The sequence below is a fragment of the Eubalaena glacialis genome, chromosome 17, assembly GCF_028564815.1.
Source record: "Eubalaena glacialis isolate mEubGla1 chromosome 17, mEubGla1.1.hap2.+ XY, whole genome shotgun sequence".
Classification (NCBI taxonomy): Eukaryota; Metazoa; Chordata; class Mammalia; order Artiodactyla; family Balaenidae; genus Eubalaena; species Eubalaena glacialis.
Genome location: NC_083732.1, coordinates 54,583,234 through 54,655,322, shown reverse-complemented (window position 1 = coordinate 54,655,322; position 72,089 = coordinate 54,583,234). Strand labels below are relative to the sequence as shown.

The following is a 72,089-nucleotide window of genomic DNA, read 5'->3' as shown; positions in this document are numbered from 1 at the left end:
TGTGATAATGGCATGTAAGTGGTTACAGGGTCACCCTGTACATGCTAGTATGGAAAATTTTCCAAAGTAGAAAAAAAAGACAGAACAGTATGCATTTACAGTGTGCTCTCATTTGTGTTTTTAAAGAGTAAGTAGTATCATCCCCATTTTACAAATGAAGAAGGTGAGGTTTGGAAGAGTTATATAGCTTGCCTACAGTCATCATAGAGTCAGTAGTTAGATAATAGAGTCTGGACCAGGGCCAGGGCTGTCTGGTCTCTCTGGCAGTGAAATCCAGGTCTTTTGGAGTTTTTTGTTTGTTTGTTTTGCTTTTTGGCCACGTTGCGCAGCTTGCAGGATCTTAGTTCCTGACCAGGGATCGAACCCATGTCGCCTGCAGTGGAAGCACAGAATCCTAACCACTGGACGGCCAGGGAAGTCCCGAAATGCAGGTCTTTAACTGCATGCTTTAGAGCTTCCCCTAAGCTAATATACAAGGGACTGTCCTACACAATTTTCTACTTCTCCCCTTCACATACCTTTTCACAAGCTAAACTGAACTTTCCCACATTCCTCCACACATTCCCATCTCCCGAACACCTCTGTATCTTGGTTCATGCTGCTTGAGCCAGATCAGGTGCTGCCTCCTCCAGGAAGCCCTCCTTGGTTCTCCCAGACAAATTAATCTTTGCCTCTTCCAAACCCTTGAGCACTTCGTCCCTTTCAAGGAAATCTTTGGAAGGTGGGTTCTGGAGAGAATTCAAGAGAGGAGGGGAGGAAAGAAACTAAATATTTATTGTGGGCCTACTTTGTGTTAAGCACAATGCCACTGCTTTCACACGAGTCTTCTCATCTAGTATTTTAAGTATTTGTCATTGGATCGTATGTTGTTGGAGGCAGGACCACATCTGATTGATGTGGGCGTTTCCCCGAAGGCCTTGCACCGTTGTTCCATTCCTTCCATGCAAACAAGTTTTGAGACGCTACTGCATATCAGGTACTGCGTTTGGTGCTGGGGATACCAAGATGAGTAGGATGAATAGGGCAGAGTCTCAGCTGTCTGTCTAGGAGGGGAGCCAACTGTATGACCCAATAAATCATATGTGAACATTGTTAATAAGGTGGTGGAAGAAGTTTGTTGGATGAGTGGATGCGTGCCTCTGATTGCACCCCATCCAATGCCTACCTTCACTTCAGAACTTGCTCAATTCATCATGCATCCAATCCTGAGACCACCCCTTTCATGCACAGCCCTGGGGTTAGAAAGTTCTCACATTGTCACTCTAGAACTGCATTGTCCAATACCATAGCCGGTATCCACACCTGGCTGTTTAAGTTTAAATTAATTACAACGTCAAAGAGCTGGGAAAGTGTGAAAGAGTTGGGAGGCAACATCACCCTCCTCTGCATTCCAGCACACCACACAGTCACAGATAACTGTAGCCATGGCCGGGAGAAGGGGCTGGGGTGGCAGGATTCGGGGTTCTGGGGAAGCTCACAGACCAGGAAGCATTCTCTCTGCTAGGAGTCTCCCCAGTCTTTCCCCCTCCCATCAGGATGGGCAGCAGATACAGACTCACGAATGGAGGGCCTGCCAGCAACACAACTGGGTGACACAGTGAATGGGGATGTGGGACCACAGAGGACTTTCCATTCTCATGGCACGCCCATAGGGGTGCAGCAAGGTGAGGGGTGCCCTGAGACCACAGCGGCCCCCTTCCTTACACCCGCAGCACAGAACCACAAGGTGGGAGTGGTTTCCACACTGTCTCCCCTTGCCTGTACCAGCTCTCCCTCCCAACTTCCCCATGGCTCAGGCCCCCCTGGTTTTCCTGTCTGGGAGTGGGGAGGGGAGCAGAAGAGGCTGGCACCCCTGCGGGAGGCGTTTTCCTCTCTCCCTCTCCTGGGCTGGGGACCTGTCCCCCACTCTCCTCCCCATGGATGCCTGCTGGGCAAGGGGACCACAGCCGGCCACTAGAGGGTAGCAAAAACCCTCTTTTAAATTCTGAATTCGATGGGTGAGAAGGACATCTCCTGGGGTGCTCATTGCTCTCCAGCCCTGCAGAAGTGAAAATAAAACAGAAAACATTTAAGAAAAAAATTAATGCAAACCCTATTTTCATGTTTTACATGAATTTTCAGGTAGACGTGAATCCAAAGAAATCCCTCAGGAATCAAATAAGAAAGCTCCCAAAGTAAGATGTTCCATGACTATTTATTATTGTGGAATCTATAGTAATAAATTCCTCTAATAATGTGTTCCCCAAAGCCCTGGCAACTTAATAACATTGCAATATAATACAGTGTGTTCTTAGGAGGTATTTTACAAGGGAAAGACTAACATGCAGGTTTCTTTCTCTCCCTTGGCATTCAGCAGTCTCTTTTATTATATTTGTCATATGGTTTAAGAACTAAATTTAGAAATGAAAATTCAATACCCACCTCAGCCTAGTTCTAGACAATTAGCTCTGTTCTGTCTCTTGGAACTTCTGCAGGGAAAGCGAATCGCTTTGCAGTCTTGCCAGTTTCGTTTCTGCAAACCGATACCCCCTAGTGGCCACACCAAAGCCGGGACGTTGATGGGACCTTTAACCTTTCACCTGGCAAAGTTAGTTGTTTTGCTGTTGTTGTGTTATCAGTAGAACTGAAAAATTCCCCCAACTGCTCTTCTGTCTTTCGGATTATACTATGTATTCCTATGTATTATTTTTCATCTCCAGTGTGTTTGCAGATCTTTAGAGAGAAGTAGATTCCATCCCTTGGGAGGTTATTCCATTTTTTTCTTGACAGGCAAAACAAAAGAAAAATTCTTGTTGTGTAAATCCTGTTAAAGAGAAAAACATAGGCCCCAAATGGTGTCACTTGTGCTAAAGCCCATGATACCAAAACTAGACTTAATACCTGACCCAACTGCAGCTTCAACCTTCCCCAGGAATATAGTCTTAATCGGCCAGTTTGGAACCTTCTGGCCCACATCACTGAGGTCATCTGTCACATGGGCCACCAACTCCTCCCCCCACAAGGGAAGAAGAGGAAATCTGCATGGGAGACCCTGCCCTTCTCCCAGAAAAGGTGACGGGCCTGAAACAATCCTTTCTTTTCTCTTGCTTCCTTGCCCCACCCTCCTTCTTCCTATAAAAACCTCCCATTTTGTATAACCCCTCGGAGCGCCCTTCTGTTTACCAGATGGGATGCTGCCCACCATTGAATAAGGCCAATCAGATCTTCAAATTTACTGGGTTGAATTTTTATTTTTAACAATCCTAAGAGCTAGATTGCACCGTGTAATTTTCTTTTTTTTTCTTTTTTTTTAATAGTAATCTTTTATTTATTTATTTATTTTTTATATTTATTTTTGGCTGTGTTGGGTCTTCGTTTGTGTGCGAGGGCTTTCTCTAGTTGCGGCAAGTGGGGGCCACTCTTCATCGCGGTGCGCGGGCCTCTTCACTATTGCGGCCTCTCTTGTTGCGGAGCACAGGCTCCAGACACGCAGGCTCAGTAGTTGTGGCTCACGGGCCTAGTTGCTCCACGGCATGTGGGATCTTCCCAGACCAGGGCTCGAACCCGTGTCCCCTGCATTAGCAGGCAGACTCTCAACCACTGCACCACCAGGGAAGCCTGGGCCTGCTTTTTATACACTGGGTGAAAAAGGAAATGTGCTTGTTACTCTTCTCTGTCCCTTTGTGCCTGTCCCCCGTCACCTACTAGCTGCTGCTTTGGGGGGCTGTGAGGGTGGAGGGAGATGGGTAATTGACCGGGAAGGTCTTCTGTGAGTGCCGCAGGCCTCAGGTGACCATGACTGTGACTGCGACCGTGACCGGGGCAGATGTACAACCACAGATTCTTCCTCGGGGGAGGCATTTAGGTGAGGCCTTCAGAGTCTGCCATCTCTGGGGGCGTTTTACCCACTTGGGGGTGCCTCCCCCAGCTTTCCGCTTACCATCTTGCAAGTACATGTGGGCCATGGACCAGCACGCACCACCTGTCAGAAATGGAGAGCTTAGGCTCACCCTTACCTGTTGAATCAGAACCTACATGTTAACAAGAGCCCGGGTGATGTGATGCTCAGTCAAGTCCGAGGAGCTCTGCTTCCAACCACCCCCGGCCCCTGACTCCAGCAGCATCCCTCTTTGCTGGTCCACCTTGCCCCTCCAGACAGACTTCACCCTGTATGTTTTTAGGCCCCCCCAAGTCCAGCCCCCTTCCACCCATCTACACTTGGAAAACAAGTATAGGAGAGGAAAAAAAAAAAAACCTTCCTCCCCCTATATTAGGTTCTCCGTCTGGGGCCCTGGAAATTCGACTGACAAATAAACAAGAGAAATCAAGTTTATTAATGTATGTATTACTCAGCTGTAAGTAGCTCGAAGGAGTGATAAGAACTTGGGCTTATACAGCATCTTAAAAGAACAATACGTTTTAAGAGAAGGGACAAGACGGGCTTCTGGGGTTGGTAAGTTATGGAACTGCAAATATATGAGGGAGCCAATGGTAAATGAGGGCTGGTTTTAGCAAAGTTTGTTGTGTAGATTCCTCAGGTGCTGCTAAGGGTCTAGCATTATCATCTCCAGTGATTAACTTCTGTCCTTGACAGAGAGGGGAGAGGACATCTTTATAAATGTACTTCTGCTTTTAGGCAAGTAGGGGAAGGGCAGGGAGCTTTTGTTGTAACTATTTCTTCTCAGTTGCCTTGAGCTCAAAATAATCCTTATTTTTAAAGATTATACTCCATTTATAGTTATAGCATATTGGCTATATTCCCTGTGCTGTGCAATATATCCTTGTAGTTTATTTTATAGTTTGTAGTTTGTAGTTTAGTTTGTATCTCTTAATCCCCTACCCCTATCTTGTCGTCCCCCGCCCCCCCACTTCCCTCTCCCCACTTGTAACTTGTATAGTTTGTTCTCTATATCTGTGAGTCTACTTCTTTTTGTTATATTCCTAGTTTGTTGTATTTTTTTTTTAATTTATTTTTTTAAATTTATTTATTTTTGGCTGTGTTGGGTCTTCGTTTCTGTGCGAGGGCTTTCTCTAGTTGCGGCAAGTGGGGGCCACTCTTCATCGTGGTGCGCGGGCCTCTCACTATCGCGGCCTCTCTTTTTGCGGAGCACAGGCTCCAGACGCACAGGCTCAGCAGTTGTGGCTCATGGGCCTAGTTGCTCCGCGGCACGTGGGATCTTCCCAGACCAGGGCTCGAACCCGTGTCCCCTGCATTAGCAGGCAGATTCTCAACCACTGCGCCACCAGGGAAGCCCTGTTGTATTTTTTTAGATTCCACATATAAGTGATATCACACTGTATTTGTCTTTCTGTGTCTGACTTATTTCACTTAGCATAATACTCTCCAGGTCCATCCATGTTGTTGCACATGGCAGAATTTCATTCTTTTTATGGCTGAGTAGTAGTCCATTGTGTGTGTGTGTGTGTGTGTGTGTGTGTTTATCTATCTGTCTGTATACCATATCTTCTTTATCCATTCATCTGTTGATGAATGCAGGTTGCTTCTGTATCTTGGCAGTTGTAAATAATGCTGCTATGAATATTGGGGTGCATGTATCTTTTCGAATTAGTGTTTTTGTTTTTTCTGGATATTGCCCAGGAGTGGAATTGCTGGGTCCTATGATAGTTCTATTTTTAGTTTTTTGAGAAACCGCCATAGTGTTTTCCACAGTGGATGCACCAGTTTACATTCCTACCAACAGTGTATGAGGGTTCCCTTTTCTTCTCATCCTCACCAAAATTTATTTCTGTCCTTTTTGATGATGGCCATTCTGACAGGTGTGAGGTCATATCTCATTGTGATTTTTTTTTTTTTAAAGATTTTTTTGACGTGGACCATTTTTTAAAAGTCTTTTATTGAATTTGTTACACTATTGCTTCTGTTTATGCCTTGGTCCCTTGGCCGCGAGGCACGTGGGATCCCAGCTCTCTGACCAGGGATCGAACCCACACCCCCTGCACTGGAAGACAAAGTCCCAACCACTGGACTGCCAGGGAACCCTCACTGTGGTTTTGATTTGCATTTCCCTGATGATTAGCAATGTTGAGCATCTTTTCATGTGCTTGTTGGCCATCTGCATTTCCTCTTTGGAAAAATGTCTATTCAGTTCTCCTGCCCATTTTTTAATCAGGTTGTTTGTTTTTTTTGATGATGAGGTGCCTGAGCTGTTTATATATGTTGGATATTAACCCCTTATTGGTCATATCATTTGCAAATATTTTCTTCCATTCAGTAGGTTGTCTTTTTGTTTTGTAGATAGTTTCCTTTACTATGCAGAAACTTTTTTATGTTTAATTAGGTCCCATTAGTTTATTTTTGCTTTTATTTCCTTTGCTTTAGGAGACAGATCCAAAAAAATATTGCTATGACTTATGTCAAAGAGCGTTCTGCCTGTGTTTTCCTCTAGGAGTTTTATGGTTTCCAGTCTTACATTTAGGTCTTTAATCCATTTTGAGTTTATTTTTGTATATGGTGTTAGAGAATGTTCTAATTTCATTCTTTTACATGTAGCTGTTTAGTTTTCCCAGCACCACTTATTGAAGAGACTGTCTTTTCCCCATTGTATATTCTTGCCTCCTTTGTCATAGATTAATTGACCATAAGTGCATAGGTTTATTTCTGGGCTCTCTGTTCTGTTCCATTGATCTATGTGTCTGTTTTTGTGCCAGTACCATACTGCTTTGATTACTGTAGCTTTGTAATATAGTCTGAAGTCAGGGAGTGTGATTCCTCCAGTTCTTTTCTTCTTTCTCAAGATTGTTGTGGCTATTTGGGATCTTTTGTGTTTCCATACAAATTTTAAAATTATTTGTTCTCATTCTGTGAAAAATGCCATTGGTATTTTGATAGGGATTGCACTGAATCTGTAGATTGCCTTGGGTAGTATGGTCATTTTAACAGTATTAATTCTTCCAATCCATGAACATGGCATATCTTTCCATCTGTTTGTGTCATCTTCAATTTCTTTTATCAGTGTCTTACAGTTTTCCAAATACAGGTCTTTTCCCTCCTTAGGTAAATTTATTCCTAGATATCTTATTCTTTTTGATGCAACTATAAATGGAATTGTTTTCTTAATTTCTCTTTCTGATAGTTCATTTTTAGTGTATCAAAATGCAACAGATTTCTGTATGTTAATTTTGTATCATGCAATTTTACCAAATTCATTGATGAATTCTAGTAGTTTTTTGGTAGTGTCTTTAAGATTTTCTATATTGTCTGCAAACAGTGACAGTTTAACGCCTTCCTTTCCAATTTGAATTCCTTTTATCTCTTTTTTTTTACATGCTTTCCTCTTGCCCTCCCTCTCAGCTCTGCTGCCTGGTGGAATCACCCTTAAGCAGAGCCTCTTCCTTTTAGTGTTCCCCACTGTTACACCAGCGACAAGGGAAAAGGCAGAGAGTGTGGGTATCAAATCTTCTAGTGGATTTGGTGGTAGGAAGATAGGGAAATGTCTGAATTCCATTTTCCAGTGAAGTATGAAATGTGGTCATTAGTTATAACTGGGCCTGTGGAGGGTGTGGCATGAACAGCAAAAACTCATGCTCCCTCATGTTCCCCTTTCATATTATACAGCTACCCAGCCAGGAACTACAGTTCCCAGATGCCCTTGCTTCCAGGTGGGACCATGTGACTAGTTCTTGCTAATTGACTGTGATTAGAAGCAATTAGTCCTAATTGGCATTTCCTGGCTAAAGAGGTTAAGAAGTAGGTACATCTTTCCCCATTTTCTCTTTCTTGCACACAAGCTGTTGGGTGGGTGCAGAGAACTCCAAAGCTCTAGGAGGGTGGAGGCCCAAGATGAAAGGCACCTGGATTCCTGAAAGCCACCTGCCCTGGACTTTTGTGCACAAGAAATAAACTTTTATTTTTCAAGCCGCTGAAAATTTGGGGTTTGATTGTTCCAACAGGTAGCAGTACCCTAACTAACCCAGGTGTAGTAGGTTTGCGAAGCAGTATGAAATATGTGTCTCAGTGAGTGGGCAGAGAGGGAGCAGATGCTACCAATGGTGCAGCCCACCACGTTAAGAGCCTCGCTGGCCTGGGCAGCACACTGGACAAGGATGAACAACTCAGATGTAGCTCTATAGCCAGATATGGGCCAAGGAGGGGCAGAGCTGCACGACAGTGGCTGCAGGTCAAAAGACTACTCCTATATGCCCCAGGACCCTGTACAACCTGTAAAAAATATTTAATAAGCAGAAACCTCAATTGAGTTGGGAGACCAGAAGGGGGAGCTCTTACACCCTGCAACAAAATAGAGCCCAACAGGAAGAAGAAAGACTCTTCTTTGCTGGCAAGGACTCAGCTAACGAAATGCCGTGGACTCTGTTTACTACAGCCCTCCCACCTTCCGTTTCCTCCCTATAAAAAGCGTTCGTCTTCCCTTGCAGTACAGAAATTTCCACATGGCTCACCATGTTTGTAGACCCTGAACTACAATCCTCTGCTGATCCCAGATAAACCCATCTTTGCTGGAGAAATACCTGGCAGCCTATTTGTTTTAGGTCAACAAACCCTAAGAGGAGGGTGCCCTGAAAAATGACTGAAATTGGACTACCCGTCACACGTTCACCAAAGGAGTATAAAACGGCTGTGACTCATACTCCATAAATATGGGTGTGCCAGAAACATCACACATTTTTGCTTTCTTTAAAATCAAATTTAGTCTGCAAGCCTCCATCCTGCCAAGCTGGTAGAAAGTCAGTTCCAGGCATCACTGGTGCTCTGCCCTCTCCCTAGTATTGCATTGTATCCAGGAGGCCAACATGGTGTTTCCAAGCAAGGGAAGGCCTGTCATCTTTGATTCAGGATGATCAGCACAGACATCCTTAAGGGAGCACAGGGATCCTCTGCAGTCCTGCTATATTCTCTGGGCGTTTTTAAAAATAGGACCAGGTCCACTAACTACTTAGGAAGTCACTGACCTCAGGAATCTCCCTCTACCTCTTTCTGCTGCCCAGGACCCAGTCTTTCTCCCCTGACACCTATCCCCTGGAAAACTCATACTTCTGAAAAATAAAAGCCAGAAAGGTGGGTTAGGTATGGATGGCTTCTGTTTTCTAATCCAGCAACATAAGCCTCCCTGGCAGCAAAGGGTGAGGGGTCTGAAGTTCAGGGAGAACCAAACACAAATGAATATTTTGGTTCCAGCATCAATCTCTTAGGGCTATTTTGAGGATGAGAAGAGAGAAAGCATGTAAAGCAGCCAGCATAGAGCGTGGCGTGGAGCAAGTTCTCCATCATTATTACATGTCTGTCCTCCACCTTCCATGTTCCTTAAGCTCACCATCACAAAAACAAGTTAAGTGAAAGTGTCAGGCAAGTCCTAGAAAAACTTTAAAATTCTCTCCAGCTAGTTACTGTCCTCACCAAATAAGAGGTGTCACCACTCAATAAATGATGTCACTGCCATAGTCCAAGCATAGATATTGGGCTTAGTTTACAAACACTGACACAGCTGAGGATCTCTGTGGCAGCCATGAGAATGCATCACTCACCTCCAACTGCGGGGATTCTAGTCCCAGCCAATGAGGGGGTGTGACAAGGATATGAAGGTGGGCCTATTGCTGGGGGTGTGGCATCCTCTGAAGGTGACTTTGACTTGGGAACTCCCTGACAGCCATGCTGGTCCTTCCTCAGACTGCAGGGCAATCTTAGAAGGTTTCATCCAGCCTTCGTTCCTTTCCTCTCTCCTTCACTAAGCGGCCCACCTGTATTGCGCTCTGAAGCCAGGCTCTCCCAGCCTCTTCTGGCTCCCTCCCTGTTTTCTCTCACAGATGTTTCCTCTAATAAATTTCTTGCTCATTTCATCTTGTCTTGTACTTGCTTCTCAGAGGACTCAGCCTAACACGTTCTCCCCATTTAGTACGTCCACTTTCTTTTCATAAGTGTATCATATATCTAGATAACAAATATTAATTAAATGCACTTGTTATATTTAAATTATGAAATGCAGTATATAAGGACAAATGTTTTAGATATAACTGTTAAGATTTCTTCTTACCTTAAAGTGTTAACTCTTGTTTCAACTGCCCTTTAACATTTCTTTTTGATGAATTTGGCACCTGCTACTATTTAGTCTGAGCTTTAAAATCTCAAGTGGCTGTTGAGTTCCCTCATGGCTCTTAACTCTCCCTGGAAACTCAGAACTAATTAAAAACAAAAAGTCAATGGCATTAAATATATATATCTAATATATATAATAAAAATATAAATAATAAATATATAATAAAATATAAATATATATTGCATATATATGCAATACAAAGACATTCAAAGTATTTAAAAGATAGAGGAAGAGAACTACCCATGATGCCATCATTCTATCACAATAGCTGCCAGTTTTAGGGGCCCCATGTCCCTACCACCACCTCCTGCTCTCTCCAGGGCCACCTCTTCTCTAGAGGGTCATCCACAGAACTGCCTGTGTTCAGCATGGGCCCCAGGTTCTCAGCCCTGGAGGCACATCAGAATCATCTCTGGTGCTTTTAAAAATGACCCAGGCCCAGGGCTTCCCTGGTGGCGCAGTGGTTAAGAATCTGCCTCCCAATGCAGGGCACTCGGGTTCGACCCCTGGTCCGGGAGTATCCCACATGCCGCGGAGCAACTAAGCCCGTGTGCCACAACTACTGAAGCCTGCGTGCCTAGGGCCCACGCTCCGCAACAAGAGAAGCCACCACAATGAGAAGCCCGCGTGCAGCAACAAAGACCCAACGCAGCCCAAAAAAAATAAATTAAAAAAAAAAAAAATGACCCAGACCCAGCCTTTAGCTGGATCTCATTAAGCTGAATCTTTCCTTCCTCCTTTTTGGAGTCTAGGCACAGAATAAAATTGATTGGATTCCTCGATATACCATCACTAGTGCACTCAGAGTACCTCTCTTTTTATTATTTTTATAATATTTTTTATTATTTTTATTACTCTCTTTATTATTTGACCTCCTCCTCCCTGATCCCCACTCTTTTTCCCTCCTGCTAAGGGTACCCCAGGGATTTTAGATATGTTATTAAATGTGCTTGTATTCTTATAAATATACAGGGTTGTTTGGGTGTATGTGTTTTTAATGTACATTTGTAGGTTGTTTCTTATCTGTTCCCCCCAATACTACGTTTTAAGGTTCTGTCTTTATTGACATATGAATATTAGCTCCTGGCTTCTCATTCCTGCACAGTGTCCCTCATACCTTACTTTCCATTCTTGTAGGGATGAACACCCACGTAGCCCTCAGCTGTCCTCCAGCCCTGGCAGCTCTGCACTGAGCATCCTCGTGTATGCCCCCTTGTGGGCCTGTGTGAGAGTTCCTCTGGCAAGAGTGTTCTAGCATCCTCCGCTGATTCTGATGCACAGCCAGGGCTGAGGACCACTGCCATCCTTGAACAAGTTTTCTGATCTTTTAAGGTTTTCTTCACACTCCTCTCCCATGGGACTGACTCCTCCCCAGCTGAAATCTGAGATATTCAGGCTATATCTTTTACCCCATAAAAACTCTCCCTTCAGGATCTCAGAAATGCTGAAGTTGCAGTGATGAATCACATCTTAAATGTGACCTTATGTTTGTTTCCTGTTATCGCTGTAACAAAGTACCACAATCTCAGTGACTTAAAACAAGACAAATCTCTTTTCTTAAATTCTGGAGGTCAGAAGTTCTAAAATTTAGGTGTCCGCTGAACTGTGTTCCTTTTGCATACTCTAGGGGAGAATCCATTTCCTTGCCTTTTCCAGCTCCTAAGAGGCTGCCTGCATTCCTTGGCTGGAGGTCCTTTGGCTTGTGTCACTCCAGCCTTTGCCTCTGGCATCACATGTCCTACTGTGGATGGGACCCTCCTGCCTTCCTCTTCCAAGGATCCTTGTAATTACATCAGGCCCACCTGAATAATCCAGGATAATCTTCGCAGTTTAAGATCCTTAACTAAGTTACACTTGCAACTGTGAATTTATACATTTTGTCATGTAAAGTAATATACCCATGGGTTCCAGGGATTAGGACTTGGATATCTTAGGTGGGTGGGGAAATTATTCTGCCTACCATATGACCATTGAATTTTTTAAATTTAAACTTTATTTAGTTTCTTAAAAATAAAAAGCAACCTATGCTTTGTTTGTGTTACAAACAATGCAGAGATATATAAGGAACAAGGTGATGGCTCAGCCACTCTTCCCTGAGTTTAATAAACTATTAAAAATTCAACTCAGACCTTTCATCCATGTTCATCTTCACATATACATTTGTTTTGTGTTGTGTTGTGTGGTGGTTGTTTTACAGAACCAGGGTCATACATGTTAATCCATAACTTCTTCCTCTTAATGTATCATGGAGTCCCTCCAGATCAATCCATGGGGACCTCACTCATCATGTTTATTAAATATTCCACAGGATGAGCAAATTGTAATCCATTCAGCTCTTACCTCATTGAGAGATATTGAGATGGTTTCCTGACTTCCACCTCTTCAAACCAAGCTTCAAAATGTGTCCTTTGGTTTGTGTGCACCAGTGCTCTTATTTCTGAAGGTTGCCTGAAGTGGAGTATGGCCTCCAAAGATATGTGCCTTTTTTTTGTCTGCGTTGGGTCTTCGTTGCTGCGCGCGGGCTTTCTCTAGCTGCAGTGAGCAGGGGCTACTCTTCGTTGCGGTGCGCGGGCTTCTCATTGCGGTGGCTTCTCTTGTTGCGGAGCACGGGCTCTAGGTGCGTGGGCTTTAGTAGTTGTGGCGCGTGGGCTCAGTAGTTGTGGCTTGCAGGCTCTAGAGCACAGGCTCAGTAGTTGTGGCGCACGGGCCTAATTGCTCCATGGCGTGTGGGATCTTCCCGGACCAGGGATCGAACCAGCATCCCCTGCATTGACAGGTGGAGTCTTTTTTTTTTTTTTTTTTTTTTAAATAAATTTATTTATTTATTTATTTATTTATGGCTGTGTTGGGTCTTCGTTTGTGTGCGAGGGCTTTCTCCGGTTGCGGCGAGCGGGGGCCACTCTTCATCGCAGTGCGCGGCCCTCTCACTGTCGCGGCCTCTCCCGTTGCGGAGCACAGGCTCCAGACGCGCAAGCTCAGTAGTTGTGGCTCACGGGCCTAGCCGCTCCGCGGCATGTGGGCTCTTCCCAGACCAGGGCTCGAACCCATGTGGGATTTTCCCAGACCAGGGCTCGAACCCGTGTCCCCTGCATTGGCGGGCGGATTCTTAACCACTGCGCCACCAGGGAAGCCCGACAGGTGGATTCTTAACCAATGTGCCACTAAGGAAGTCCCTGATATGTGCCTTTTTAGTAGATAATGTCAGATTGTTGTCCAAAAGGTTTAGTAACTTACACTTTTACCAGCAAGAAATGAGCATGCCCTCTTAACCGCAAAACCGCCTCCAGCCAGAGTAAAATAGTGTTGCTGTTTATGGTTTAAGTTAATTTGATGTGTGAAAAAGAATATGCCGTTAATGTTTTAATTCACATCTCTGCAATGAACACAGGATCCAGGGTGTTTTTTTCATGCCCATTGACTACTTACATTTCCTCTTCTGCAGATTACCCTCTTGCCTATCATTTATTTTATTATATTAAAATAAACTTTATTTTTAAGAACAGTTTTAGATTTACAGAAAAATTGTGAAGACAGTGCAGAGAGTTCCCACAGAGCTACGCTCAGTTTCCCCTACTAATAATGTCTTACATTACTTTGGTACATTTGTTACAATCAATGGACCAATATTGATACATTATTATTAATTGAAGAGTTTCTTCAGATGTCCATAGTTTTTTACCTCATGTCCCTTTTCTGTGCCAGGATCCCATCCAGGCACCACGTTACATTTAGTTGTTTCATCTCCTTGGGCTCCTCTTGGCTTTGATAGCTTCTCAGACACTCCTTATCTTTGACGACCTTGACAGTTTTGAATAATGCTGGTCAGGCATGGTGTAGTATGTCCCTATCTGGGACTTGAATGATCTTTTTCTCATGACTAGACTGGCGTTAGGATCCAAACTATCAACATGACTAATCACCTTGCTGTTGGCCTTGAGCACCTGGCTGAGGTAGTGTTTGTCAGATTCTCCCCCGCAAAGTTACTCTTTCCCCCCTTTTTCCATACTGGACTCTTTGGAAGGAAGTTACTACGTGCAACCCACACCTAAGGAGTGGACCGTCATGCTCCTTCTCCTTGAGGATAAAGTAGCTACATAAATTATTTGGAATTCTTCTGTATGAGAGATTTGTCTGTTTCCCTCATTTAATTGTTTACTCAATCATTCATTTATATATATATATCCATTTGGATGCATAGATATTTACTTTATATTTTGGGTTATAATCCAATACTATCTTACTTATTTTCTTGTTCAAATTTTTCCAGCTTTGACCATTTCAGATGGCTCCCATGACCCTTTGACATATCCCCATCAATATGGTTTTTGTTTTTTTGAGCACATCCTTACTTTCTGGCACTTCAAGGTGCTCCAGGTTCTTCTTGTATCCTAGAATCAGCTTGCCCTATCCTAGAATCAGCCTTTTCTCCAAGGAGTCCTAGTTTCTCTTATGAGAGGATGGTATTAGAAACCAAGGTCTGGGTACAAGATTGCTCATTGCTACTGAGGTGTTATTGCTTCCACGTCCTCTCAGCTGACAGAGGGAGGAAATATATGTGAACTTACCAGTATATCTATATATACCTATAAATATTTCTGTATGAACATGAATTAATTTCTATATCTGCAACTCTAATCCATTACCACCAAGAGGAATAGTCTAGCCTCTTTCCCATGCTTATTTGTAAATGCCCACTCCAAGGGTGAGAAGCCTGGCTCCCTCCATCCACCAATATTTACTTAATTGTTTATTTCCAGTACACATGTATACCAGTATCAGAACTATTAACCTGTACCCTGATGGGAAAAAAATTTCATCAAACAGAGTACAGTTTTATGTGCAGCTCTTTTTGCCTTTAGTCTTATGGCTCTACTCATTTCCAAAATTACCTAGGTCAGCACCTTTCCCCCTCACCCCCTTCAGGGAGGTGTTTTGTTACATTTGTAATACAGATTATTTCATCACAGTCTGCATTCAATCCTGGAGTCCCTCCTAAATGTTTTTTTTTTAATGTGTATGCACTTGTTCACTATTTATGCTGTAAAGTTCTATGGATTTTGATAAATACATGGTGTCCTGTATCTACAAGTACGGTACATACAGAATAGTTTCACCACCCTAAAAAAAGTTGCATGCTTCTTCTATTCAACCCTCTACCCCACTCCTACCAAATCCCTGCCAATCACTGATCATTTTACTGACTCTATAGTTTTGCCTTTTCCAGAATCTTATGTAGTTGGAATCGTACAGTATGTAGCCTTTTCAGATTAACGTCTTTCATTTATCAATATGTATTTGAGGTTCATACTTGTCTTTTCGTGACTTGATAGCCTATTATTTTTTAAAATCACAAAATAATATCCCATTGTGTGGATGTACCACAGTTTTTTTTTTGTTTTTTTTTTTTTAATTTATTTATTTATTTTTGGCTGTGTTGGGTCTTTGTTTCTGTGCGAGGGCTTTCTCTAGTTGCGGCAAGCGGGGGCCACTCTTCATCGCGGTGCGCGGGCCTCTCACTATCGCGGCCTCTCTTGTTGCGGAGCACAGGCTCCAGACGCGCAGGCTCAGTAGTTGTGGCTCACGGGCCCAGTTGCTCCGCGGCATGTGGGATCTTCCCAGACCAGGGCTCGAACCCGTGTCCCCTGCATTGGCAGGCGGACTCTCAACCACTGCGCCACCAGGGAAGCCCCACCACAGTTTTTTTAATCCATTTTATGTTCTATTGAAGGACATCTTGACTGCTCTCAGTTTTTAGAGATTATGAATAAGGCTGCTGTACGTATTCTTCTTGTCTCTTTTTAAATTGTTTGTCCTTTACTTTTCAAATTGTTTACTAAGGATATAGACTTTGACAGGTTTCAACTATTTTCTTCCTAGTCTATTATATCTCCATTGACTTTATGATTTTTGCCTCACAATATTAAAAAAATGTAATTGAATATATCTGTATTTTTTGTTACGGCTTCTGGGTACCCTGTCTTGCTCAAATTGTTTTTCTTCATCCCAAGGTTAAAAGCTGTTCTTCTGAATTTCTCTGCCATTACATATTAAGGAAGAGTGCCTAGGTTTAAATAAGAGATAGAAATGCTGAAGAATAACAGAGGGCATGGGGGATAGTGACTTGGGGCTGAGAAGCATTTTGTCTCTGAATTCCAAGTGGTCCATCACCTGGGCTTTCTAGGATGAGCTGTGAGTAAAGGTTTTCATGGGGTCCCTTCAGACACTAGTTCTAGGAGCAAGGAGCTTTATGGCTTGAATTTGGTGAAGTAAAACCAGACCCCAGGGTTGTTTCCTGAGCTCATCCATCCCACCCTGTATCCCTTTGTCTGTCTCCTTCCTAGACTTAAAGGTGAGGGCCAGGTCTGGTTTGTTGATCCTTAATTCCTCAATGCCTGGCATGATGCCTTGTGGGCAAGCAGGTAAGAGGGAAGGGAGGGAGGGAGGGAGGAAAGAAAGAGTGTGGGTTATTTTCCATTAACTCTAAAGTTCCGCGTTGAGTTCTCTGTTCCGCTGTGGGCCCTGGGTGGCTAACCTCATTGAACCACCTCACGGGCTCCCTCGCCTTCTGGTCTCCCACTGGGGTTGGCTAACGGCATACACTGTCAGGGAATTGGAGGTTGGGAGGAAAGGGAGGTGGGAGTATTTATTGGTCTCACTACGCACCTGCTGGGCAGTCCTGGCAGCAGTACGTTCTTCTACATTCACAGCTCCTGTCCCTCAGCCCCTCTCCCAGGACGCCAGCTTTCACCTGGATGCCACCACCTCTTCCCCTGCCTCTGCAGGTCAGGTGGGCGAGCGGCTTGCCTTTGTGGGCAGTTGCTGTGGGCATCAATGTCTCTTACTGCTTCTGGGAAGCTACACACACCTCTGTAAATAGTCACTTCACTAAAAAGCCTTTTAAAAACCGCAGCTGAGTGTACTCTCTGTTTCCTGCCTGGACTCTGACAGTTCCTTAAAGGGAAGAAAATAGGGAAAGAAGCAACAGGAGCCTGGAAGGATAAGGGGGCTTCTCAGGAGCACTTACACAACTCCGGAGGAACAAGTCTCGTTATTCCCTGTACTCACCCGCTGAAGGGGGAAAAGGACTTAGAGAAAGGACTGTGTGAGGCCCACTACACGATGGCCGGCCTGAGTCACCCCAGCTATCCCGTGGTTAGTGGCTCTCCTCTCTGTGCCCTTCAGTGCTTGGTTCTATATCTAAGATAGGAATCCTTGATAAGGTGGGATTATAATTTACTACTTTATAGGCCTGTCTCCCACACTGGACTGAAAACTCCTCAAAGGCAAAGATTTGGGTTTTGGCCATTTCTGGATCCTGCCGTTTATCACAGGCTGCCAGGCACAGAGGAAGCCCTTGAATGGATTCACGTGAAGAAGGAGTGAAGGTTTCTCCCACAAATGAACCCGTAGGCCCACCTTTCTAAAATCCGCCCCCTTCCAAGGTGGTGAAACCACCTGAGAATCCCGTAGCCAGGCCCTGAAGGCCAAAAAGTACTTGACACTGATGATGCCGGAAGGTGACTAAGCTGCTGATTCAAGAAAACCAACTTCCTCTTCCAAGACGGTTGCCTAATCTATTCTCAAGTTGTTTCGCCCAGACACTTCCTGGCCTCATGCTTGCCTGCCACCTTTGCCTGCTTCTTCAAGGGCTGCCAGTTTCACTCAAACAGCTTTCTCGTTCTTGTACCCTTTTGTTCTGTTGCTGTCTCAGATGTTATCCAAATGGTCCGTTCTAACCCCTTCACACCTGGATCAGGAAACCCTCACCACACAAAGCCAACAGTGTGGACCACATCCTCCCATCCCCAAAACAGGATACAGTCATTTGAAACCTGGGGTGTCCCAGGAAACCTGGGATAAATACTCATCATATCTATAGAACCAACACTAAACCTTGATCCATTTTTAATGTAAATGGTCTTAATAACCACAAACATATGGGGGAGAAAAACAGTGAACAAAGCTTAACTGTTTTGTTGACTAATTGGCTATAGTTTTCATAGGCATGGTGACCATATTCCTGTAATGTTCTAACGCAGTGTTTTATTTTTTAATTTTAATTTTATTGGCGTATAGTTGATTTACAATGTTGTGTTAGTTTCAGTTGTACAGCAAAGTGATTCAGTTTTGCATATACATATATTCATTCTTTTTTAGGTTCTTTTCTCTTATAGGTTATCACAGAATATTGAGTTCTCTGTGCTGTACAGTATGTCCTTGTTGGTTATCTATCTTTATATAGTAGTGTGTGTATATTCATCCCAAGCTCCTGATTTATCCCTCCCCTCTAATGCAGTGTTAATTTCAAACATTCCATTAGTGGAAACATTTTTAATGCTGAATGTTATGATTGATGTTGTTGTATTGTTTTCAATAAAAGCAGTTCTTTATGTGTATAATAAAGTGTGACATTTTGTACACCGCTGTAAGATTTTTTTCATCTAAAATCACAGCCCAGCCCTTGGAGTCACCCCAGCCTAGGTGCCAAATAGTGAATGAAGAAGACTCCAGAAGATTCCAGCCATTTAGGTCTTCCCAAATGGAGCAAAGACAAAGCATCTCACCAAGCCCTGCCTGAATTTCTGACCTACGAATTCATGAGTGTAAAAAAAAAAAAAAAGATTGTTTTCTGCAAAAATAAATAAATAAATAAATAAATCACAAACTGGAGTAAAATTCTTCTCAGGCTATTTTCCTTAGTGTATGAAAATGCAGTTGTCACTGAAGTTTTAGTAGAAGAAAAGGAGTATTTTCCCTCCAGAACCTTCCAGACTGGAAATTTCAGACATTCTGATGCTTAGTGATCCCCATTCCACTAAGAGCAGAAGTTATTCTAGCCACACAGGGTCATGACCATGCCCCTGGGGGAGCTCTCTACAGTGCAAAGAGAAAGATGATCTGCTGGAACGGGTTCTAAGTGGTGGACCAGTTGCTTCTGGAGCAGTGAATGCTGGATTTCAGACACCCTGTCTGGCATCCTGACTCCAGGACTCTTCCTGTTACTGACACATTGTCTGAAGCACACCTAAAGCCTTTGACAATTATAGCATGGTGTTAGTCTTGCCTTCGCTGTGAGCAGTTCCTGGAAAGGTACTTCTCATTGACAACAGCTCCTGGCACTGCGCTTCGTCATAGCAGGTACTCAGTAGACAAACACTTGCCTGTGAGGATGGTGCGCAGACTCAGGCAACCAATCCAGCGCAGGCCAGGCTTCAAGCTGAGGGGCAGCCTCTGGCTTCCCCAAGGCGTCCTGTGAGGCAGTGAGGTCACCAGTACATTCCTTGGAAATGCCCAAGGCCCATCTGGAATGCCCCTCTGGCCTCTCCTAGCCCTTGTAAATTCAGTTTCTTTGGAACTCCCTCCTCTCCCAACCCCCCCAAACGCCTCCTTGAATTTAATCTGAGGCATTTGTGAAGAGGGTATTTCTCTTCATCTCTGCTATAGAGCACAATATCTGGCATTTAAACTGATAAATCTGGCTGGCAGGTTGGTGAATGAATGAACTGAATCTGGACTAACAGGAGGGTGAGCAGGTGGGCAGGTGAATAAAATAATCGACTCTCACCAGGCATGCCCTGGAATGGCACCCTCCAGAGGACAGAGAGTCCTGCTTTTTCAAGACACCAGTGGGATTCCATTGACTCCACAGCATGAAATTTTTTCAAAATCCATTTTTAAAATGTGTTACTTAGAAACTAGAATATTTATGAACATGTCATCAAAGTACGGCAAGACACTTATAAAGGTAACTCTACCATTTGGTACATACAAACATTCATTTATACCTAGCTGCTAGGTAATAAATTTTTGAAATGTTCAATGTTTTTCATTCACCACCTGTATTAGCAGGCCATTACTTCCCTCAACTTAAAGCAAAATGTGTTTGCTATCACCATCAATGTTCTTTAACCTTGAACTTGAAGGAAGCTTTTAAAGAAAAAGGGCTTTGAGAGCTTTAAGATCCCATCCAGAGTTTCTCAACCTTACCTGTGTGATTCAGTTACCTGGGGAGACTTTTAAAAATCTCGATGTCCAGGCTGCACACCTCAAATCTATTGCATTAGAATCTCTGGAGATGGGACCCAGGCATCAGTACTTTTTTCTTTTTCTTTAAAACATTAAAAAAAATTTTTTTTTTCTTTTTTCTTTTGTGTGTGTGTGGTTTGTTTGTGGTTTTTACCTTTATGGTTTGACATCCGTGTTTTTAAAGCTTCCCTAAGTGATTCCCATGTGCAGCCAAGGCTTTAACGCACGTGCAGCTGAGACTAATGAAAAAGACTTACTGTGCAAACGCGAGGGTTTTGCGTTCCCCGTAACAGTCAGATCTGTAACCAGCCGGTGTCCTCATTCTGATCCCTCCCCATCATCTCCCTCTTCCTTTACACTTATTTCTGTCTTGGCGGTCACGAATTACTCATGGGCTGTGTCCATGAGGATCCAAGTTCAGGTGAACTATGCTATCATTTCATGAAAGCTGTACTTTTCCACTCATGAACTTTGGACTGAACTTCTGTGCCTTGAAGGAGTTTTAGGGTCTGAGAAAAGCAGATAGTTGAAATAAATCCTTAGGATCTTGCAAACCACCCTGAGCCAGAGCTGGCCCTTCCCCCAAATCACAGGAATGTTGAGACACGACAGCGTATGGCCACCCCACCCTCTGTCAGTGAACATGCTCCCCCCATACTTTTGTGCCCTCATCGTTGCCCCAGTCAAAACTCCAACCACATTTCCACTGGGGAGTCACTTTCTCTCCAGTGCTCCCTACCGCAGTAGCTTTGAAAAAGTGCTTGCCTTCAGCCCTAACTAGTCTTGGTTTCTGCTTTGACTGTTTCATTTCTGGGCAAGGTCATGTCACAAAATCATTTGGAAAAACAGTGTCTGGGGATGCCCACCCCAAAAGTATCTTTTCCTGGGATTTGGAGGTAGTGGGGTATGGAGTAGCACACAGGAGGGCAGATCTCACCATTCATCTCCGTTCCCATCTGTTCATCCTTCGTTGCCCACTAACCTGGCGGGGCTCTGTGGTGGGTTGAACCAAAATACTTTCACACACCAGTGGATTGCAGTTATGTATTCAGTATTCTATGTTCTTGAGTAACACAGGCCATGGGAAGGGGGAGAGAAACACTAGAAGAGCTGCCGGGCTGGATACCTGACTCTACTAAGTCCTGGGTTCCTACACTTTACAAAATCATCTTCCTACAGGAAAACCGGCTCCCACAGGGATAGCATGGGTTGCAGGGGTCACAGGGGCTGCAGGGATCACAGGGGTTGCAGGGAGACGTGCAAGGGTAGCAGGGAGACTCGATCTTGACACAACTGCCGAGCCCGTAGGAGTACGTCACGTCCTTCTCGTCTACACACGGGGGCAAGCTGAACTCTTTGCAGATGTTCATGTAGCTGTACTTTTTCGATCCCAGGCAGTCGTATCTGTTCTCGCGCTCAGCTGACACGCACACCTTTCCGTCCTTCACTCGCACCTTGACTTGATCGGGTTCAAAGCCGCACACGTTCACTGATCCTAAAATGTTACTGCTACAGCAAGAGGAGGCTAGAATTCTATTTGTTGTTCTTCTCAATCTGGAATTTAGGAAAAAGAAAGGGTGGGAGGAAGAAGCTCAGACCATGGAGCTCAGACACAGCTTGACAAGCAATATTTTTACCTCTTTTTTTTAAAAAAAAAACAGCAAAAGTAATACACACTAGTCATTGTGAAAAGTCAAACTTCACAGAAGCGTGTAAAAGTAAAAAATGAGAGTCCTCCCATGTAAATAACACTCCCTCACAGGTAAACCCCTGTTAACAACAGATGGGTGCTTGGCCTTCCAGATCTTTCTCTTGTATTTATTTTTAATTTTCTTTTTTTCTTTTTCCTTCCAGTTTTATTGAGATATAATTGACATACAGCACCGTGTGAATTTGAGGTGTACAGAATAATGATTTGACTTAACATACATCATGAAATGATTATCATGATAAGTTTAGTGAACCTCCATCATCTCATATAGATACAACATTAAATAGAAAAAATTATTTTTTTCTTTATGATGAGAACTCTTAGGATTTACTCTTAACAACTTTCATATATAACCTACAGCACTGTTACGTAATCATGTTGTATATTATATCCCTAGTACTTATTTATCCTGTAACTGGAAGTTTGTACCTTTTGACCACCTTTATCCAATCCCCCCCGCCCCATCCCACTGCTCTGATAACCACAAATCTCATCTCTTTTTCTATGAGTTTGTTTGGTTGGTGGGTTGGGTTTTTCTGAAGTACAATTGACCTATAATACTATGGTAATTCCTGGTGCACAACATAGTGATTTGACATTTCTATGCATTACAAAATGATCACCACATTCTCTTGCATTTAAATCTCAGCTCCTCCTCTTATTAGTTATGGAACTTTGGGCAGGCTCCTTAAACCTCTCTGTGCCTCAGTTTCCTCATCTGTAAAATTGGGACAATAATAGTAACCCATTTCTAGGGGTTTCATGAGACTTAAATTAGTTAATGAATGAAAAGAATCTATACTAGTGCTTGCCACATAGTTAGGATGCTAGACTTTTGTCTGTTGTGTATTTTTTCTTTTTCTTTCTTTTTTTTTTTTCCCCACAATGTGCCATGGAAAGTGCTAAGCCATTAGAGGCATTGTTTCATTTGACCCTCACAAGAACCCTGTCATGCAGGTGTAGTTGTCACCATTTTGTAGATGGGGAGGTGGTGAAGGTGGTGAATGGCAGAGCCTAGATTCAAATCCAGGCTTGTTTAATGCCTAGGTCATGATTTTAACCATCAGTCAGACTGAGCTCTTGGCATGAGGACCTCAGCAGCCTGGCATCAGCCCTGTGTGCTCTGGCCCTGCTCAGGGACCACTTTCTTTCTAATTGCCTGATCCTTCCAAAGACAACCTAACGCTGTGAAATGCTCTTCTTTTTATCCCTTAACATTTTTAAAAAAATCTGTGTTCTAAGACTCACTCTTGGCAAATCTTCTTGCATCTCTTGGCCTCCAAAGGGAGGTATTGGCATGTATGCTTTCTAGAAGCTCTTCTGGTTTGAGGAGTCTGGACTCTGATTGGGTGATTGGTTTGAGATACATTTTTTTTTTAATTAATTAATTTATTTATTATTTATTTTTGGGTGTGTTGGGTCTTCGTTTCTGTGCGAGGGCTTTCTCTAGTTGCGGCAAGCGGGGGCCACTCTTCATCGCGGTGCGCGGGCCTCTCACTGTCGTGGCCTCTTGTTGCGGAGCACAGGCTCCAGACGCGCAGGCTCAGTAGCTGTGGCTCACGGGCCCATTTGCTCCGCGGCATGTGGGATCTTCCCAGACCAGGGCTCGAACCCGTGTCCCCTGCATTGGCAGGCAGATTCTCAACCACTGCGCCACCAGGGAAGCCCCGAGATACATTTTTAATTCTTACTTTTTTTGCTGAATTTTTTTATACCCTTACTTCTTTTTGTTACTTAAGTTATACAAGTTCATTGTAAAAAACTCAGAAAATACAGATAAGCAAAAAGAGGGAATATTTTTTTAACATACCCATAAGCCCTGTTGCCTTCTACAGGAGATGGATCTGGGAGCCAGATCTACAAGGCAAAGCTGGCTCCCAGATCTATCTCCTCCTCTTACAATATGAGTCTTGAAGTATGAGTTCGTTGTTCCTGTTTCGTTTTTGTTTTTGCTTAGATTCCCCCTCTTCCTCTATTCCTGTCACTCCAGCCCCGTCCCCACTGCAGCAGCTGAAAAGGGGTCTCACAAATGTGGGTCTTCAGGAAATTGCCCCGAAGTCTTGGCTAGACCAGGTTTCTTCTTCCTTTTGCTTCTAGGCCAGGGGTTATCAGTGGGGATGTGTGGGTTTAGGAGAAATTGCAGGAGCCTCATTTTACTCATCAGATTTAACTCTGAAGTTGCAACCTGACTCCTGCCCAGCAAAGTACCTGTCACCCCACATGCGATTTTCCTTGGTTCTATGGGGTTCTGGGCAAAGAGAGATGGCCTGCTCTACTAGTTATCACCAGGGAGGAACTTAGTCATAGTAAACAGAGGCAAGTCAGCCTCTTTGGTTGGTGGCAGAAGGCTCTTCGAAAAGCTGGGGAAAAGCAAGTGGGCAGTGCCATCTGTCTGCCACTCTGGGCTGTCACCTCTTCTCCCAGCTGAAGTTGAATTTCACCTGAATGTATGACCAAGTTCCTGAATGCGATACTGCCCACAGCAAAGGTGAGGGATATCGCCAGCCATCTTCACAAAGATATGAATCAGGTTCAGCCGGCTGACGAATAAAGTAATGAGGATGATGAGAATGCCTGTCTCTACTCTGAACCAAAGGGAGGCTGGCCTTCCTCTAGTTTCCTTGGAGTACTTTACTTTTTCTCCTAATTTAGACCCCTCCAAAGACCCATTAAGCTCAATTGTTCCTTTCCAACGCATCTTTCCCTCTCTCTTCTTTCTTCTCCTTCTTCCCATTTCCTGCCTTGTCTCTCTCCTCCTGACTTTTGGTTCATACTGAAGAAGGGTATCAGCAGGAGCAGAGTGGCACGACACAGGTGCATCTGAACACCTGTGGGGCTTGTTCAATTACAGGTGTCTGGGCCCCACCCCCCAGAGTTTCTGATTCAGCCAGTCTGGGGAGGAGCCAAGAATTTGCATTTCTAACAAGTTCCAGGTGATGCTGGCTGCTGGTCCTGGTCGGGAGATCACTCAGGACCACTAACCAGGTGATTAAGCACATGGATTCCAGAGTCAGGCAAACCTGGCTTCAAGTCCCAGCTGTCCCATTTCCTGATGATCAAGAACATTGCCCTGACTCTGGTTCATCATCTGTAAGATGGCCACGGTGTTACAAGGATTAAATGAAGATGAAGTGTTAGGCACTTGGTTTTCACTCAATAAAGGGTAACTTTCTTTAACAGGCTGTACCAGGCTCCACTTTACACAGACTTCCCTGAAATTCAAGGCTTTAAGCGACCAGGCCCCGAGTCCTGTGTCATTAAACACTAAGGTCAAATAATGGACATGCATTTGGCCTGGATGGGCAGCAACGCCTACTCTTGCCACCCCGAGACCTCTGCGTACAAAGAGATTGCGATGAGAGGGGACCAAGGGGCCCAACTCGCTTCCAGCTCTGCAGGGACACAGAGGGAAACAGCGAACTCTCCTCTCAGCGGAAAGCCAACCAGCCACCAGCCGTAAAGTAAGTAAAGCCATAAAGCCCCGGAGTTCCTCTCTGCCGGATTCCCAAGGTGTGACTATGCCCTGATCTTTGGGTCAAAGGATGGGGGATGGAAAGATTCCCTGAGGGCTTAAGACCCAGGAATGCACCGCTAAACCACAAAGAATGCAACCCTGAGGGCTAACAGTCACCAGCCTCCCCCAGTGAGAGTGATTCAGTGAAAACTTCATACTCAGAGCGTGAGGGGTAAACAAGAAACCAGAGGGCAGGTTTTTGAAGTTTTCAGAAGATGGTGCCCTTTGTGGGGGGCTTTTCAAGGGAACTTCTCGAGCCGCAGGCTTCCCACAGGTACTTGGATGAACAGATGGAAGCACAGTCTCAGGATGGGTTTCCAGGCACCAGCAAAGGTCACAGGGTTGAGCCCAGTGCGTTCCTAGGCGCAGCTGCAAATCAAGGTTCATGTGCCCGCAAGGACTAAAGCCAGGTGTCAGAGCCAGTCTGCCGCGGGCTTGGTAATTAGATAATAAACTCGTAAGGGCAGGATTGAGGAGGGGCTGACTTTGCTTCTGGCACTTGAGTACAGAAGACAGGAAGCCCACGAAGTGTGGAGGTGAGTCAGGTGCAAACTTACACCAGGCTGGTCACATGGCTTCTTACAAAGGAAACCAAATTCAGTCACTTCAGTCTCTCCCAATCCAGAAGAGGAAGGAAGAGTCGGAAAAGGTGAGTGCTTGGGGTGCAAAAGGAAATTTGGGGAGGAAAAAGAATATCAAAGAAGCTAAAGAAATGAAAGTACTTACTTGGGTTTCTACTAATGAAGATACTGCCAAGGTGTCTTTTGAAGCAACTGCTCAGTAAACAATGAAAAGGAATTGAACCTTCTGTACCCAGTCCAAAAACGCACCACACACACACACGCGTGCGTGCATCAATCAAATAACACACACTCAGGAAGGCTCAAATGACTCTTGGGGGGAATTATATGGTTAGCCAAAACTTCTTGCCCGTTATTAAAGGAGCACCCAGAGACAGAGCACATAGACTTTCACACAGAAAGACAATTCCAGTGGGGCCATGGCAACTATAGACCAGGGAATCTTATTTCCCCATTGGGCAAAGAATCTTCTGGATAACACAGCCTGGCATCTGAAAGGACATGTCATAACCTAACCAAACTGCTATCTTTCTCTTTAAGGGGTAAAAGGTCATGTGAGTATGATTTCTACATTCTAAAAGCCTTGGACAAAGTTTCACACCAAAGATTGTTTTTTAAAAAATTGAATCAACATGATATTTCTGGATCTATTTAGTCATGGACTGGGACCTTAGAGAGAAGAAAAAAGAGGCATTTCACTGAAAAAAATATTAATGTAGGAGTCCTCTGGGATTGGAGCTGGATCAGGGTTTAACATTTTCATCCATATTCAGAAAATTGAATATTTAGGTTTGCAGGTAATACTAAGATTTTCAGGTTAGTGAAATGTCAAGCTGTCAGAAATAGAGCAATAGAGCATTCCCAAGGTGGTATGAATAGGAAGAAGAAAAGCGGCTGGGGAGAGATGCAAAAGGGCAAGCCTGAGGTCATTTCTGAAATGGACTCTGGATTATCAGTTCAGAGATCCAGGAAGACAACGGCAGCTTCATATACTGCCACAAGCAACAGAAAAAAAATTAGCAAAAAATCCAAGCATTGTCAGGAAAAGTATGACAAACCAGAGAAAACATTACCTCTTGTAAAAACCACACTGCCGAGAATTAAGCCTGAAGTTGTGTCCACTGCAGATCATTGAGACTCCCAGAGTAGGCAGAGGGTGCCCAGGTGGTGAAGAACTCACCTGGAGAGTCTGGAGAATAGGGACAGCCAGGAGACAAAGGCTGAGCAGACTTGGATCAAGGGTATTCGAGTGTTCAGAGGCACAGGGAAGTGGACACACCTGCTCACAAGTAACCCTTCATTTAGACCAAGTACTTAAAAAAGAACCCCTGACTCACACTGCATGAAATTTATATAACTTGATACTCTAAGGAGTAAAAATTAAAACTGGTTCAAATTGAGTGTAGATGAGTTTATTGCCAATAGTTCCATCTCAGACTATTGAGGGAGGCCCATTCCTGACCTCTGGTGACTGATGACCTGGACAATAATTGCCCTACTGCCCTTTCCAGGGAAACATCACTGTCACGGTTGTCAAGGACCTCATTCTCTCTCTCTCTCCATCCATCCATCCATCATCTACTTTCTTTCTAACTATCTATCATCTATCTATCTATCTATCTAATCTATTTATTATCTGTCATCTAATCTATTAATCTATCATTGGGGTAGGAAGGATGTTGTTTAAGGACACAAACTGGCAGTGAGTAGTAAGTCCTGGAGCGCTAATGCATGGTATAGTGAATATAGACAACAAATATTGTATTACAATCATTAAAGTGGTTAAGAGACTAGAACTTAATCATTCCAACCACTGAAAAGAAATGATAATTATGTAACACAATAGGGGTTCTAATTATCGCTACAATGGTAATCGTATTACAATATATAAATGTATCAAATTAACATTGTACACCTTAAATTTACACAATGTTATGTGTCACATAGATTTCAATACAAAAGATCATCTATTTGTGTCCTTCTTTTAAAAAATAGTAGTATATTAAGTAGTTTTTATGCACCTTGCTTTTTTCACTTAATATGACAATACTTAAAATGCTTCATCAGTCCTTTTTACATTTACATATCATCCCAATGTATGGATGTACCATAATTTATTTAACCAGGGGACAGTGTTTTCAACCTTTTTTTTTCATCATAGTAACAGACTAAATGGCATATGTAGACAGAAAAAGAAAGCTTTCTCAAGCAAAAAATAAAATGTGATCAAACCCCCCAAATTTTAAAGTGCATTTAAAATTATCCAATTCTATTAAAACCTTTTCAACTGTATTCTGAAAACTGCAGCTCTCAGTTCTGTAGTTTATTTGCACAATCTTTGCTACAGTTGAAGGGGGAGGCAGACAATAAACCCAATTCCAGATGAATTTTAGGTCATCAAGAGTTGGGGAGTAGGAGAAAGGATTTCTTACAAAACCATATAAATGCCTCTGTTGTTCAATTTGCTCCCTTGCTCTTAAAGCCTCTGGCAAACATTAAGGATTTGATCAATTATTATTACTTCTCCCAAAGTCATTTCTGTAAGCCGAAATATACTCAAATCACTTTACTCATAACCAGAAAAAATGTTTATTTTGCTGCTTCCAATAGCTTTTTAATGACACCCCCCTGTTTCTTTCTCTCATTAAAGCCACATTATTTATCACGTTGGCACTCCTGCTATAAGCCGAAAACAGCCTTGCCAATCGACATCATTACACTGTCTTGAGAATCTTACAATTCCCATCATGGACCCATTTACTCTTCTTTTTTTAAATCTTTGTTAAGTCACCAGAGTCATTATCTTGAACCCATTTCATCTTTGCTCAAGTATCGATTGTCACACTTTCCCCCCCTTTTTCCAACTTAGGAGGCTAATATACCAACTATAAAAATCTTAGGAAGTTCTCTTACTTGGCAAGCTCTCTCTTTTCATCTTCCATGGCTCTAATGGCTTTCCTCTCCAAACTTCTGAGAGACGGGCGAAGACAGTAAAGCTTGACATCACACCCGCAGCATGGGTAGAGATCACACAGGCCGCAGGTCTGTGATCGCTTTGAATAGCACAGGCAGTATGGGTACGGGTGCAAGTCACAGCAGCAATACGGGTGCACGTATAAGTCACACAGGCATCGTGTGCTGAGTTCGTCGATGCATCTCAACTGCCTTAGTTCTCTGTCCACCTTCTTTATGTCCCTTCTAACACTGTCCAGAAGACAACTCAGTGCAGCCATTACAGTCACACCTTATTGTTCTGTGAGTACCTTTGGGAAATGGCACTCGGGGGAGAAAAATTGTTCTACGCTCTTCTCAGAAGTTTCTTTTAAAAATAAATGAGGCACACATGATTCACTTACTTTAAAGCTTGGGTTCTATGACCTCACCACCCTCTAAGTATGTCATAGTCTTTTGGTTGCCATGAGAACTGTGCACAGTCATGGTCTCCAGAGACCCTCCTTAGAGTTAAAAAGCTGCTCTCAGAACCATATAAGATTTCATTCACCTTGAGTTGGGATGGGCCCCCCAAGTAATCACAGCTCTTTGGGGTTTATTGGTCTAAATTGAAATGTTCTTGACTTGTGTATGTCCTGTGGACTAGCCACAACTATGAAGATCTTGGTGGGGGGGGGGTGGATGGAAGGAGCTGCCTGGCTCCTTTCTTTATGCCCTTCTCACTCTAGCCTTGACATCTAGCCTTGCCCTTACACTACAGGATTCATTCTGTCCCCTTTTCCCTTTATAGGTGGAATATAAAGAGCTCTCCCATGGGTCTCCTTACCAAGCCATCCTCAAGTCAACCTTTGTCCTTGACCTTCTGAGCCCCAAGTCTCTGGGTCCTGCCCATTCTTTATAAGCTGGCATCCTGGCTGTCCTGGAACCTCAGTTCTTCAGTGGTTGGGGTCCTGCTCTTAAGCTGCCATCTCTCAGTGCTCAGGGTCCTGTCCTCAATCACCACCTCCCAGCAACTACACCTCTGGTCTTACGTCCAAGCCGCCAGATGACTTATCCCCAAGTGCTTCCCAAGTGTTGGTCCTTGATACTCATAGCCAACTGCCTGAAGTTGCTTGAAGCCAAAAGTCTGAAACCCCCGCTTGGGCCAGTTTTCTGTGCTCTCAGCTGGATCAACACACTGGACCTGGGGCTCAGCCTCAGCCTTGGCTCGGGTACTTTGCTCCTCTGGGCCTTTCCCCTCAAACTGCTCTCTGCCTCTCGAATCCCCTTTTAGTGGACTAAGGCATAGGGTACTGGAGGACAAGTAGTTGGGTGTGACACTGGAGAGGGAGACAAGGGCCAGGTTTAAAGGGACTTGTGGCCAGCTAAAGAGTTTTAACTTTATTTTGAGTACAATGAAGGATCACTGGTTTTTGTTTCTGTTGAGAGAAGTTGAAAGGTAGTCCAGCAGCCACGTGGAAGGTGCAGTTCAAGGGGAAAACAGTAGCAGTGTCTTCTGCTGGAAGGCAAGAGACAGCCAAATCCTGGACTGGGGACCATGGTCATAGGAGTGGCAAGAAGGAAGCCAATGGGCTCTCCTCCCCGCCACATCCACTCAGGCCCCACCCAATCCACTCTCCACGTTGTAGCTGGAGTGAGGTTGATATATAAATCTGCTACCCCTCAACTCTACCCGCCCCCCAAAGTCTTCAGAGTCTTCTCTGTCCTCTTAGAAGAAGGTCCAACACCCTTACAAGGTGCTGAACAATAAGGCCTCTGCCTGCCTCTCCTCTCCTCTCTCATCACTGTTCCTGTAATTCATTACACTTGAGCCACAAAGGCTTCCTTGAAGTTTCTCTCATTCCACCTCTTTCTGGACTTGTGTGCACACTGTTCTGTCTGCTTAGAGATTGAACTCCCCACCCCACCCCTTGATCTAGTTAACTCCTAAGGTGTTCTTTAGCTCTTCTCTTAAACGTCCCTCCTTCGAGACCTTCCCTGTCCCCCAGACTAAACACTCAGCACTCTGCATATTTCTTTTACAACACCATTTGTCTGTTTCCCCAACTAGACTGTAAGCTCCATGAGGGCAGGGACCTATTTTTGTTCACCATTAGATACCCAACACAATGTCTGGCACAGAGTAGGAGTTTAAAATTGATTCACTGAATGACCAAATGAGTAAATTAAACAGAATTTAGTGACCAGAATGAGGATAGAGTGAGGGAGGTGTCAGTAATGACTCGTAGGTTTCTAGCTAGGCAGAATCGTGGTGCCATTGACTGAGATGAGAAACACAGGAAGAAGAGTAATTTTGGAGGACATGCTGAGTTTGAGGTGCTAGTGACAACTTTAAGGTAGAAATGTGGAGTAGCTTGTGGCTAAGTGGGTCTGGAACTTGAGAGAAAACTGGGCCAGAGATATCAATTCAGGAGCCACAATTCCATAAAGAATTTGGCAAGGGGGCTTCCCTGGTGGCGCAGTGGTTAAGAATCTGCCTGCCAATGCAGGGGACATGGGTTCGAGCCCTGGTCTGGGAAGATCCCACATGCCGCGGAGCAACTAAGCCCATATGCCACAACTACTGAGCCTGCGCTCTAGAGCCCGCGAGCCACAACTACGGAGCCTGCATGCCACAACTACTGAAGCCCTTGCGTCTAGAGCCCGTGCTCTGCAACAAGAGAAGCCACCACAATGAGAAGCCCGTGCACCGCAACAATGAGTAGCCTCTGCTCGCCGCAACTAGAGAAAGCCTGCACGCAGCAACGAAGACCCAACGCAGCCAAAAATAAATTAAGAAAAAAAAAGAATGGGCAAGATCCCTCAGGAGGAGGAATAGATTGAAAAAAGAAGAGGGCTGAAGCAGACTCCTGAGGAACAGTGATAAGAAATGAGAGAATTAAAGGAGCTCATGATAGTCTCATAGAAGGAATAATCAGAGAGGTAAGAGCCCCTTATGCTGAAGTCCCCTGTGTATCACTAGACCACGCCCAGCACTCCCCAGCCTTGACCTAGGGATCCTTTTCTGGGCAGATGAAGTATTTTAGTAAAGAAAACAGATTTCTCTGAAGATATTAAAATGGGAGGCTGGAGCCCGAGTCACATGGGATGAGTTAAAAAACAAAGGGAAATAATACACCTGTGTGGACAAATGCTGAAGTCTTTCAAGAGTGATTCCATCCAATTCTGAAGGTAGACTGTGTTCATAGGAATATGGCCTGAGGGTTCATTGTGGGAGTTGTACAGATTTCTCTAGTTCCAAGTGAACTCTTATATCACCATGAATTCTGTCCCTTAGCAAATGTCAGCAAAGGTTAAAACAAGCAAGCTCTCAGTTTTAGATTCTTAAATATACAGGTTCAGGAATTTAAGTACACACACATCTATATTATACCTGGCACATTATGAAGACAGTTACAGCTTTATTTTAACTAGGATTCTCCCATGATGCCATCCTCCTAGTAATTTCACTCTTTATCGTGAAGCATATTCTTGACATCATTTCAAATGACTTAAAGGCAGTGGCGCCTGTAAAGATCAGATGGAAATATGATCCATTCATGTTAGAAGGACAATGTAGAATTCATCAGAACAAGCAGAAACCCACAGGAATGATCTAGAGTCACAGTTCCCTGAAGCATAAACACAAGGAGCTTCCATGGGCTCTAAAGTGGAGATGAGGGCCTTTCCTTACATAGGACAATGTCTGCGGAAGTTCCCATCCACCTTGGCTGGATAGAACCCCCTATGGGATGGAGGGCAGGCCTTGGCAACTTCCCAGGCTGGGCAAAGTGGATGCTTGGTCCCCAGTACTGGTGGAACTATGGGCCCAGAAAGGTCTCCTCTGTCTCTTCCACCACGTAGGACAGCTATGGGTCAAGTCATTTACTAGGCCAAGGTTACAAAAATACTCCTCTAGCAGTTATTGAATCGGTGCTTAAACATCAAGTTCAAAGTCATACACAGAATATGTCTTCAACTATGTTAACAAGAATCCATAGGAGGAGAAAAACACCCTCAAAAATTAACTGTGGTCGTTTCTCAGTGGTGGAATTATAGATGACTTTAAAAATTCTCTTTTCTAGACTTTTCTGTGATTTCTTAGTTTCTTCAATGAGGATATCACTAATCTTCTAATGAAACAATTATTTATTTATTTATTTATTTAATTTATTTTATTTTTGGCTGCATTGGGTCTTCATTGTTGTGCGTGGGCTTTTTCTAGTTGCGGCGAGCGGGGGCTACCCTTCATTGCGGTGCGCAGGCTTCTCACCACGGTGGCTTCTCTTGTTGCTGAGCACAGGCTCTAGGTGCACAGGCTCAGTAGTTGTGGCTCACGGGCTTAGTTGCTCTGCGGCATGTGGGATCTTCCCGGACCAGGGCTTGAAACTGTGTCCCTTGCATTGACAGGCGGATTCTTAACCACTGTGCCACCAGGGAAGCCCATGATGAAACAATTTTTGATACTGTGCTGTCTGTGACACTATCAGCTTTGCACTGAATTGCTAAGCCCACCTCTGGCCTCTGCCTCTATAATCTGGGTGGGCTCCAGGGCCATCTCTCTGAGCAGGTTTGCCACTGAGAAAGTCTTCCTGAAATGGACATCTAATGCTTTTCTTACCTATCATCTATGGCACCCTCTTTCAATAAAATAACTATCTTCCCTCCAACCCCGCCATCTGCCATTAGGTACTATCAATATAGTTGCCCAGTAAAGGGGCAGACATGTAACCAAAGCTGGCCAACCTGACTCTCTTCTGGGAATTTGACCTTTCACAGAGAGACTGGAGATGGTTGGAGCTGATTCATGCGGACAGTGGACCCTGAAGAGACTAAACCTTAGTTACTGCCTTGTTCTGTTGTTTTCAGGTTGGCTCTCTGGCTTTCCTTTGAGTCTCTGAACTCCTCCATATCCTTCCAATAAATTCCTGCTTCTCTTCAGTTACCCCGGCAGGTTCAGTTTCTTGTAACTAAAGAACACAGCTGACATGACAGCCTGTCCCCCGGACCTGTCCAAGAGGACCACTCCAGGATGAACATATAGGTCAGCCTTTGCTCCGGTGGACGTTGTCCAGAGATAGTCCAGCTCCTCCCTCTTAACCCAGAACTAGCTGCATCAGCTCAGCCACCAGTCCTGAAGGCCCTGTAGGTACAGGTGATGGCGATGACTCACTCAAACTAGGGAAAGTGTCTGGAAACACCCAGGAAGGCCCATCCATGGACACTCTCCCTGGGGCAAGAGAGACTTTCCTGGGGTTCTAGCTCAGAACTTTAGCTTTGGAAAATCCAAGTCACCCGTACCATTTCCTACTCAGCAGGGAATCTCTGCTCAAGCACCCCAGGCAGATAAGAATGGAAGAGCTGGGGGCTTGTACATGTGACAGAGTGCACCCTCACTGGGTTAGGATGACCAGGGCTCCTATGGCCAACCACAGTGGTTCATATCATTTACCTCCCTCTTCCTCCCGCCTCCACAAGGAGCTTTAACAAGTATCTTCCTGCCAAATAAGGGGAGGGATAAGGAGAAGGAGAATGTTGGTAAGTTACTCTTGTAACTGCACCCAACGGGAGTGAACTTGGGTCCACGTCGCTGCAGCAGGAAGGTTGCTCTTGGCCAGGATCTCAGGAGGTGCTTTCCTTTTTCTTTCAGCAAATATGATCATTCAGGCATTATTGGGAAGGAGTTATGAGAGCTTTATATACCAAGTATATACACGAGTAAATTTCCTCATTAAGATTTGAGGAGTGGACAGGGGTTTTTGTGATCACCATCCTGGTTTGCCTGGGATGTAGGAGATGCCAAAACCGGGGAAGGAGATGCAGGCTGGAAATGCAGGTGGGAATACCAAGTGGCTGTAGTGGTCATCCAGTTTGCCCAGTTTAAGTGATGGAGCTCGCCTCAGTGGGGTACAGACCTGTGGCTTTGAACGTAGTAAGAGTCTTATTATGAGCTCTGGATTCTTCGTGACGACTATAGTCTCTGACTCCTTTCTCCCACCCTCTCGTGTCTCCACTTGCCCCTTCTCCCCCTGCTCCCCTCCAGCCTCATGGATTTTCACCAAGAAAAATTGTTAGCTGCAATCCGGTTTGTTGATGAGGACAGAGACCAAAAAACTTTCTTGAACTTCACACTGGAATCACTCAAACAAAAAGCATGTGTCCATGTCCTCCTAGAAACAGAAGGACTTGCTTCTGCTGCAGATGGTGGCCTGATTAATTCAAGGGGGATGAGAATTTTTATATTCCTTCCACCACCACCACCATAACTGCCTAACTCTTAAATAGATGCTTACTTGAATAATAATATTTCACACTTAGTGAGTGCTCAACTCTGTGCCAGGCTGATTAGTGACCCTCTGAAGTAGGGCTGTTTATCCCCATTTTACAGATAAGGAGACTGAGGCACAGGGAGTTCACACAGCAAGTGGCAGAGGTAGGATTCCATCCAGGCGGCCAGCCTCCTCTCTCTGTCTTCAAGTCTAATGACTCCTGAGAAGAAAATTTTGGGAATTCCCTGGTGGTCCAGTGGTTAGAACTCGGCGCTCTCACTGAATGATTGGGGATCCCAAAGAGCTCTTGGTTATGTGGGTTTTATCTACTAAGACTTCCCATATAAGAAATCAAAACTGAGACATTTACAGAATACGTAAGCATTTAAAAATAACAATAGTAAACATGCTAACACAAGTAGCACTTTTTATGGGAAATTTGCTTTCCAAAAAAAAAAAAATTGAGAATGGTGACACTGTTTTACACTTTTACAAATCTTTCTGATGTCCAGCTTCATAGAGGACGGCTGAAATATCTCCTTCTGCCTCCAAGCTGTTGCGACCTATTTTCTGTTGCGATATGTTTGCTTTGAGCATAAAAGAGAATCCAGGGACTTCCCTTGTGGCGCAGTGGTTGAGAATCTGCCTGCCAATGCAGGGGACACGGGTTCGAGCCCTGGTCCGGGAAGATCCCACATGCCGCGGAGCAACTAAGCCCGTGCGCCACAACTACTGAGCCTGCGCTCTAGAGCCCGCGAGCCACAACTACTGAGTCCACGTGCCACAACTACTGAAGCCTGCATGCCTAGAGCCCGTGCTCCATAACAAGAGAAGCCACCACAATGAGAAGCCCGGCACTGCAACAAAGAGTAGCCCCCGCTCGCCACAACTAGTGAAAGCCCATGCGCAGCAATGAAGACCCAACGCAGCCAAAAATAAATAAATAAATATTTTTAAAAAAGAGAGAGAATCCAGCTTTACACTGATGTATAATTGGGAAAGGAAGGACCTCTTGGACCCCTGAAAGGGTTGTAAGGCTCACGCGTCGAGAATCACTGCTTTGATTCATCTTCTGGAAGTTACACGGTGCCATGGCACTTCAAAGCCACAATAGCTAAACTTTTCCTAAAACACTGTATTCAGCCTCACTTGCAGAGTTCCGTTACAGAGCTTTTGGGGAATCTGCGTATCCACTGATCCCCTTCTCTCAGGACTGAACCCCAATCCCACCCGACGGAGGGAAGATCGGGGAGACTCTGGCAGAAATCCTCCTAAGACGAGACCTGTCTGCCATCCTGGGTATAGGTTTCTGCACCGAGAGAGGCGCCCAACAGTGGCTGGTTGGCCAGGTTCTCTTTTCTGGGACTTTGGCATTGGGGGATGCGGACTAAGGGACTTTGAACCCAGAAATCCAGGCGGTCGTAGTGGGGCAGCCTCCTTAGCTGTGGAGCCCTTAGTCTTTCATGGCTTCCACGTCCTGCTTTGAGTCTCTCAGGTGAGGAGACTTCTGTTTTATCACGTTGTGAGCTGATCATCTCGTTCAGTTGTTGTTCTAGTAAGCATCCAACGGTCAGTAGCAACTGTGGATCTCAAAAGAGTAGGAAGAGTTAAAAGTTCAAAATCCAGTTGTGAATAATGCGTGTGTGTGCACACATGTGGGTGTGTAAAAGAAAGAAGAAGGAGAGAAACTGATTAATTATAAGTGATATTTTTAGAACCTATGTAGCAGAGTCCTGGCTTCAGCCGAGTTGGAACCGCTTTTAGGAATTTAGTTGGGTCTGGCCCAGCTTGTGGACAGGAATTGTGGGTCCAGCTAGGACCTATTTGCTTCTGGAGAAAGAAATCACCTAGAGGAGGGGCGTGTAAAGCTCAGATTGGAGGGAGGCCTGGACTCCGGGTGCAGCGTGGCCTGATTCTATGGCCTGATTCTGTTCTCAGCCTCTATTACATCCAGCCCCTCCCCTGCATCGACTCATACTGGAGTCTTCAGTACAGGAAGATGGCCAGCATGTATGACTGCAAGAAACAAAACAAAAACGGAGCTCTTTTCATTAGATATTCTATAAGATGAGGGGTTCAAAGCAGTAGTGATAGCTACACACCCAGGTGGTATTCTAGGTGCTGGTCACATGTTTGTCTGTTTGACCCTCTCGGTCAGCCCTTTGAGGTCGGTGCTAACGTTGTCGCTTTTTCACAGGAGAGGAATCTGCAGCACAGATCAGCCAAGTCACTTTTCTATGGCTGACCAGCTGGCAGGTCTCAGAAGCCGAAGGTGCACTGGCGACAACCCTGCAGCTCCAGGCGTAACCACCGTGCGGCGCTGCTGGGCTGCTGGCCTCTCCCTGAGCCCGTCTAACCCTTCCAGGTGGGGGAAATTATATTCTTTTTTTTTAAATTAATTAATTAATTAATTAATTTTTGGCTGTGTTGGGTCTTCGTTGCTGTGCGCGGGCTTTCTCTAGTTGTGGCGAGCAGGGGCTACTCTTTGTTGTGGTGCGCGGGCTTCTCATTGCGGTGGCTTCTCTTGTTGTGGAACACAGGCTCTAGGTGTGCGGGCTTCAGTAGTTGTGGCTCGCGGGCTCTAGAGCGCAGGCTCAGTAGTTGTGGCGCACGGGCTTAGTTGCTCTGTGGCATGTGGGATCTTCCCGGACCAGGGCTCAAACCCGTGTCCCCTGCATTGGCAGGCGGATTCTTAACCACTGCGCCACCAGGGAAGCCCGGAAATTATACTCTTAAAAGCTGGCACAAGAACTTGTCTTAGGGAGGACTTTCTCTTTATTCAAAAAAGAGTAAGTGGGACTTCCCTGGGGGTCCAGTGCTTAAGACTTTTCCTTTCAACGCAGGGGGTGCAGGTTCAATCCCTGGTCCCCAGGGATCTAGGATCCCACATGCCTCATGGCCAAAAAAAAAAAAACCGAAAAACCCCACAAAAACCCAAAACATAAAACAGAAGCAATACTGTAACAAAATTCAATAAAGACTTCAAAAATGGTCCACATCAAAATAAATATATCTTTTAAAAAACCCCAAAAAGAGTAAGTGAAGGGTGGGGGGACCCAGAAGAGTGAACCCTGAAGGGACAGGAGCCAGGGCAGCGAGACAGCTCACGTCCTGTTCCTTAGAGACCAACAGACAGGACTGGAGGAGGTGAGCGGGAAGTGGGAGGGGAAGGAGGAAGGCCACGTGGCTGGTGGGAAATCCCTTAGTGGCAGGAGGGCTCTCTATTATTTAATGTAAACTTTATTGAAGAAGAACACACATATAGAAAAGTGACCCATCATAATCGTTCAGCCTGGTGAATTTTCACCAGGTGAACCTACAAGTAACCAGCACGTCCATCAAGAAACAGAACGTACCCCAGCAGCCCCTGTTCATGCCTCCTTCTGGCATTAGCACCCGCTCCTGCTCTCTAGCACCCAATACTCATTTTGTCTGGTTTTGAACTTTATATAAATGGAAATATACAAAAATCTATCTACTCTTTTGTTTCTCATTTCTCCCAGTCAACATAAGACTTGAGAGTCTCATTGTTGCCTATATTTGTATTTCACTCCTTTCTGTTGTATGGCATTCCCTTATATAAATACACCACAACCTAGTTACGCTTTCTGTGTGGATGGACACTTATAGATGGACATTTGGGCATTTTTCATTTGAGGCTGTTGTTGGGACTATGGACATAGGGTCATTTTTGTACACGTCTTGGTGAATATTCATAGCGTGTTTGTGGGATGGAATTGCTGGGTCCGGGTATAGGGTATGCATGCTTTCAACTCGGCTAGACATTGCTGAACAGTTTTGCAAAGTGTGTGTACTCGTATACAATCACTAGTGGGTGATTTTTAAGACTAAGGAAAGTCCAATCTCTCTGTGAGTTGTGCTGCTGTGATATAAACCTCCATCCCCTCCTGAGCACTCAGTAATGCCTAGCACATCTCACAGATCACTTATATGAATGGCGGGGGTTTTGTTTGTTTTGTTTTTAATAAAAATCAAAGAATGAGCTGAGGTTCGTGGCAGGGCCAAGCTGGTGTGAAACAGAAAGTGGCATGTGTGAGATGGTGAGGGACCCACGCACTGAGCTGACTGGGACACCAGTTGCTTCAGCCCCGAGGTGACTGTGAGGATGCCAGCCTCCTCTAGGGACCTCGGAGAGCGCCTTGGGCATGCACAGAGGGGTCCAGCCTGTTAAGTCGCCAGGGCCAGAGGGATCCTAGCTGATTTTCAGATCACACACAAAAAAAGGGGGGAAAACAGTCTCCCCACTGTGACCTGAAGCAGGGGATGGCTTTGGCAAAGCTCTGTCACCTTCACCCTTCAGTACATTAGCCGATGTGCCCAGAGCCAACGGGGGGGAGGTCCCAGCAGTACTAACAGAGGCATCGAGGAGCAGTGCCCTTCCGGGAAGCTGTTAGAGGCAGCACCAGTGCTGGAAGCCCCAGGAGATGGCACCGTTGGCAAGGATGTCAGAGTCCTCAAGAGAGAATGGCCCCAGGGAAGGTGACTTCCAGGCTAGACGACCAGGACGCTCCATAGCGTGAGCTGGAGGAGGACATGGGCAGAGTGGTGGACGCCCAGTGGGACCAGAGAGGGCTGTTGTGAGCGTCTAGAAACACTCATGCAGAGCTCCCAGAAATAACTGAGAAAGACCCAGCAGAAGGCTGGGGTGTTTAACAGTGGGTGGGCGCCAGCCAAAGACCTGTGGTTTATTACTGTTGAAGTTACACCTCCGGGGGTGCCCCTGGGTGGCCGGGAAGCCAGGGTACAGTCAATACTACTAATGCCTGAGTGTGTGTTTCTCTTTCTAAATTTCCTTTACTCCTAGTTTTGCAAACAAATTTTTATCTCTCCCATAAATAAATCTGGAGTGCTGTTTTCCTGATGTTCCTCAAAGTTCAGTCCCCAGACCCTGGCCTTTACCGCAGTCTTAGTTACGTTCCCCGCACAGCAGCACGGGTCACCATTGGAGGCAGGGAACCCGGGAGGAGCCTGGTTCAGAGGCTGCAGCGGCTTCCCTCGAACTTTCCCACGTACTCAGCTGGTGATGGCAAGGGCAGATGGCCCTGTGGTCTTGGACAGGGTCTCTCCTGCAGCTCCTCTGCTCTCTCCTCACCCAGGTTGTTCTCGGTCTCTCCCCCTCTCACTCCTGCCAATTCCCAGGCTGGCATCTCTCCAGGCTCTTGGTTTCTTGAATTGCTTGTCTTCAATGACATTCACCTCAGCACCCTCGCCGCAGGTCCCTCCAGCCTCCATCATCTCCTGGAACTGCTTCGCTCTTAAATCTTGATTCTGGAAGTTCTACTCTCTGGTCATAGTCTCTTACCCTCCAACTTTCTCATTCTCTTAATAAACACTGAAGATTTTTGAAAACTTACAGAGGACTCCAGTCTCTTAACAAGCCCTGTAGCCCCACTCCACCTTCTCCCAGTCCGTGAGTTCTTTCTCGCCCCTCGCCACCTCCCCACCAAGCAGGACCCATCGGAGTGGGGAGTGGGGGTGGGGGCAGGAGAAGGGAGCACGGCCTGAAGGCGGCAGAACACACCTCGCGCTTTCTGCCTCAGTGCCTTTGCACGTCTGCTTGCTCTGTGTCCGCCACGCTTAACCCCCTCCCTACTCAGCTAACCCTACTCACTGGTTCAGATCTCAGCTCAAACAGCACTTCCCTGGGGTCAGTGCACTCTGTCCTCCCATGATATGCTCTGTCTCAAGGGAGCATCACAGTTGTAATGGCTTGTGTAGGTGTCCAGGGACTAGGCTGCCACTTGCACTGCCACGCCCATAGCGCTAGCACAGTGCCTGCGGCACAGCGGACACAGCGAGGATTGAGGGATGAAGGGACTGACAGAGAACAGGCAAGAGTCTGCAGCTGATGGTGGAGAAGCAGAGGGTGGTGTGGCAGGGCTGAGGCGAGCTGGGCTATCTGTTAGGGTCAGAAAGGAAGATTCATGCTCCTGGGCACTCTGACCAGAGGCACCTCAAGCCAGAGCACCCAATGTGATTGTATTTGGACATTGGGCCTTTAAAGAAGTAATTAAGGTCAAAGGAGGTCTTATGAGTAGGCCCTAATTCAGTCTGACTGGTGTTCTTATAAGAAGTGGAAGAGATGCCAGGGACGTGCATGCACAGAGCAAAGCCCGTGAGGATGCTGCGAGAAGGCGGCCATCTGCAAGCCAAGGACAGAAGCCTCAGGAGAAACCAACCCTGCTGACACCTTGACTTTGGACTTCTAGCCTCTAGAGCTGTGAGAAAATAAATGTCTGCTGTTTCAGCCACTCAGTCTGTGGTATTTTGTGACGGTGGCCTGAGCACACTAAGTGACACAGCTATGATCCAACCTCTCATTAGAGTAACTTGCCCACAGTGGTGTGGTGGTAGGTCTGTAATAACCAGCTCTCCAGGGACAAATGACCCAGGATCTGCCAATTACTGCAGTGTAAATCCTGCTGCGGCCGATTTCAAGCTGTCAGTGTCATGTCGCTGATGTCAAGTTGGGAAGAGGCGTGCATGCGTGGCTCCCACCAGCCAGTGCCCCAGCTGGCTCCAGCGCATCACTGTCTGTCAGCCGATCCCACCAGCAAACATGTATAGCAGATCATTGTACGGCAGGATCTCACTTGCTTGTTTTTTAGTAAACTGGGATTTTACTAGCTTTCCCTAACTCCCACCCCAAACATAAACACACAAGGGCACCCGCACGCTCCAGGCTTGCGTTCTCACAACAGGAAGTGGCTTGAAAATAAAGCAATCCCTGCATTCTGCTGTCCCTCTACCCCTTGTCTTTCACTCTGGATCTGCCCAACACATTAAGGGAACGTAGGAACAGAGCAGAGTTGTACACCGTTGGTTGCTTTTGTTTCAGGACCAACCAGCTCTTCTTGAGGACCAGGGGCACGAAAGATATTTCCCATCAAATCTGGGATTTGCATTGTCATTTCCTCCCACCCCACCTCATTCTTTCTTCACTCATGCAGACGAGGTAATTCCCAGAAACCTCTGCTTTCTTTCCCATTATTTACCCAACACATTTTCACCTACTTGGGAAAATAAGTGCTAATTTTCTCTCCATCATGGATTTCACATCTCTCTCCAGAGCAGTTTTTGAAAGTACTTGAAATGCATAACTGAGCATCATGGTTCCTTAGACACAGATTGGAACGATTAACTGGAGAGTTTCCATTCCACTCCAGTTCAGGTTGTGCAGAATGTGTCATCCCAAGCCCCGCCCCCTAAAGTTGCAGAATCTGCTTGTCCAGATACCAGGGCTTCGGGGCAACAGCTCCATTTCCTTTTTCGTGAACTCTCGGTCTTTAATGAGTGTTTATGAGCAGAATTCAAAAAGAAAGACCCCCTTCTCCCACCTGAAGCTCTTGGTTCCTGTTTCCGTTGCATGTCCCCACTTCCTTGGGAAACTGGGCTCTGCCTTAGGCGAGCTGGCTTTTTGCTGGGGAGTTTGTGCTTGGGCACTGAGCGTGGCTCCTGGCGCGGTACCCGGCAATGTCCGCACAGCTGGTGAGGAGAAGCCCTCAACCACACAGGTGGTGTTATTCTGCCTTCCCAGTTACTCGGCCTGTCTCCCTCCCACAGGGATTCCAGCATGGTGATGTTGCTGCAGATACTACTGGACTTTTTCAGGAAGGTCTCCTTTGAATTTGGGGACTATCCCGAGGTGTGCTGGAGCGACCTTCTGCCAGCAGAGAGAGCCAACTGTACCTATCTCTTCCCAACTTCACGCTCAGTGACATCCCGTTGCTAGCTTGAAATAGGCCACGGAGGAAGGATTTACTCCAGGGAAATCAGCCAACATTACAAATCAGGGCTTTTTCTTTCTTTTTTTCCCCGAGCACCCACTTATAACACACCACTGGAAATACCCCTTAAAAAAAAGAAATCCCCTCATAGGAGCCAGCAGCCTGTGCAGTCAGAATCTTCTTCATCCCACCCTCTCCATCATCCTGTAAGCTCCCGGTGCTAAAAGGGAGCAAAACAAATGTGAATTACCCCTTTTAAAGGGATGTCTTTCTTTTCAGTTCTCATCGATTGCCTTCCCCTTATTAGGACGTCTGGTAGAATCTAGGGCTGCAGGATCATGGTTCCCCTGCCATCTGATACCTAGTTTCTTTTCTTTACATTGACTTCTCTGTAGGTTTATTTCTAATATCCTCAAGATCCAACAAGCGGTACTCTCTGTTCACAGTGGTTCCTGATCCCCAGGAAGGATTGCCATGGATACAGATTTCAGGGCCCAGCCTCCAAGACACTCTCCATCAGTGCCTCAGGGCTGGGGCCCAGAAATCTGTATTTTTAATAAGTTCTCTGGACAGCCCAGGTCCAGACCCTGGGTTGGGCTGACATTTGGGAACCATTACAAAAATATCTGCGGGTATGCCGGGCTCCTCCTCAGCAGCTTCTGAGAGTTAGAACCCAGTCGGGGTGAGGCTACAGGACTCAGCCTGTTCTGTGTTCCGGGTTGACAGACAACACCTGAGGGCTTCTGCTCTGTCATCCTCCAGGCCACATTACCTGGGGAGTCTTGGTGACTTTCCTGATTACCCAGGGACACAAAGGCTGGCTCTGAGGTACAAGAGGGGTTGAACTGATTCACTGCCTGGTGAAAAGCTTAATTGCACATCATTTTCTAATTTGTCATCCAAATGAAGCACAGAGGCTGCCAGGTGAGCTCGGGCACATCATTCCCGGCCTGACTCACTGTTACAACCCAACCCAGCACTGATGATGAGTGGGTGTCTCCCCCCTACCCCAGTGGCTCCCAAACTTCAGGATGCAAATGAATCACCCAGGGAGCTTGTTAAAAAGCCCGATTCTGGGCCCCTGCCCAGGTTCCTGTTTCAGGAGGGGTAGACCTGGGAATCCCCTGGTTTAACAAGCTCCCCAGGTGAATGTGTTTGACACAGCAGCTCCTTTTATTTAAACCAAAAAGGTTTTCACGAAATGTCTGCTCTTAAGGGTACTATCTTTCCTTAAGGAGTTCCTCTGGAGTAACAATGAATCAGCTTTTTCTTGAGCTCTTTTTAAAAATAAATACTGTGTTTCAGAAATGGAACCATGTGTTTCAGCCGAGGAAAGTGAGTAATGCTGTGGGCCATCTGGCCAGCCACACTTCCACTCAGAAAACTGGTATATGGTGAGTGACAAGGGAATGTCCCCAAGCAGGTGGGCTGTTCCCTCAAAGGAAAGGAGGTGGGATGAGGGGGCAGAAAGCCCTGGTTCTAACAGCTGGATGGAATGTTCCCCCACCAGGGTTAATTCAAGTGGTTTCTTTTTGTGAGGATAATCACCAGATTAAATGTTTTAATTACCGAAATCATATATGCATTTCTTCCGAGGAAAGAGCGTCATCAGAACTCAGTGGTATCCACTCCCCAGAGGCTAAAGCGGCTTTGCTTTCAGGGAAGGGGCTGTCTGGAGGAGTCCAGTTTAATTTCATTATAAAACCAGCTTGACAAATAAAGGCATAGATTGACATGTATTCCCAGCCAGCTGTGACTTAATGAGCTCAATTCAGAGCTTGGAACCTGCTAGCCACATCCATATTAATATGTCCATGGGAAAAAAAAACAACAGAGGAAGTGACAAACTGCTATTCCTAGTATTTGAAATGAATTTTAAACGACTTAAAATGGCTAACGCGGGTGAGCATGACTTTGAGGCAGCCCAGCTGTCGGCCTCCCTGCCTGTCAATAACGCCCTTGCAGCAGAGGCGGACAGGGCCCTGGAAGGTAGGAGCTGTTTTCACCCAGATCAGCAAGCCCTGAGGCCTGGGGACAGGTCTGCGGCAGCACCCTACCCCCGTCCCCAAGGCTTTTATCTTGAATTGTTTGTTGCATAACCATCTAAGTCATCATGATCATAAGAGCCTTTGTGATTCTGATTTTCCCAGCCACGAGCACATGAACATAATACAAATGTCTTGTTCAAACATTCTAAGATCCTAAAAATAAAAGGTGCTGGGTAAGCCTGCTGTGTTAATAAGCACAAGGCGAGAGAGGGCGGGCGTGGGTGGGGGAGGACAAAGGAAATGCAGCAGAGAAACCTCAGTCTGTGTATTTTGACGTTCAACTGCAAAATAACCACCTGGTCCAGCTGGGGAGAGGGCCCCTGGCCCCTGAGCCATTCCTGTAGTACCACGTGGGAGGCGGGAAGGCCCCTTCTCTGGGCTGGAGAGAGGGTGTGAACACTCTCCAGCGGAGGTCTTTGCATTCCCTTGAACTTGAACTCTGCTGAGTGCTGAGTTTTTTTGGTTGTTGTTGTGTGTAACTGGGGGAATAGTCAAGATTCAGAGCATAGGCTTTCAAATCAGACAAATCCTGCCTTTCCCACTTACAAGAGATTCAATCGGACCATGAGTCTCCATTTTTTAATCTGGAAATGGAGCTAAAATACCAGTCTCATCAGGCATTTTCTGATAATTAAATGAGAAAATATATGTACACGCTTAGACTCGGCCTGGCACAGGGTAGGCCCTGGATGATTCTTGGTACCATATCTGACACATGTCTCGGTGGCATGGAGTTTCCAGGTTATTCTTATTTTAAAACACCTTTCAGGGCTTCCCTGGTGGCACAGTCGTTAAGAATCCGCCTGCCAATGCAGGGGACACGGGTTCAAGCCCTAGTCCAGGAAGATCCCACATGCCGCGGAGCAACCAGGCCCGTGCACCACAACTACTGAGCCTGTGCTCTAGAGCCCGCGAGCCACAGCTACTGAGCCCACGTGCCGCAACTACTGAGCCCGTGCTCTGCAACAAGAGAAGCCACCACAATGAGAAGCCTGCGCACTGCAACGAAGACCCAATGCAGCCAAAATAAATAAATAAATAAATTTATTAAAAAAGTAAATAAAATAAAAATAAAAACACCTTTCAGCACATGTTAGGCACTCCGAAATCAGCATTTCAATTCAGTGCCTAGTCATAAATCTCTGACAGTTGTGATACCTTTGGGAAAAAGGGCAAAATATTTCACTTCTGCTTTCGCATGATGCTCATGGTTAAATCTGGATAAAAGATGTGACCCAGTGAGTCATATCTAAAACTAGGAGAGGGGACTGACTGTCACCGTAATCACTGACTAGATTCTAAACCCACCAACAGTCCAGGAATAAAGTGGGAATGGAAGTGACATCGTCACCAGCATAAATAGCAAACCCCAGTTTCTCCAGTAGACCATAGCCAGAATCCCAAACTGATTGAGTACTAGTCTATTGACCTCACCAGGCCTCAGTTTCCTCATCTGTAAAATGGTCAAAATAACACCTGCAACACAAGAGGATAATGTGCATTTAACAGGTGGTGTTTGCAAACAGCTGGTGTTTGCAATGTGCTTGATACAGCACTGTGCACTAGGAGCACACAACACATGCTAGCTCCCTCCTCCAACTAGGTGCAGGGACTCAAACCCTTGCATAGCCCTTAGTCCTGTCCAGTCCCTCTGGGACACCTAGGTTGTTTAGCAGTCATCCAAACCCTAGCACCTTGGACATTCTTTGTTGCCATCAGTTATGTCTCCCCAAAAAGATATATTGAAGTCCTGCCCCCCAGTACTTCAGAATGTAATCTTAATTGGTGATAGGGTCTTTACAGAGGTAATCAAGTTAAAATGAGCTCATTAGGGTGGGCCCTAATCCAGTCGGACTGGTGTCATTATAAAAAAGGAAATTTGGACACAGAGAGGATGTGAAGAGACACAAGGAACACACGTGAAGACGGAGGATTGGAGTGATGCATCTATAAACCAAGGAATGATAGAGATTGCTGGCAAACCATCAGAGGCTAGGATGAGACAAGGAAGGATTCCCTACAGGTATCAGAGGGAACATGGCCCTGCCAAACCTGGATTTCAGACTTCTGGCTTCCAGAACTGTGAAAGAATAAATTTCTGTTGTTTTAAGGCATCTAGTTCGTGCTAATTTGTTAGAGCAGCCCTAGGAAACTATTACACCATCCTTTTTACAGAGGAAACTTGGTTATGCATAGGATAGAAATGAAAATTTGGGAATTAGGTCTAAGCAGGGGTGAGGAAACCCACCGGAGATTCCTTTGAGATAAATTAAGCAACCAAACAAGAGGTCATCTTGCTTTGAGATGCACAAACACTCACTCTCTCGACCTATGTTCCCTGAGATCTTAGTATTCCTTGGAGAATTCTGTAAACATTTGCTTTTGATTTACATTTCTTTAGTATATATATAATTATTTTCCCGGCTTTAAATAGCAAAACTTTCTCAAGTTATTTACATGAGTAGCTCATTTAATCCTCACAACTACCCTGTGAAGTGGGTGCTATTTTATCCTCATTTTACAGATGAGAAAACTAAGGCACAGAGAAGAAGTTAGGCAGTTATTCCGAGTCCATGTAGCTAGTAAATAGTAGCACTGGGATTTGAATGCAGGGACTCTGACTCCAGAGACTTCGTTCGTAACTACGTACTTTACTGTATGGTTTCTAAAAACTATAACAAACACACACAAACACAAACAGGTACATTCAGATGTTCCATAATTAGATTCAACATGGCAGAGACCATCACAGCACAAACTTGTGCTGCCTTTTGTAGAGAAAACCTCATTCATTCATTCAGTTGACAAATGTTTATTGAGTACATACTATATGCTTCTATGACCTTCCTTAACAATATTGATTAGATCATAGCTCTATTCTCCTTTCTTAAAAATATTCAGATCTGTGCATATCCATTCACTTAAACTCGAACCCAACACAATAGTGAGTTGTGTAATAATTGGCACTTTCAGATGGTAAACGTACCATATTTAGATTCATTTTAATATTTATTTAAATATTATTAATATTGAATATATTAAAATATATTCATTTATTATAGTTTTGGATGCTACTTAATTGACTTTTATACTCATGATAAGCAATATTGGCAGTTGGAAGAGAATGTTAGTGATTACATTCTTAAGACAAACATTTTCTACTACTTTTAAGATTTTAGATCAGTTCAATTGAAGGGTATCTCAAGGTTGCGAAGCAAGCAGTTAAAAGCTGTTACTGCTTGCAATCACATGCTTATGGGAATTGGGATTTTATTGATTCCATGAAACAGAAACATAATGCAGGAGGACAAACTTGATGCTGAGGCCAGTCTAAATCTAATTTTAATTTTTATCTGAACAGCCTCATTTCCCTTGTTGTTTGATTACTATAAATGGTAAATATTGCCACTTGAAATTATAAAATAAATTTATACAGATAAAAATGGATTTTTTAATATTGGAATTCAGTGTATAGTTTCTTCTGAAAACAGATAAAAGGTTTGCAAACCACCACACCAGACCACCACTGGCACAGATTGTTACTGGGCAAAATGGACAGAGCTCATTTTCCATCCCTTCAGCGGCCCTGATCCTCTCTCACCTGTGATCATGGATCAGTCTTAGGATAGTTACTTCCAATCAAATGTGCAATCTGCTATAGAGCATCTCAAGTGGTGGGATGTCAGATGCTGTGTTGAGAGGGGACTCCACAGCCCATCCATTCTGCTTGCTCCCCATAAGGCTGAGCGGGGCTTCTGAAAAATCTGATTCAGCCTTGTGGCAGATGAAGTGTCCTCCTGGAAATTCTCTGCTCTGATGTGGTTCTGAGCAAAACACAAGCGCTTCTCTTCATAGGAAGTCGTCCTCAGTTTTATTGCAATTTTCCACACCTGATGCGAAAGACAATGAATTCCATAGAAGTGAGCCTACTTTACGGAATGGAGAATGTTTTTTAGTGATGCATGTATCAACTTGATTGGAGGAACAGTTTCTAGAACTGATTTTATAAGTAGCTTATTTTCTTTATTACATGGTTAATACGTGTTCATTGCTGATAAATGAGAAAATGCAAATAGCAAGAATAAGAAGTAAATTAAAATACTCATAATCTAAATACTGGGGAAAAACCACTGTTGACATTTTGGTGTACATCCTCTAAATCCAAGGTCAGCAAACTTTTTCTGTTAAGAACTAGATAGTAAATATTATGGGCTTTGTAGGCCAAGAGGTAAAATTGAAAATATTATCTAGGCACTTATACAACAAGAGAGAATACAAATTGCCATAAAATTCTTACTGACAAAATTCAAAATATAATAATACAACAAAACAATGATAATAAATGAATACAATTTTTTTGTGACATAGGTTTACTAATGGTAAGAAAGGAATTCTTTTTTGGGAGAGGATAACATTTTGCTTAATGGGGGTTCAAAGTTAGTGTTCCCACTAGTGGACATAGAAATCTATTGCAAATGTTTATCTGTTATTACTGATCTGTAATGGGATTTTATGTATTTTATCTTTGAAAATGTCTTTTCACACAGCTAGGTGCTACCAAATACTGATATCAGTTTTGAAGCATACAATTTTAATTGAGCATATTCATTGTTTGGAAGGCATTTTTAGAATTCTATTTGTTCCATTCTTATTTGCCTTTGAGCATGTCGTTATAATGCGGATTAATCACTTCCAATTGAAGATTATGTGGAAGCTCCTCAATTGCAGATAAATGGATTTTGAAATATGGAAATTCCCTTTATACTTGCATGGAGGTTCAAAAAATGCTGCTGGAACTATAGTATGAGCTGAATATATAAATATACCCACTGAAAATTTGTGTGGCAATGGAGATGTCATGTCTCACTTTAATTTTTGAAAGCATAGAAACTCTATAAAGCAGTCTGACATTACTTGTGATCCAAATACTGTTAGTTACCATCAAGATGACCTCATTGCAGTCCATAAGTTTTGCAGTAAACACTGTTTTGTCTTTTAATTTTAGATTGAATTCATTAAGAAGCATTATCAAGTCTGCAGAAGTTAATTTTCAAAGCTATTCAATATTCAATAATAATGACTGCTTAATTAATAAATAAACAAATAAATAAAAATAATAAAGGGAAGTCCTCATCCAGAAAAATTTCAATCTCAGGCCCCAGTTCAAAAGTTGCAATAAAGGGACTTCCCTGGCGGTCGGGTAAGACTCCGAGCTTCCACTGCAGGGGGCACGGGTTCAATTCCTGGTAGAGCAACTAAGATTCTACGTGCCTCGCAGTGTGGCCAAAAAAAAAAAAAAAGTTACAATAAAGCTTTACCACTGCTAAGCCACAGAAGTGTGGTATAGTAGTGAAAGCCAGGATATTTAGCTTCTATTTGTGACAAAAATTCGCAGAACTGACAATGGTTAAGTCCACAGCAACAAATAACGGTACTGGCTCAATAATACATGATAGATTCAAGTATTTTCTGCCAACTACCTGCTGATACATAATACAGTGAAGAACCATATGTTTTTAATCCCCTCCATGTTTGCAAGCTTTGTAAGCTTTTCTGACTAATACTTCTTTTTCTGCTCTACACATATTTTTTTTACCACTATCAGTTGTTAGGTGACCAGTACTAGTTAGTTGGAAGATAAAAATTAGAGGTTAAAAAGAAACTGTAAAATAGACTATAAGTCCTATTTATGTAATCATATTGAAATTGGCATCATTCTAAAAAATATAGGCAGGGACTTCCCTGGTGGCACAGTGGATAAGACTCTGCGCTCCCAATGCAGAGGACCCGGGTTCGACCCCTGGTCAGGGAACTAGATTCCACCTGCATGGCGCAACTAAGAGTTTGCATGCCACAACTAAGGAGCCCACATGCTGCAACTAAGGAGCCCTCCTGCTGCAACTAAGACATGGCGTAACTAACTAAATAAATAAAATGATTTAAAAAAAGTGGTAAGAGTAGGCATTCTTTAAAAAAAAAAAAATAGGCAAAGATTAAAAGATTTGACCACATAAAAATTTTAAGTTCCATTGTATCAAAACACCAAAGCCACCTATAAAAAGTAACAAACCTACTAAAATGTTTGGGAAACAAACCAGCAGTTGGTAGCTTATGATATAAAACACTCCACAAACCAGGCAGAAAAAGATGAATCCTACTGCCACCCTCACCCCTGCCGTGGGCAAAGGTGATTCTACAAAAGAAAACTAAACATAAAAAAGTATTTGACCTCACAAGCAACAAGAGAAATAGAAAGTGAAGCAATAAAACATTCTCCTACTCCCTAACCCCATGACTAACACAGATTGAAAAAAGTGGTGTATTAGTTTTCCATGACTGCTGTAAAAATTGATCACAAACTCAGTTTATTCAGTGGGTTGAAGTCAAAGTGCCAGCAGGGCCACACTCACTCTGGAGGCTCTAGGGGAGAATCCACTCCTTGCCTTTTCCGGTTTCTGATGGCCGTTGGCATTCCTTGGCTTGTGGCCACATGACTCCAATCTCTGCTCTGTGTCAAATCTCCCTCTGCCCTTCTCTTATAAGGACACTCATGATGCCCACTTGGATAATCCAGGATAAGCTCCCCATTTCAAGATCCTTAACATAATCACATCTGCAAAGACCTTTCTTCTATATAAGGTAACACTTAGAAGTTCCAGGGATTCGGATCTGATATTCTTGAGAGCCATTATTCAGCCCCCTACAAGTGGTAATGCCCAGTATCTACATGAGTATTGTAGAGAAATAGGTGCCTTTTTACACTGCTTTTGGGTATGAAATTAACATATTTCTTTATGGCACATTAGCCTCAGTTTGCTTCTCCAGATCCACTGTCTACTCTTCTCCATCCTTCTGTGCCCCTGGGGGCTGAGCTGTGTGGACTGGCCTCTGGCTTGTGGCTGGGTCCTGCTAATGAGAGTCATGGGAAGGAGCTGGGAGGATGGGAAGAGGGTGAGGATACTGTTTCTTTGGCTTCCTGTGCTGCCTGGGCTTGCTGCATCTCTGCACCTAAGGCCACACCTCCTACCAGGTGACCCTCCCCAAACACCAACCTCTGCAGGTTCTGGTAACTGCTCCTTCCCTGCCCCCTCCAGTCTAGGGGTGGTAGTAGCCCCCAGCACTGCACCATCCATGGCTGGTTTCACACATTTGTATGTTGTCCTTTTATTAGACGTCCCTCAATTACCCAGTTTTAGCATGCCACCTGTTTCTTGTCAGGCCCTGACTGGTGCCGGCACTACATGTCAAATCAGAGATCTATTTATAAGAAAGTTCATTAGCAGCATTATTTATAATAACAAAAACTCAAAAAAGCCCAAATAACCAAATAAATTGGAGACTGGTTAAGCAAATTATGATGCCTCCACATAGAATATAAAAATATATTAACAATCATATTGTAAAAGAATATTACTAAGATAAAATATTCACAGTATATTTCTAAGTAAAAATCCCACAAAATTGTATATATAATAATGTCCCATTTTTATAAAAAAATTTTAATGGGAGAGAAGGTTAAAACCACATGTAATATTACATTTTGGGACTTCCCTGGCGGTCCAGTAGTTAGGACTTTGCCTTCCAGGGCAGGGGGTGCGGCTTCGATCCCTGGTCAGGGAGCTAAGATCCCACATGCTTTGTGGCCAAAAAACCAAAAACATAAAACAGCAGCAATATTGTAACGAATTCAATAAAGACTTTAAAAATGGTCCACATCAAAAAAAACCACAAAAACCACATGTAATATTACATTTTAATAAAAATTATATCAGTGTGTGCTTGTATATCATATATAAAATGTGTATATTTTGTGTAGCTGTCATATAATATGTATATATTACATAATGTAATCATGTCACATATAATATATACTGTATATTATATAGATTTATTACATTATGTATGATAATGTCACTTTTTGTAAAGAATTATTTACATATCTACTCGTACACGTTTTGTGTCATATACATAATATATAACATACAACACATAATACACGTTATAGAGAGCATGTATGTATATGCACGTGTGAATTTCTCTCTCTCTTCCAGATGTCGGCTGAGATCATTCAGCCCTTTCGGCTTGAGATAGAATTGGTCGTATCCTCTGGTCCGTGTTTATAGAGAGTAAAATGTACAACGTCTTGTTCAAGATTTATCCAGATTCCCAGGGGCTCACTGCTGCCTGCGGCCTCTCAACGCGCTGAGGCTTCTCTTCCCCCTTCCCCCCCTCCACTGCCCCAGCTCAGACGTGGGATTCAGTCATTTCCCTGAATTTCTCCAAAACCAGCTGCTGCCCAGGGCAAACATGTGTGGCAGACTTTTCTTAACGTTCAGAATGCTGCGTGGCTAACTCTCCTACTGCAAGCATCTCAGGCGACCCGCCCCAGGCTCTGAGGGACCGACCCAGGCCGTGGGCGGGGACGGGCGTGGCGGTGGGCGTGGTCGTGGGGCTGCCCACCTGTAGGGCGGTGCCAGGGCAGGGCCCGCCCCCACTCTAGGCTCTCCTCGCTTCAGTTTTCCCCACCCCCTCCTTAACACGTGCTCCCCACCCCAAGATCACGAACCTCTTGTCCTTGATGACTCTGGCAGACGTCAGTCTGGGACAGAAGAGACCAACGAGGGGAGTCTCTGAACCGTGAGTCCCTCCCACCTCCCGGTCTCTAAGAGGAAGGCGGCAGTGAATGGTTGCTTCCCGAGTAGGCTGGGACGAACCCCGCTCCGCCGCTCACTAGCTGTGTGGTTTGGGGCACTGGTCTTCACGAGCCTCAGTTTCCCTATATACAGAATGGGGGTGACACTACCATTGAAGAGGGTCGTTGAGAATCAAATGAGTTAAATACAGAAGAGTATCTTTGGACTTGGTAGTAGGCAAAAGTTTCTTAGAGTTTGTATGTACAAAGTGCTTAGAATTATGTTTGGCACAAAGTAAATACTATTAAATGTTAGCTGTTTTTTTCTCCATAAATATGTATTATGCACGCACGCCACCCCTCCCATGAACATGCAGGAGCAGCTACAGTCCGCTTGGTTTTGAATTATATATTTATATCAGTAACTATATATAAAATACCAGAAGAAAATATTTTAATATGTTGGAGGTGGGATTATGGTGCTTATTTTTTCCTTTTATTTTCTTTGTGCCTTTTCAAGTTTTCCAAGTTTTGTACTTTGAGCATTTATTTTTGCAGCTATGGAAAGTGCAAATTTTTTTTCAAAAGAAAGGCAAGAGAAGCCTCTTGGGATGATAATGGTGTAGGTTAGCAGAAATCTTTCCCCTATGTGTAAGTGGATTAAACCCTCAAGATCAGGCAGGGCTCCTTGGCTCCTTGGGAAATGAGTAGACCTTAAAAGTTAATGATTGCCTGCTGTTTGCACTTTAGAAGAAATCTGTGATTATTTCTTGCTCTTTAGACCTGCCATTTCAGCATCTTAAAAAGGAACCAAAGAGAAATTAAAGTTTGCGACCTGAGTCTTTCCTACAAACCAAATTGTCCTGAAATTTTCTCCTTCGATTCCTAGATTTTAAGAGGCTTAGCCTGCTTCCTTGCCCCTAATTGCTCTATTAATTTAATCTGCTCAGAGTCTCCCAAGGGTCTAATCATCAGTCTTCAGCGCTGGTTCTGGCTGGTCTGGTCTCTTCCACAGAGTTGTGCTGAGCCGTTTTACATGTCACCCTGAGTTCTGTTTTGCTAGCTTTCTCCTTCCAGGAGGGTTACTTCTGACCTAATTAAACAAGCTCTGGTATTTGTGAGAAGTAGCACATTAAGTGAAATGATGTGGACTCCTTTTCCTTTCCTCCGGTGGAGGCATGGAGCTACACGTTTGTCCTAATTGTCCTCTGTTGGTTCAAGATCCTTTCTCTTATAGGCACTCAGTAGCTTCATGTTCATCTAGTGTAAGTCAGTGCTTTGCATAAAAACAGACCCTAAGCAAGTTAGTTCATTTTCATTTCCTTATCTGTAAAGTGGGGATAAAAACATATGTATTAGTTTCCCAGGGCTGCTGTAACAAATGACCACAAACTTGGTGGCCTAAAACAATAGGAATTCATTCTCTTCATAATCATAGAAGCCAGAAGTCCAGACTTGAGGTGTCAGCAAGGCCGTGCTTCCCTCCAGAGGCTCCAGGGGAGAAAACTTCCAGCTCTGGCCTTCCTTGGCTTGTGGCACCATAACTCCCACCTCTGTCTCCATCTTCACGTGGCCTTCTTCCCTCTTCTGGGCCTCAAATGTCCTTCTCCTTTCTCTTATAAGGACCCCCATCATGAAATTTAGGGCCTAGTCTAAATTGAAACTGATCTCATCCCAAGATCCCTAACTTAATTACATCTGCAAAGACCCTATTTCCAAATAAGGTCACACCATTCACAGGTATCTGGGATTCTGATTTGGACATATCTTTTTGGGGAGATATTATTCAACCACTACAATTTATCAACCTTATTGAGTTGGTGTGTGAAGATTAAGATATCATATCATATCATATCAATAATGATATGATAATGTGTGTAATGCAGCTACCACAGAGCCTGATGCATGCACAGTAGGTGCTCAGCCAATACTCAGCACCATCATAATTCCTACCACCGAGGAGTGCGTACACTGGGCCAGACCTGACACCCAGCCTAACTGCGCCTCAGTCCACTTCCTCCTCAGAGCGTCTTTCTGAAGGAGATAATGCCCCATTTTCCAGATGAGCAACCTGATGCTTCAGAAGCTTAAAGGGGCTCATAATAAAAGGTAGAGCTGGGACTCAAACTCAGCTTTTATGACTCCAGAGCCTGTGCCCTGCTCCCCTGCCCTTGGTCACCTCGGTATTGATTGTCTTCCTACTCCTCTGCTGTGACCCAGCACCTCCCCCCCCGCCCCAAACTCTACCACACTTTGCACTCTGACCCTAAACTGTGTCTGGTGGAAAGAACTAGCAATGGAGGAAGAGAAGAGAGAAGCTTCTCTTGAGTGTCCTTGTGACATGGCAGCTGGCTTGCCCCAGTGTGTGCGATCTGAGAGGGAGGGGAAGCCATAGCGCCTTTTACGTGCTCACCTGGGAAATCACGTGTCCCTTCTGCCACATTTCATCTGTGGCAAGTGCGTCACTAAGTTCAGCTGCCACTACCGGGGAGGGGAATAAGGTGCTCGCCTCCGGAAGGAGAGGTCTCAGAGAATCTGTGGACACATTTAGAAACTACCACACCACTTAGTCAACGGGAGGAAGACGGCCTCTGACTAAGTGCCTAACTGGCTGTGTAAGGCAAGTCCTTAGCTGTGCAGAGGGAGGCCTGGCGCTGAGTCCAGGGGCAGGGGCTGAGGAGAGCTACGTTGTTCCACATAAACAAATGGGAAGAATTTGAACTGTAGGTCAGAGGAAGGGCGGAAGGCAAGAAGGGAAGTGAGAGAAGACAGGGAGCATGAGCCTGGCACGCAGGGCACCTGGAAGACTTGTGGGGACAGGTCTCGCCGACGTTATGTGTGATGTCACGTAGGGGGAGCGTTAGAGTTAGACCCCTCCATTTTACCAAGCCACCCACAGGCACTCTGCCACACACACACACACACACACACTCACTCCGTTGTGTGAGAGGCCTTCAGTGGCAGTTATGGAGACGGGCAGAGTTTCAGGTCTGGTTGATAGTCTAAGCAGGGACCACAGACCAAGCCAATCTGTGAATTTACCCTGTTCCAGAAGCACATGCTGGAGACCATGAGGCCCCTGGGAATTCTCAGAAGTCTCGGAAAAGGCAATGACATTTCTGTGAGCCTGGAAAGGGAGACAACCTTAAGAAACAGAGCCCAGCTGGTGGTCCCCGCTGTGGAGCTGGTACTGAGCACAGGCAGGAGAGCACTTCACGTGGGAGGGGCAGAGCCCGCTGGATTTCCAAAAGCAGCCTCAGGCCAGGGGAGATGGTCTTAGCCACTCTACTGCAGTAGAAGGATAGGTATTAGGTCTTTGGGGTTAATTTTGCTATTGGCTGTCTTTGGAGTGTTAAAAAACAAAATTCAACAGAGTAAACGTGAAAGATCTTATTGGCCTTGTTCATGAAACGGGCAGCATCTCATCTAGCAGACAGAAAAGAGCTCTGAGGAGCCGTACAGAATGAAAGACTTTTATAGGAGGAAGAGAGCAGGAACAAGGAAGTCACACTAGACAAAACGTTGGGTTGGTTATTGCAAGGTCGCTTTCCTTTAGGGGAAAGCAGGGGTCTATCAGGAGATTACCTGACTTGTGCTGATGATTCCTGATTGACTGGTTTAAGATTCCCTTTCTGGGAGAGCCGAAACTGCAATTAAGTTAAGTCTCCATTTGGTGACGTGGGGCTTAGCATGAGTGACTCCATTTGGGGCCTGTTGTCTTGTTTTTTACAGGAGGATTCAGTGTTTTCTGACAAAATCCTAAGATGCTGTTTTGCGGTTTTTCTTCATTATTTCAAGTCGCTTGCTTCCCTCTTCTATAATAAATGGTGGCTTAGGTTTGTGGGCTTCAGGCTTAATTAAGCCTGAAAAATAAATTTAATGTCACTCAACTTCAGGCATGCTGTCAACATGAGTGTGCCCATCGTTCTGTTCTATGTAGGTGCTGGATTTGGACATCTCTGTTCTTTTGAGAAACATAAAGCCCTGTTGAGAAATCTCTTAAAAGAAAGAACATCCTTGATATTTTAATATTTAACAAAAACCCTTTTGACAAGTAGAGGCACCGAAAGGAAGCGGGTTAAGCGGAGGAGAGAGCATTATGAAGCTTGACCGTTGAATGTTTCTCCAAGACTCTATTTCGCCAGGTCACTGAATATTTAGAAGTCATGCCTGGGTTCTTGCAAGTCACTGTGACCATCAAGGGTGAGTCTGGGTCTTGGCTCTCCCTGGAACCCCAGTGCCTGCCATGGTCTATGCTCAATAAACATTTGTTGACTTGGTCATTGATAGGAGACCATTAACACTAAGAGATTAGTTAGGATCTAGTTCTAGAAAATTCCAAAAGGTAAAAATATTTTCAAATAATGAAGTCCCTGATCAAAAGGTCCTGAATTTCCTTGTTCCTTACTAATTTGATCAAGCTTCCGGAAGGCAGAGGGGGCAGTTCCCAGGGTGGGATTTGGGAGGAATGTGGGGGAAGACGGCAGATGGCTGATGCATTTGTCCATGCTGTATACACACATCAAAGCTAGTGTTCTTACACATCCTCTTGCCTGTTTTCAAAAGCTTCACCACCAAGTGTCATTCAACACAACTAAATGGTGAGTAGACTTTGAAAGCGATCCACCACCCACTGAATGAGATACTAGCTCATGTTACTTTCCCCTACTTTTATCTGTACATTTTGAGCCCCCAGATAGATGTTGATGTTATTTGATCAGTTGATGAGAATGGGGGCTGTATCTCTACCATCTTGACCCCCTACAGCAGTCCACCCTAGCTCCACCCTCCAGCCTCATCTTACTACCAGCCCTTCCCCAAATTCAGCTCATAGCTCCTGCCTTCAGGCTCAGTACACTCACCCAGTTCCTTAAAGGATGGAAGCGTCAAACACAGCCTTTTGCCCCTTAAGATCCAGAGAAGATTGTCCCAAATGCCCCATTCCACACACTTTGGAAAGCCCAGAGCCTTCTCTAAGATTTCTGCAAGTTCCTGGGGGACCTAAGTTCTGAGTTACCTCTTATTCTGACCTTCTGCTTCCGTGAATTAGTTCAGTTTAGGGCTCATCTCACAGTTTCGTATAACCCAAACTCGAGACTCAGCCATTTCCCTATTTCCTACAGATTCACACTGACACATCTTTGTGTGTATGGCAGACTTTATTTTTACTAAAAATTCAGGAAGATGGAGGGATTTGTATCACAGAAAATCAGACAAGTTAAAAGTAAACATTAGCCATCCTTTATGGCCTCCTTGGTCATATTCTTAAAAACACTCATCAGCCATTTCTGTTGCTTTGTGCCAGGTTATGTAACCTCCTCTCCATCTTCTTTCCTTCTTTTCCGTCTCTCTCAGGAGAAACAATAAAACAACAACACGAAAACCACCACCTCTCTGCCCCCCGCCCCCGCCTCTCTCCCTCTCTCTCCCCCCCACTCCCATTTTCCAGGCATCCCTTATGTATCCAAGGACCACACCAAAGTTTTGCAATTACCACTCCTAAGGAAGGGCTCTTCTTAAATTCTAAGACAAATCAACCCCATCCCTAGTTTCTATCTGGATATTAGTAGGGGAACGTGGTGATGGGTTCATTTTCTAGTTACCCTGATTCCCAGTTTCCCCATCTATAAAATGAGGATATGATAGCACTGGCTTCATCCAGGTGACATGAGAATGAGTAAGTTAATGCATAAAGTCCTTATTAGCACAGTGCTTGGCACATAATCCACAGATAAACGTTACCTGTTCTTACTTCTTCCCTTTCTTCCTGCCCATCGAGGTCCTGTTCATATATTTAGGCCCAAGTCAAGTGCCAGCACCTTGACTCTGAGCTCTCCCTTCCAATCACTCCCTCCTGGCATCCTTGTGGTGTTGGGTTTACACTTTCCTTCAGGCAAAGAGGAATATGACGAGCCCCTGAATGAGTTTACAATCTGGAGGGAAAGATAGACGTGGGAATATAGAAAGGGAATGATCCAAGGCAGCTAGGGATGAGGTGGAGGAAGGACGAGCAAAGAGGTCAATTAGCCAGCTTCAAGATCTTAAATTCGAAATCAGCAATGTAGTCACGTTGCCAGTGTTGTCAGCCCAGAATCCCATCATGCAGTTCTTCAGTCAATTTTTCATCAGTTGCAGATTTTTACCAAATGCAAATTTAGGGCTTGCCTGTGGTATGTTGTGTTGATTATTTCAACATGTGTGGCTCAGTCAGGGTTCTATCAGGGAAGCAAAATCACTATGAGCTATGGGATAAGGAATTTATTATAGGAAATGGACCTTACACAATTTTGGGAAGAGCTGGGGAAGTGTAAAGGTCTGGAAAGGGGAGTTGAAGAATCAGAGGAAATCACTAACCAGCCCTGGCTTACAGAGAAATCTGGAGCCCAGGCATGTCCAGCTGCTGGAGTAGGATGGGGTGGGGGGCGTGAGCTGGAGATGAAGTCTAGGGAGGATTGTTGGATCTTCATGACGACAGCTTTGTGTGTTCACAGCACAGCATCTGCTGGCAGGCCTGGGGGTGCTGCTATTGGCAGAGCCTGCAGACAGGAAGGAGAGCTGGATGCAGAGCGGGGAAGAGTGAGGGCACACAGGAGCCTGCTGGCACGTCTAGGCTGGCTCTCACTACCTCTCAGCATTGATGACTTTTAGACCATAATGGTGCCTGCTTCATTCCTGCTTCCTGAATCTCTCACAATTTCACTTTTGGCTAACTCAACCCAGAATCGTACAGAGAAAAGAATTCTAGGAAACACAATTCCCAGTAGAACAATCCAGCACAACATTTATTATAAATCTCAGTATTCATTGCAAATTGGAAAAATAACTGATTACTAATATCTACTTCTTGGAACAGAGAATGAAAAATATCAAGAGGGAAAAGTTATAACACCTGGGCTAATGGCAGGGTCAAAATTTTAGAACAGATAGCCCATAATTAGATTCACACATATATATATATAATATGATAGAGATGGTTCTGCAGAACAATGAGGAAAGGAAATCTTCTCAAGTAAATGATGTTGGGCCAATTGGATGTCCAAATGGAATAAATATTAATCTTGACCCCCTATCTCAAAACATATGTAAATATCAACTCTAAGCATGTTATAGATCTAAATGTGAAAGACAAAACAATAAATCTTCTAAAATATAAAATAGAAGACTATCTCCATGATTTTAAGTTAGGTGAGATTTCTTAAACAGAACATGAAAAACACTAATCCCTTTTGGAGAAAATAACAATTTTAAAGTACAGTTGTTGGATGGAGGACAGTTGTCCCTCGTATCTGCAGGGGATTGGTTCCAGGAGCCCTGTGGATACCAAAATCTGTATTTGTATACAGAGGGCTGACTGTATAAATTAATTCATCCACTTTGGAAAACATTTTGATGGTGTTTACTAAAACTGAATATATTCAGACCCTATATTCCAGCAATTTCACTGCTAGATATGTACCTAATATAAATGTATAGGTAGGTATTCCAAAAGATTTATATAAGAATGTTTACAGTTGCTTTATTAATAGTCAAAAGCAGGAAGCAAGCTAAATGTCCACCAACAGTAAAACAGATAAACCGTTTGGTGCAGTCACACCGTGGAATACTATACAGCAACGAAAATGAACAAACTACTGCCACATGCAACAACACAGATGAATTTCAGAAATATAATTTTGAGCAAAAGAAGCCAGACACAACTGAATATATAGTGTATGCCTCTATATAAAGCTCAAAATGGGCAAAACTAATCTATGATGTTAGAAGCCAGGATAGTGGTTTCCCTTATAGTGAAGGTTAATGACGGAGAGGGGTTATGAAGGAGGCTTTGGATATGCTGGGAATATTCTGGTTTTTGATCTAGAAGGTGGTTACAATCTGTGGTAATTCATTAAGCTACACATGTATGACCTGTGCTTTCTGCATGTATGTTTTCCTTCAATTTTTTAAAAAAGCTTATTTTTAGAAAAGCTTTTAAAATGTCCTGTTTTATCCATCCCCAATTGTCATATCTGGTGGTCTTTTTCTTACTTCTCAACATCTTTTATCCCTCCTACATTATTTCCTACCCTCTTACTCTAAAAATGTTTTCCTTTCATAGTTATTCTTGCGCCTTGGACCCCTAACTTCACTACTCAACAAATATTTCTTGAGTATCCACAATATTTCAAGCACTGAGCCAGGCCTAGAGTTTATGATAGTGAACAAGCTAGCAAAGATTCTGACCTCATAGAACTCCAGCTTCCAGTGGAAAGAGGCTTCTAAACAGGTAATTGCATCATAACTGACTCTCCTTCCCACTTCCTCAAATTTAGGTCTTCCCCAAAGTTCTAGGTTAAAGTCAGCTTCTCAAAATCCAATGTTTGTGGCCATTAATAACCCCAACACTGCCCACATCATCATTATGTAAGACCTGAGCATCAACTTTGACAATTTCCTCCATCCCAAACCCCAAGATCTACCCCATCCTGCCCATTTCTGCTTCTGAAATGTGTGCACCCACTCCCTCTTCTTTCCAGCCTGTTGTTTCCACCCAAGCTATTGCCTTCTTATTTAGGATTTATTTGCAGACATAGAAGCCATTCAAGCTAGTTAGAAAAACCTAAAGAAGACATTAGAAACAGAGCTTCCAGGAACAACACCCAACTCTTGGAATCCTCCTATCTGTCAAGAATTAGAAAGTGAGTTCTTTCACTACAGAAGTCCTCCAATCAAGAAGCGAGTGACCCTGGCACCATGTTGACTCTGTGTCATCCATGTCAGCAAAATGGATCCTTGTCTAGAAGTCTAGCTACAAAGAAGTGCATGAGTTGTATCTTCCAGCTTCCCAGCCTTAGTGGTGCTGGTTAGAATGGATGTGAGCATGCGAGTCCTCAGCATCTCCCTCCCCTCTCAGCTCCTCTCCCAGTGTCCCTGCACTTCCCCACAATTCCATTCTCTTTATTGCTTCCGGCTCTGATCACATCACTCTGTAGCTCAAGCCTCCAGTGACTCATCCTCTCTACTGTGACCAAGTCCCAACTTGTTTTCCTGGTTTATGTCCTACTCCACTCCTCCAGTTTCCTCTATTCCAGCTGTTCCCCATTCCCCAAACGCTTTCTTCTCTTTCCCACCTCATGCGTTTGTGCATCCTCTATCCTTCCCACCATCCTTTCCCATTAACGTTTGAAACATCCTTCTAGCCCAGTTCCAATGACACTTCCTTTCTACCTTCTCCTCTCTTCCCCTTAACCAAAGTGACCTCTCACTCCAGCTCCACAGAGAGCTCCTCCTACCACTTGCTTTGGAGACAAAGAGTTGTGGACTGGAATCCTAGCTGTGCCTGGGCACGAGAGATCACCTTGAACTCAGAGCCTCCGTTTCCTGCCCTGTAAAAAGGAGATAATAGTAGTACCTTCTTCATAGGCCTGATGGAAGGACTGGTTGAGATAAGAACCTAAGCTGCTAGGACATATGCCCTACGGATGACAGTTACTGCTGTAGAGCGTTGTCTTGTTTATCTTTGTGCCCCCTCACCCAGGTGCTTGATAAATACTGGTGCAATGAATGGACAATCCAAACCAAGCAGCAATATTGACCTTAGGTAACCTGAGGTCAAACTAATGTGATACTGGGTCCCTCTCTGGTCAGTGTCAGGCCCCTGGGTCATGTCAGTTTAGGGCACAGGTATGAGCAGATGAAGAGTTTCCACTTGTCTTATCAAGTCAGGAGAAATAAAAGCTAAGCGTCGAAACAAACAGGGAGGGGCACAACCCCATGGTATAGGCCACGGCAAGTTAGCAGAGCCTCATGGATAGAAACTGTTTAAGAAAGATTTCCCCCAAAAGCCTTTATTTGGAGGGCTCTCATCTCCATGCTTGGAGAAACCTGAACACAGAAAGGTGGAATGGGGCAGGAGGTCTCAGACCAGGTACATTCCCATCTGAGCCCAGTAGAAAATCATCCTGCAATCTCAGAGGCTGCTGGAGGAGTGAAATTGCTATACTGCACTTTGGAGACCCATTGGGCAGTATTTTATTAAATCAAAGATGCACATACCCTATGGTTCAGCAGTTCTGCTTCTAGGTCTCCACCCTAGAAAGACACTCTCACAAGGAGACTCGTTCAAGGAGATGCATTGCTGCATTGTTTATGAGACCAAGAAATTAAAAACAACCTGAGTATCCATCAATGATGAATAAATAAAGTGTGGTGCATTTAAATGTTAAAGTACAAAATAGCAAATGCAAAGGCATGAACTAGATTTTCATATGTCAATATGGATAGATGTCAAAGTATAGTCTTAAGGGAATAAAATAATTTGCAGACTGATGCATTCAGGATGATACCATTTAAAATATAAAAGGAATACTATGTATTGTTCAGGGCTATATTGATGTACAAATTTTGAAGAGTGGGCTAAAGGGATACATGCTAAATTCATCAATGCAGTTACTTTTAGAAAGAGGAATTTGGGAACCAAATTCGACCTCTAATGTTTTTTCTCTTTTAATTAAAAAAAAAACCCTTAAAGCCTTAAGGGAAAAATATTAATAACTGAATTTAGGATGGTGGTTGGGGTATAAGAATACTATTCCATATTACAAAGATTCTTTTTTTTCTCAGAAAAGAAAAATATGGCTTATGAGTCTGATTTTGGATATATGTGTATGTTGTATTGTTCTGGATGGGGAGACATTGGTGAATAACTTTGACCATCGTCCTTCAGGAATATTCACTTGCAGGCAACAGAAATTAATCATTGCCATGGCATCTAAATTTTAACAACTTGCTGAGGTTCTTAAACACCTTAAAACTCTTTGACCTTTTGATGAACGCTGTGTGCTCTCGACTCTGGTGGTGAAAATGCACAATTGGCATGTAATTTCAGGGGTGTTACAGCCCTCGGGTTAAGAGCCTGCACAACTGCAGGATATCCAGAGGTTGACTTCTTTTTTAACCTGCACAACATCTAAATTTAAAATGCGTGGCAGAGAGACCAGGGAGACTTGTTAAAATATATAAATACAATGTTCTCTTTGCAGAAAGGTTTGTGTGTGAGTGTGTGTAAAAGCTGCTGAAACCCTAAAAAAATAAGCACAGCTTCTCAAGAGCTCTCAGTTTGCCTCCTGAAATGTAATGTCAATAAGTCAGATCATTCTGGGAAACTTGAGACTTAGGAAGCCCAGCTCCTGCCAGTGGAAATGCCGGCATCCCAGTCCTCAGAATCAGCTTCCCTCAGCCTGGAGCAGGGAATTTAGAGAAACCGGTTTAGTGTTACAGGACTGTGAAGTCAGTTTTCCCCCTTCTCAGGGACCATGCGGTGTCCGGCCTGCTGTGCATCCAGCCTCTGTTGCCTCTTGCGGGAAGACCTCAGGGTTTCACCCAACATCCCTGAAGGGACAGAACCTTCCCATTCAGGGCCCACACAGCCTCTTCTTGCCTCTTGACCTCAGGCTTGGGACTCAAATGGCTTTTTAAACTAAACATTTCTTTTTCTTTTTTTTTTGATGTGGACCATTTTTAAAGTCTTTATTGAATTTGTTATAATATTGCTTCTGTTTTTTATGCTTTGGTTTTTTGACCACGAGATATGTGGGATCTTAGCTCCTTGACCAGGGATCGAACCCATACCCCCTGCATTGGAAGGCGAAGTCTTAACCACTGAACCGCCAGGGAAGTCCCCTAAACTAAACATTTCTTAAAACAGTCATGTTGGTATTTAGAGTTTTTTCATTTTACTTCTAGCAAAGGAAAAAAAAAATAGAGGGAATGTAATTGAAAAATAATTCTGAAAAATTTTTGCTCCACTGCACCTTTTCCAGTGGACGCAAAGGTCTGTTACGTGGGGTGACAAGCTGCCAGCACCCCGGAGCGCAGAGCTTTCCGTCAGCAGCATTCACATTAGCAACGCTGTGGCCAAGACCCTAGAGGATGCATCAGACATTTAGAGGAAACATAATCTCTTCAAAAGACCCAAAGTCAGATGGAGCCTTAAATATTTTATAGGAAAATATTTGCCAAAAAATGTGACTTGGCAATAAATTACAAGATGGTACTCATTAAGGTTACTTGCTGACAGAGACAGCTGAAATAATGATCCAGGATCCAAATTATTTTGGAGCCATGAAAAAAATCTATCAAAAGTATATATATTCTTGTTCTTTAATTTTGCCAAGACGAAGTGTTTTGAGATTGCGTAAATAAAGCCCTGTTAGCTCAACTCTGAAATTCAAAGAAGTGAAGTGACATGGGAGTGACACGCAGAGCCCTCACCCTGCTTATATGCAGACAGGAAGAATAGCCTCCCTGCCCCGACAGTAATGCAGTTCTCCTTAAAAACTCCACCTCTGTGGATGGGGGCAGATCTTTAAGAATTCCTTGCCTGTAGACAAGCCACAGTTCTGGTTCTCGGGGCCGGGAACCTCCTGCAGGAGGTTCTTGTTCAGAAACCCATCTGGGAAATGTACACGGCACTCTGGTGCCAACTCTCTGGGGAAAACATTGATTCCCAACAAACACTCACCCGGAAGTTTTAGGGTCCAGATGGTGGTTGTAACTGTGTGTCTCTACTGCAGAGAGAATATCTGAGTGCCCCTACTGCCCTTGGTGCATTCTTTTTGCTGACAGGCTCCACTCTGCTATCTTGGATGCCATGGTAGATGGCAGTGGCTCCGACTGAGAGCCGTGGTTCTCAAACTTTAGCTTTAGAATCACCTGCAGGGCTTATTACACTATGGACTGTTAGGCCCCATCCCCAGAGTTTCTGATTTGGTGGGCCTGGGGTGGGATCTCAGAATTTGCATTTCTAATGAGTTCCCAGGTTGTGCTGATGCTTCTGGTCCTAGGACGGTACCTTGAGAACCCTTGTCTGTACTTTCTTTTTTTTTTTTAATTTTATTTATTTATTTATTTGTTTTTGGCTGCGTTGGGTCTTTGTTGCTGCGCGCGGGCTTTCTCTAGTTGCGGCGAGCGGAGGTTACTCTTCGTTGTGGTGCACGGGCTTCTCATTGTGGTGGCTTCTCTTGTTGCGGAGCACGGGCTCTAGGTGCGTGGGCTTCAGTAGTTGTGGCACGTGGGCTCAGTAGTTGTGGCTCACAAGCTGTAGAGTGCAGGCTCAGTAGTTGTGGCGCACGGGCTTAGTTGCTCGGCGGCATGTGGGATCTTCCCGGACCAGGGCTCAAACCCGTGTCCCCTGCATTGGCAGGCAGATTCCACTGGTCTATACTTTAATCTAAGGTGCCCCTCATTCCTCAGCTTGGGTCAGCCCTCAACACAACCCTACACAAACATCTTGGATGGGAGGGTGTGGTGCAGATATAGTTAGCCAGACACAGGGTCCAAATTTATGTATAAAACAGCCCTTTTCATTTTACATTCAGCAGAACATTCCAATCCATTCTAGAGGCCACTAAGGGGCAGGGATTCTGGAGCTGCCCCTTCCCACCAGTTTGCCCTTCTTGGGGTTCTCTCACTAAAGAGGGGCTTCACAGTGACCCTCAGGCATCCAGGTGGCAGCTCCCTCCCTGTGGAAGAAGAGCCTTTTCCCCTGGACATCCTGCCCCCCGCCCCTTTCCCACACAGCCCTTCCTTTGGTTCCTTTCTTCTGCTGGGCTGTGCATTGTTCATTTCCACCTTGCTATTTAATGGCTTCAGGACCTGGGGAGTGGGAGATGGAAAAGGGGAGAAGCCTTCTGTCTTGTCTGCCCTCAGGATGTGTTGTGTATAAGGTAATCAGAACTTTCATACTGCTTGATTAACAATGCCATGGCTGTGTCCTGTGATATTATGCTAGAAGAGTCTCCCACTGTCCCAGGATACAGGACAGGGTGGGGGGAGGGGCAGTCTTGCTGTTGCACAGTAATGGGTCAGTGTGCTGCTCATCTTCCTGGTAACGCTGCCTTATGCCCCAAAGGGTAGGTTTAATGCTGGGAGTCTCTGCTGTTAGTAGCTGAGATGATTTCAGACAGGGATTTTTGTTACCCTCAGACCGCACCAGGTAGGCAGCAGTTACCCTTACCTATGCCTGGAGGTGGCACACACATGGGACATATTAACCCTGATTAATAAATTCCCTAGCAGTGGTTTCCCAACCTGGCTGTCATCAGAATCACCTGGGAGACTTTTTGAAAAATGTACAGTATTCTAAAAAAATATGTACAACACAGAAAGCAAGAATGTACTTGTTTTCTTAATATATAAAGAGCTCTTACAAACCAATAAGAAAAATATTGATAACCCAATAGCAAAGAAAGGACAAAAGGTATGAATAGGCCGTTTATACACATACAAAAGTTCTAAATACTTATCAACATATGAAAATACAATTGATATCACTCATAATTTAAGTCATGAACATTTAAACTTTGGATACCATTTTCACCTACCAGATTGGCAAATTTAATAGTACATTTTATTGTCAATAACGTGGAGAAAAGACATTCTCATACGTTGTTGGTGGGACTGTATGTTGCAATAACCTTTTTTGAATTGCAGTTTGGCAATATCTATCAAAATGTTACAAGCGTATACCTTTGACACATTGATTTCACTGCTATGAGTTTAGCATAGTGATGTCTTAAGACATGTATGAAAAAGTATGTACAGGAAGTTCACAGTAGCATTGCTTGTAATGGCAAAACTCAGAGACACCCTAAATGTTTATCAATAAACAGTGGGTAAATAAGTTATGTCATGGCTATGCACTGAAGCTCTCTGCCATTTTGAAAAGGATGATGTCAATCTGTGTTCATGTAACAATCTCCAAGATGTGTTATTAAGTGAAAACAGCAAGAGGCAAGAGTGTTGTAGTGTACTATCGTTTCCGTAAAAATATGGGTGATATATACATATGGACATATATGCATATTCAGAAATATGTATAGATTAGTTTTGAAAGGATTTATAAGAAACTGGCAATAGGTTGCCTTTGGGCCGGAAGACTGATAGACTCTCACTTTTAATATATATATATATATATCCCCTTTGCATTGTTTGAATTTGTTTTTACTATGAGTATGTTCTATTTCATTAAATTTTTTTTTTTTTTGGCCATGCTGCAAGGCTTGCAGGATCTCAGTTCCCCTACCAGGGATTAAACCCGGGCCACAGCAGTGAAAGTGCTGGATCCTAACCACTAGACCACTAGGGAACTCCCAGTTTCATCTAATTTTAAAAAAACCCATATTCTTGGGCTTCCTCTCTAGGCCAACTGGATTTACGTCTCCAAGGTTGGGAGGGAGAAATTCATGTTTTAGAAAGACAACTCAACTGGGAGAAATGCCTGGTTCTAGTCTGGGATGGGGAATACACAAGATGGGCTTGAAGCATCCTGTAGTGTCTAAAGTAAAAAAAGTGGGGCATGTCAAAGGGACCCAGGAGCCAATCTGAAAAAGCTTCCAATGACCAAAGCTGGAAAACTCGAGCAATAAAATAAATAACATAGCGTTGGATTATAACGCAGAGTATAAATATCCATGAGCCCATATTGGTATACATAAATGATTAAATAAATAAATGGGGAAAAAGAAACCCATCTCCCTTACAGAAGAATTCCAGGGATTCCAAATAATTTATGTAGTTAGTCTCCACTCCAGGAAGGGAAGCTTAATTTCCACCTCTTCCCTGACTTTGGGTTGTGCTTTGGGGGACTCTCTTCCAAAGAGTATAGTGTTGGGGTAGGGGAGTAATTTACAGTGAAGAAAACTGGCAAACACTACCTCCAGGCCAACTAATCAAGATTAGCGTCAGTAGTGATAAATCTTGCCGAGAGTATGTACCTTTGATAAGGTGAGATAAGAATGGTGCTTCACCTCTGTAGTATTCTCCCCTAAAACCCATAACCTTAGTCTAACCATGAGAAAACCATCAGACAAACTCAAATTGAGGAACATTCTACAGGATAACCAGGCCAGCGTTCTTCAAAGATATCAAGGTCATTAAAAAAAAGGACACTCTAAGAAACTGACACAGACCAGAGAAGACTAAAGAGACATGATGATTAGATGTAATGTGGTATCCTGGATAGGATCCTGGAACAGGAAAAGGATATTAGTGGAAAAACTAGTGAAATCCAAATAAGTATAGAGTTAATAATTAAAAACAAAACCAGAATTCTACATGGTTCTTATGTAGCCAGCTTGGCTCCAGGCTGCCATTATATACCTGAGAGTCACTTGAATCAGATGGAAGTTCTCAAACTTTAGAGTGCAGTAGAATTACCCAGGGAGTTTGTTAGCCCTGTAGATCCCACCAATTCTGATTCAGTAGGTCCATGGTGGGCTTGGGGATATGCATTTTTTAAAAACAAAAGCCAAGTTTTTTATTCATATTTTTGCATTTGAAGTATTCTCTGATGACGTCCTTGGGATTCTTTGCATAGTCCTTTACTAAAACCACCCATCTGCAACCAACCTTTCTACAGGCTTTCCCCCATCTGTCAGTATTCCAGAGGCCTACTCATTCCCCTAGTTTCTTATTGTCATGAACCTCAATGACGTTGAGTTTTGTCAGCACAAAGGGCCTCCACCTACTTGACATACATAGGCTCATCACAGTTGGATGTAAGCACTCAAAGATGGGCTTGGCACTAAGACATTGGCACCTTCACAAATTCCATGTGCTAGGTCATCGTGGAAGAAGGCAGCCTTCAGTGCCTCTTGTAAAGCAGTGCTAACATCCATTACACCTCCAGCAGCAATACTATGGTGGTGGGTTATGGAGCCAAATCTTGAATGCCCCTGAGCCCCTGCCTCTGCCCAGGGGATGGCAGGGAAATGGAATATGCATTTTAATTATTTTTTATTTTTTTATTGAAGTATAGTTGATTTACAATATTGTGTTAGTTTCAGGTGTACAGCAAAGTGATTCAGTTTTTTATATATATATATTTTTTTCAGCTTCTTTTCCATTATAGGTTATTACAAGATATTGAATATAGTTCCCTGTGTTATACAGTAAATCCTTGTTGCTTTTCTATTTCATGCATAGTAGTTTGTTAATTTCATACTCCTAATTTATTCCTTTTCTCCTCCCTTTCCCCTTTGGTAACCATAAGTTTGTTTTCTATGTCAGTGAGTCTATTTCTGTTTTGTATATAGATTCATTTGTATTATTTTTTAGATTCTACATATAAGTGATATCATATAACATTTGTCTTTCTCTGTCTGACTTATTTCACTTAGTATGATATTCTCTAGGTCCATCCATGTTGCTGCACATGGCAATGTTTCATTCTTTTTTACTGCTGAGTAATATTCCATTCTATATATATACCGCATCTTGTTAAACCAGTTATCTGTTGATGGGCACTTGGGTTGTTTACATGCCTTGGTTATTGTAAATAGTGCTGCTCTGAACATTGGGGTGCATGAATCTTTTCAAATTAGAGTTTTCATCTTTTCCAGATAAATACCCCAGAGTGGGATTGCTGGATCATATGGTAGCTCTATTTTCAGTTTTTAAAGGAACCCTTATACTCTTCTCCATAGTGGCTGCACAAATTTACATTCCCACCAGCAGTGTAGGAGGGTCCCCTTTTCTCCATACCCTCTCCAGCATTTATTATTCATAGACTTTTTGATGATAGCCATTCTGACCAGTATGAGGTAATACCTCATTGTGGTTTTGATTTGCATTTCCTTAATAATTAGTGATGTTGAGCATCTTTTCATGTGTTTCTTGGCCATCTGTATGTCTTCTTCATAGAAATGTCTATTTGGGTTTTCTGCCCATTTATTGATTGGGTTGTTTGGTTTTTTGATATTGACTTTTATGAGCTGTTTGTATATTTTGGATATTAACCCCTTGTCGGTTGCATTGTTTGCAAATATTTTCTCCCAGTCTGTAGATTGCCTTTTCATTTTGTGGATGGTTTTCTTTGCTGTGCAAAAACTTTTAAGTTTGATTAGGTGCCATTTGTTTATTTTTGCTTTTATTTTCTTTTGCCTTGGGAGACTGATCTAAGAAAATATTGCTAAGATTGTGTCCGAGAATGTTTTGCCTTGTTTTCTTCTAGGATTTATGGTGTTATGTCTTATATTTAGCTCTTTAAACCATTTTGAGTTTATTTTTATATATGGTATGAGGGGTATGAGGGGGGTGTTCTAATTTTATTGATTTACGTGTAGCTGTCCAACTTTCCCAACACCACCTGTTGAAGAGACTATCTTTTCTCCATTGTATATTCTTGCCTCCTTTGTTGTAGATTAATTGACCATAGATGTGTGGGTTTATTTCTGGGCTAGGGATATGCATTTTAATAAGTGCTGCAAGGGCTTCTCAAATGCCACATTTTGGACACACTGCACTGGAAACCAAAAATCTGATATTCTATTCATAATTGCTATGTCTATCAAAAAGTTGTGAGTTCAGTTGGAACAAAAATCTGAAGATAGATCATGAACTTCCATTCATTATGTAACATCTCCAGTCTCTTTGGGGCACTCAATGAGTTTCCTAATAGAATTCTTACCACCATTTGACATGTGATAAGTGTTAAGTGAACAAATAATGAAAATAAGGAATTAATAGGAAACCTCCTGACACATCATCCCTTCTGGTCATCCTGACCTATTATAACCAGAAGAGTTTATTTCCTATGGCA

General features: G+C 44.0%; 1 protein-coding gene and 1 pseudogene across 1 annotated transcript; both read right to left on the bottom strand.

The window, feature by feature from the left end:
* Positions 1 to 21,232: 21,232 nt before the first annotated feature.
* Positions 21,233 to 29,114, bottom strand: ODF1 (outer dense fiber of sperm tails 1). The gene is made up of 2 exons (XM_061171982.1): positions 28,795 to 29,114; positions 21,233 to 21,629 (listed from the first exon to the last, which is right to left on the bottom strand). Exons 1-2 carry the CDS (start codon positions 29,112 to 29,114, stop codon positions 21,233 to 21,235), a joined length of 717 nt encoding a protein of 238 aa, XP_061027965.1.
* A 36,706-nt stretch (positions 29,115 to 65,820) lies between these two features.
* LOC133077429 (small ribosomal subunit protein eS12-like) lies at positions 65,821 to 70,764 on the bottom strand (annotated as a pseudogene).
* Between the last annotated feature and the right edge of the window lie 1,325 nt (positions 70,765 to 72,089).

Bases quoted from the DNA above. Each gene is read 5' to 3' on its own strand.
- ODF1 (XM_061171982.1), bottom strand. From the start codon at position 29,114: ATGGCTGCACTGAGTTGTCTTCTGGACAGTGTTAGAAGGGACATAAAG. The intron at 21,630-28,794 runs GTAAGAGAACTT...CCTAAATTCCAG, and splicing joins GAAAAGAGAGAGCTTGCCAA to ATTGAGAAGAACAACAAATA.